Raw genomic sequence first — 70185 nt, 5'->3', positions numbered from 1 at the left:
ATTTTCTATTGAATTAACTACTAAAATTTATTTATTATATGAAACGATCAATTTTTATATAAATCTTCTTTTAAAATATACACTGTTCAACTATTCGAAAGCGCATAATCCGGTAAAAAAAGAACGCAACCTTAGTCAGTTATTACATTTAAGCTGGGCTACGGTCTTCAGGTTACGAACAGTTACTAGTATTGTCATATTGTGTCAGTAATTTTCTGTAACAAGATGTATTAACAGTAAAGCAGTAGCGGTGCTACTGCTCTCATAGTGTCAAGTATTTTTTCTGCTGTTAACTAACGATGATCTCTCAGGTCTAAACTGATGTCAAGCTGCCGTCACGCACAACCACATGCTTGCAGGCGACCCCTCTCATTCTCTGATCAGTGAGTCGTTGAGTGAACATCCACTCAAGAAGAAAGAGAAGGAAGAAGAAAATAGAACGAATGAATGGATATTTTTCGACCCCTGCACTGCAGGCAGTGAGCGTCTGGGTAGGAGGGGAGATGGAAGAACTGCTTACATGGCTTGGGGAGCTGCTCCTGCAGGTCGGGGTTGAGCTTCCTCTCCACCGTAACAGCCGCGCGCGGCGCTGCTGTCTCCATGGACGGGTCAGACGGCGGCGACGAAGACGCCATGCTTATTCGCGGCGGGGCGAGTTTGTAGGATCTGCAGATCAAACGTTATGAACGAACGAGACGAAAACGAAAACGAAACGCTCTACTGCTCTAGCTGGGGATCGAAACTAGAATTCTCGGGGCAATGCAAAACAGTTAAACAGAACGAATCCAAGACTGCTTTGGAACACAAGGCAGAAGCAAAAAAGACGAAGGATTCGATGGCGTGGAATGGAATGGAATGGGATGGATTACCTTTGGCGCAAAGAGAGACGGGGGCACCGAGTGGGGAGCCGAGCAATAAGTAGTAGGGTCGCCATGGAAGGAACGCCCCACCCCGAGTATTAAAAATTGCTCGCTAACGGCAGCCATCACCAAGCCGAAAATCGAAATCCCCTTCCCCACCACCACCACCTTCGCATCTGGAAACAGTCTAAAATATAGGCACACACGTGGAAGGCAAAGGAAAGGATTGCGCCGAGTCATGCTGCTACTAGAACCGGAAAGAACAGGAATTGGCAATGGTGCAATCACAGCAACGAGCTAGTGACGTATCTGTATGTATGAAACCGGCGAAAAGCATGCTAAAGCGTTTCTTTAACCCGGAATCGAAAACGTGACAACGACATGAAAATCGCCATAGTCCCTCCCGGATGGTACGGGGGCATGCTACATAAACTTTGATATATAAAGTTTTTAAATAAGGTGGACAGTGTAAAAGTAGAGTGTGAAAAAAGTCAAACAATATATTTCTAAATAGAAAATAATGTATTTATACGTGTGTTCTTGGTAATATAAAAGCAAAAACTCGAACATCAACTGTAATGAAAAAACCCCAAAATCGTTTTTAAATTTATGGTTGAAAATATAAAATTTGACTTATAAGCATAAATACAAACGAAAAGATAAAGATAATCCATTTTTGGTATGGATCAAACGTTTGATTTTGTGTTCTTCTGTCAAACATGCACGTGATGCATGGGGGAGGACGTGTATGAAATTTTTTTTAAACTTGCGTGTATACCTTTAGATTATCATCCAACGGAAGTGAATGTTTTGATTCATGGAATTAAAATTTTAAAACATTTGTTCACTAGATGAACCTAAAATAATCAATGACAGTAGTACACAACTATATGAGATACACAAATCATGGGTAGTAGATAGTAACGCATGAGACAACTAGTCATTCGTTATATTCTGTACACTCGTACACCTATTTTTTTCTGCTTATGTTTATAAGCCCAAATTTAAATTTTTAATCTTAAATTTAGAGTTGATTGTGAGGTTTTTTCATCAATTTTTTTTCTAGCCTTAACTTTTATATCATTTATAAAAAAAAGTACTCATAAATTATTTCTCTTTTGCAAATATACGTCACGCTGTCACCCCATGGTCAGTAAACGAACAAATCATTTCCAATCGTATAATGTCAATTATATTACCGTTTCCAACAATTAGTGGGAACGTCAAATGTAAAAGATGAAAATCGGTCCACCAGTAATTACGGTGCCACCGTTTTCACCCTATCCGTAGGAAATGAGGCTGACTGAACACGGCAACTACATTTGGCAATTGGCAACATGGACAGAAACTGACGAACAACGTGGCCTCGCGTGACGCCGAGTTTTGGGAGTATCACAAGCGATATCGTTCGCTTGTACGAATGCTCATTTTGCACTGGCGTGCATGAAGGTGCCACCGTCCCAGCACTATTTTTAGTTTCTCCACAGGTCATCAAGAGTCAATGATGTGCAACTGTGCATGCACTCATGCTCAATTACAGCCCGGTAATAAGAAATGGAAATCCTTTGTTATAAAAAAAAAATCCTTCCAATAACCCCGCGTAGATCAGAGAAAACTACTGCATGTTAGCAATCCTCGAGTAACCCTGACACGCGACCTGAACAAGGCCATGTTTAGTTCTAAATTTTTTTTAAAAAAAACATAACATCGAATCTTTTGATATCTAAATAAAGTATTAAATATAGATGAAAAAAAAAACTACGGAAAAAATTTTGAGACAAATTTTTTAAGCCTAATTAGTCCATGATTAGCCATAAGTGCTACCATAACCAACATGTGCTAATGACGGATTAACTAGGCTCAAAAAATGGTTTCTAGGCTAGCCGTGAAATTCGTTTTTCATTCGTGTCTAAAAACCTCTTCCGGCATCCAGTCAACATCCGACGTGACACTTCTCCTAAAATTTGTTATCATCTAAGACCTTGTTCGGTTAATCCCAATCACAGTGAGATTCAAAGGGGATTAGAAAGCAATTTATTCCACATCTATTATAGTATGGAATTATTCTCTGTTAATTATATTTAATCCGTCTCTTTTTGAGAAATAACCGAACAACGCCTAAACGGGCCCTAAGCAGCGATGAACTGCCTGCATTTTTACAGGAGCTTTTCTTGCGGTTCTCAATGTTGGGTGGGTGAGTGTGCAGCGCACTGTGTGCACATCAACATGGTCTCTTTGCGGGGAAGGCATGGGAGAGAGAGAGAGAGCGCGCGAGCCAGCAAGGCACGCGTCGTGATGTGCGTTGTGCACACGAGCTGGCCAGGGGATGGACGAGTCGCATGACGCTCGCGCCTATAATTCGCTCTAAACAAATCGAATGATATTTATACCGTCATCTCAATTCTCAAGCAAACGAAATGCGGTGATTTCGGGATCCACGCAGTAGTCCAGCTCAGCTGCTACGTATCCGTCCTTTTGGTCGTTTTTCGCGTACCACTCGCATCAGCCTCACGACTCTGTTAGAGTCATCACACACATTCACGATCAGTAAAAGAGAATAGGATACGATCAGCGATGTAAAATGCTATAAGCAAGCTAGGCAGGCATCGCGTGGGAATTGAGCCAACGACGACCGTGCTGCGCGTGAGGATCCGACGATCGGATATGGCATGTGTAGCTGCTTTCTGCTTCGCTCGCCATCAGGGGCAGAATCAAAGGCCTAGCCTTAAGCTATATAAATTCACTTATATCTTATCAATTCACCCCATAAATTTTAAATGATAAAGTATATGCTAGCTCAGCCCTACACCTGACTATTTCCTATTTCCGCCCCGCCCCTGCTCGCCATGCTCCTCCACCGCGACGCGCAACGTGCAATGCGGCACACACGCGGTGTTAGGAGTACTGGGCGCTTGCGGCCCAAGGAGCATGTTCTAACTGACCCGTGGAGCCCACTGTGGCCTGTGGCGATGGGCAGTAGCCCGCCCCGGCCGCACCGAAAAGGCGACAAGACCGTACTGCTGCTGCCTGCTGGGCTACGTGGGCCAGCTCGGTGGGCTCGGCCCGCGGCGGAACGAGACCGGCTGGCTCGTGTCGTTGCTGTGAAAACCTCGTAGATGGAGGTGGAGATCGGGCATACCGAACGGCCGAAGGACGGTGAAGTGTGGGAAGTTAACAGGCTCGATACATGGCTTTCAAAGCGGCGTAATATTCCTATCTTTTGCACGGTCGGCTGGGGTCTGTGTCTCCCATTAGTTGGGTAAGGGATGTTCCACCTCAAATTACATGGGGTTATACTAGTTAAAACAAAAGTTAGTCACCCTGTGTCCTCTCGGGCCGGGTTCGGTCAGGGAGGCTTAGTTACCTAAACTCTCTTGTTTTACACGTTTACCGAACTACTAAACAGTATATTTTTAATAAGAAAATATATAGAAAATTTATTTTAAAAATCATATTAATATATTTTATATTTTTAATAGGTAATAATGAATTAATCATGTACTGCCAGAACCCTCACCGCTCCCACTCCAGAACGCGGCCTCAGTCCCAACTCACATGCGTGTGCTCGAGCTGACGAGCCGATTAGGACAAGTACAATAAGAGTTAATCAGCCTACTATTATCGGTCTATGTTATATTAATCTGAGCTGGAGGAGAGAAAAAGAAAGATACAAGGAAGCCGGTGCTCATGCAATCGACAGCTTAAGCGCGAGCAACAAGACGCATGCAGCAAAGCAAGCATACAGCAAGCGCATAGCTTAAGTATTGAATGCATTATGCTTAGCATAAGATGATATAGAGACAACCCATATATACTAGCTTACTATAAATATTGTCTTTTAAGTTATCTACAAATAACGTGGAGCATACTAGTATTAGATGCTTACTTGACCTTAGCCGAGACTCCATAGGAGAAAAGGATTAATACTACTCCACTCCAGTAGCACTATGAAAGCTACCGGGCTTTACTGGTCCGTACTGAGGTAGGCCCCGAGAGCGCGTCTTTTCTCACATGAGGCACACGACCCTTGTTTCGCTGACAGGTGGGACGGAGGATGGTGGGACCCATCTGGAAGTGGTGATAGGTGGGTTTTAGGAGCGCGTGTGAGAGCTTTCCCGTGTATGTATTGAGATACGAGCGAGGCGTTAACGGATCCGATAATATCTGATCCGAATCCGTTTAAATTGAGAATGTGGTAGGAGTTTGCAACTATCCGGCGGATATAGAGTTGGATTCGGATATTGAGTTACGGATTCGGATACAGATGTGATATCGTTAATATCTGTTGGATGCGGATTATCTGATTTTTTACCGGATAATCCGATAGTAATTTTGACGGATAATTCGAATTTTTAGTCCATAAAGCACTCATTCAAAAGCTCATCAATAGTCAAAGTATTTTTCATCCAATATTGAATGACAATGTATTGATTGTATGTACATATCACATCCGGTCATAATAATCCGTTTTTGAGTCGACTTCATACCATTTTCGACATCTGCAACCATCCGTATCAAAAAGATCCACATCCACTTAAAATTATAGTTTACGATATGATTTAATCACTATCCGTCCGAATCCCCTCCATTAACACACAGCGTTTGAAAAAGTTACTGATTTTTCAACACGGACATGCACGTTGCATGACGTAAGCGACGTACGAGGACCGTATTTTTTAGTAGTAAAGATAAAGGTACGGACTCTTCTTGTACTTTATTGTTTTGAATTTATATTTCTACTTGGATTCTATATTGCACTCCTATGTAAATTCGATTTCGCATTTTTATGTTTATCTGTGTTTATATACATCTAAATTGTGTATTTATGTAGATTATTTATTTTAATATTACTCAGTTTTAATCCGATTTTTAGATTTTTTTTAAAAATATATATTTCTAGATGAACTTTTCTCTTATTTTTTGTTAATTTTATTATGAATTTGAGTTTTTTTGTAAATTATATTTCTACACGGACTATTTTTTATTGTTTATTAGATGACTCTTCTCTCAATATTATTTTCTAATTTGAAATCCAATTTTCTTTCAAAATTATATTTCTACATGGACTATCGTTTATTTTTTATTTTTATTCTGAACTTGTATTATAATTCTATTCTATTCTAGTTTATTTTTTTACTAATTATATTCTACATGTTTTTATTAATATAATAAAATAGTGTGTACTTATGGAAAGTCATGATACAGCCAAAATGTGCCACAACAGTTTTCTAAAGAGTGTTAGGAGATGTATTTTCATCTCTTAACATGATATCCACTTTATTTATTGCATGTCACGTAAATAATCATTGAAATATTTTGAAAATATGATAATATAGTTATATAGATTAATACGAGATATATCATTCTACGAATATGCAAGTCTAAATTAAGCTTAACAAGTTGTAACGGAAATGGAATTTAAACTGAAACTAATATGTGCATCCATAATAAAAAAATCATTTTTGCTACAACTTATAAAAAATCAAATTTAAACTTGAATGCATGTTTGTTAAGTGATACATCTCATATTAATATATCTTATTAAACTTTTAAATTTTTTAAATAATTATTAAGGTGACATGAAAAACAAATGAACATCCAACCGAGTGACTGCCTAATTGAAGGTAGTTGGACGTTGCCCGATTCGTTGTGTGGAACGAACCGATTCTTCAGACCTGCGTGCCCTTGCCCAATTCATGCGGTGGACTGAACTGTTTCTTAGCCTGATTCATCACGTTTACACAGTCACGCTTGTGCTGACAAAGCTGGCCTGGCCGTGCAAGCATTTTCCTTCAGGGAAGAAAAAATAAGGGTCAAATTCGCACACTATCTCCGTCTCTTTTTAAAAGACCGCACCATATATCTGCCTACTCTTCGATATCTCAGTCAAACAACGTATTTACAAAATAAAAATATCTTATAAATAAAACTTTTATATATATTTAACGATCTAAAAACCAAAAAATAAAAAATAAGGTTTAATAAAAAGACCAAATAATTTCTAATTTAAGATTAAAAAAATTTAGATTATAAGCGTGAAAAGACAGGGTGGACCAGTCCGGCGACAGCCCAGCACCATTTACCATAGCCCAGCCGAGCCAAACCAACCAGCTTCCGTAGCTGCTGTGAATACTCCTATACCAATAGCTGCATCATGCATGAGTAAAAAATTAACAGAACTACTGCTGAACGGAGACTCTTGTTCGGACGGAATACATCATAAATCAAATGATATTAATTGGTATTAAGTAACTGACATGATCTAGTATCATCGGCGCCGTGCTGCACGGGCAGCACGAAGGGCGCGGGCCAAGATCGGCACAAGCCTACGGCGCAGCACGGAGAAGCAGCACCAGCGAACAGCATGGAGGAGCGTGAAGGAGACGACACTGACGAACAACATACGGAGAACAGCATGGCACAGGCCCACAGGGGACACGACGCAGGATTCTCTAATGTAGGGAACAAAAGTCACCAAAATGCACAGTAACATACGGCTTGCTCTACCGAACTTTGGCTTTGAACACGGTAGCTACAGCGAAAACCAATAAACATACTGTAGCATATGTACTGTTCACATATACTGTGGCAGTTGATCTCGTGCGCTCGTGGTAAATCGGACGGCTGAAAACACGTTCAAATCACGGAACCGTGTATATCTGATTTTTGAATGGGACGATAGAGAATCCGGTTCGAGCGCGGATGCACAAGGACACGGAGCAGACGGGCCCGACTGTAGCCACGGTGTTTTTGACACTGTACCATTGCGTAGAAGTAATGTAATAATTAGATCTGATTCATGCATTTCTAATCGAACGGTTAAAAATCGGTCAAGTTTACACTGTTCACTTCTACGGTATCATATGCAGCTGCATATGATCCCATTCGGGCGCAGGCAGCCCATTAATTTCTCTCGTCCGGACGACCTTTCTAATAAATCAAACGTTCTCGTAAAGTCTGCGCCGTATTTCTGTGTACGCATGCGTACGCATCCCGTTCTTGCCGTTGCGTTGCGCCGGTCCAACATGGAACCGAATAAGGCCTTGTACAAGTTCCCAAATATTTTTTAAAAAAAACATCAAATTAAATTTTTAGACACCTAAATAAAGCATTAAACATAAATAAACCATAAAACTGATTGCACAGTTATGAAAAAAATCTTTGAAACGAATCTTTTGAGCCTAATTATTCCATTATTAGTCATAAGTGCTACAGTAACCAATATGTGCTAATGACAGATTAATTAGGCTCAAAAGATTCGTCTCGCGGTTTTTAGGCTAGCCGTAAAATTCATTTTTTCATCCGTATCCAAAAGCCCCTTCCGATATCCAATCAAACATTTAACGTGACAATTCTTCCGAAAATTACTCAAAACATGTAACTGATGCCGGCCATGGTTCGTCCATCTAACCTGGACGCCAACCGGTCTGCGATTCTGCGACCGTACCTAACCCAGGAACAAGTCCGCGTACGTCCCGCTGTTCCTGCTGCGCGCGGTGCCACCTTGCTACATAGCCTGCCTGCCTGTCTGCGTTATTGCTTCTTGCCAAATTTAAGTCTCCCCTTACCTACCGTCTCCTTCCTCCATCGAATCGATCGATCTCGCCGCTCGCCGGTATATATACTGCCCCGTCTCGTTGCTCGTCTCTCGCGTTAACCCCTCAGCTCGTGGCTCCTTGGGCGCACGGCTAGATAATCTGCTGCTTGCCGTGGATTGGGTGGTGCAAGGAGTGATTGGTTGATAGATTTGACCGATGATGGCCGGGGCGGTGGTGGAGATCGTCCGGAGCGCCGGCGGGTGCGCCGTGATCGACGGCGGCTTCGCCACGCAGCTGGAGGCGCTCGGCGCCGACATCAACGACCCGCTCTGGAGCGCCGCCTGCCTCATCACTAAGCCGCACCTCATCAAGGAGGTAAATTTCTCTTCTTCTTCCTCTTCTTCTTCCCGTGGTTCTCACCGGCCGGCCGTTCGTCGCGCCGCCGTCGACGTGCCTGCATGCATAATGCTCAGCTCGTGCCACCCTTGCCCACATGCATCTCATCTGCTAGCCATCCCGTCGTGGCGCCATAGATTGATCACGTTGTTGCACCTCGCCTCGCGAAGCAAAGCCAGGCAGCCAGCTGAGCTGCGTTTGCATTTCGGTTGACCATGTGTCATGTGAAGACATGAGCTGTTCCACAGTTGTATGTGTGTTCGTCCCTTTGGTCTTGGTATGTACTCTGTTGGGTTGATAATGATTAGTCAACTCTCGTTTCCCTCTTCTTCGACGAAAAAGTAAACAAATCTTAAGATTTTTACTACTACTACAAACTGAAACTGAAGTCTTGCTGTTTTGGTCTTGACCGGGACACGAACACTGTACCTCTTCCCCCTCTCACCAACCGACCTACCAAGTTTTTTCGGATGTGTCTAGAGAGCTTTTTTTTGGAAATGAAAGAATAAAAGATTACCAACTCTTTTGAGCGTGATACGGAGAAGTAGGTGAACACCTCTAAATGTCCAACATTCTCTGAGCATTCAGTTTCACGCCTCCTTTTCCTTAAGTAATGCCATCGTTTGACTAAAATTTAATCCCTTTTCAGAATGGACTATTCTTGAGTTTTTAGAAGACTGACTGTTTTTCTAGTGTGTATGCGTGAATTGTGTGTGTCTGTTGCACCAACTCCTGATAGACAGGACTACTGAACTGTGTCACAATTATTTTGGAAGTCACTTTTTTTTGGTCAAATCCTAATGCAGGTTCACATGCAATATCTTGAAGCAGGTGCCGATGTAATCATTTCCTCATCTTACCAGGTATCATCAGCTTGGTGATCTTTTTTATCCCCCGCTATCATAACTGTCTCATCATTCACCTTCAGCATCAGAGAAATTGATGCCATCCTTTCTTGTATTTCTCTGCAGGCAACTATCCCAGGATTCTTGGCCAGGGGAATCCTTCTTGAGGATGCAGAAGGCTTACTGCGAACGAGCGTTGAATTGGCACTGGAAGCACGAGACGAATTCTGGAAGTCGACGCTGAGGAAGTCCAAGCCTGTTTACAACCGTGCTCTGGTCGCTGCATCCATTGGAAGCTATGGAGCGTATCTTGCCGATGGTTCAGAGTACAGGTAACCTTTTAGTTTCAGCGCTGCAAAACCACGAATTGGCCCTCATTAGTTAAACCTTTTTACGCTTTGTAACCTCTTATGCATCATTGTATCTTGCAGTGGGTCGTATGGAGAAGACATCACGATAGAAAAACTGAAGGACTTCCACCGGCGCCGGCTGCAGGTTCTTGCGAGTGCCGGCCCTGACTTGATCGCGTTTGAGGCCATCCCTAACAAAATGGAGGCACAGGTGAGGCTTTCGTATCTGAATCACTCTCTCTAAAAAAACGCAGGTTGGGGCATGTTTTTCGGTAGTACTGAAAGTGATGTTACATTTGATGTTCCTTGCTGAAACTTGTGACCATGCATCCAGGCTTTGGTTGAGCTTCTGGAGGAAGAGGACATCCAGGTTCCCTCCTGGATCTGCTTCAGCTCAGTGGACGGCAAGAACCTCTGCTCAGGAGAGAGCTTTGCAGACTGCCTCCAAATTCTCAACGCGAGCGACAAGGTGGCCATCGTGGGTGTCAACTGCACGCCGCCTCAGTTCATCGAGAGCATCATACGCGAGCTCAAGAAGGTTTGCAAATTCTTCCTTTAGCAACATCAATTCCATCTTGCCCAGCATTTTGCTCTGCATCGATTCTGTAAACTTTTCTGAACTTGTCGGCTCGCTTCTGTCTCTGACAGCAAACGAAGAAGGCTATCGCGGTGTACCCGAACAGCGGAGAGGTTTGGGACGGTAGAGCGAAGCGATGGCTGGTGAGCACGACCTGTTACCCTAATCTGCTTTTCATTACTGACAAGCGAAGAAACATAGTACATTTCTGTGCAAATTCTTGGTCATCTTGTTCATCAAACTGACGGTTCCGCGATGCGTTGCGTGCACAGCCTGTACAGTGTTTTGGGCACAAGAGCTTCGACGTGCTCGCGAAGAGATGGCAGGAAGCCGGCGCGAGCTTCATCGGCGGATGCTGCCGGACGACGCCGTCGACGATCAGGGCTGTCTCGAAAATCCTAAAGGGCAAGATGGCTTATTCAGCAACTCAGATTTGAGAGGCACTACCTGGTGTAACAATTGATAGCGAGAATTATACCCATTCAGTATTAGTGTATGCCAAATTTTGCAGCTGAAACCATCTAACGATTTGTAGTGCTGATGTGCAACTATCGAGTTTGACAAGAGCATTAGTTGGCAATGTGATGCAGAGGCCGTGGATGCAATCTACTCCGTATCTCCCTTATCCAATAATAAAGGAATGCAATTATCTATCGAATTTATGCGTTATTTGTATCTCCAAAATTTCTTTGACAAGGACAAGAAGTTGCATAGCCTATAATATTTATGTGAATAGTTCTGTAGGCAATATTGTATCCCAAAACCCAGAGCAACTACAGAGCTGTTATGCAATGTGAAACAAGTTGTGAATAATTCAAATCATCCTGAGTAGCTATATGTATAAATACCCACCACAGGCTAACAAATCCACACTGACCATATTATCAACAGCTAGTCTAACCTGTCTATCCATTCACAACACTTGTTACACTGTTACACCAACATGATTTCCTACATACATGTGCAGATGGGCCAACACGGCACCCTTTGTGAGCCTTCTGAATGATGATATGATGACGACGAACTACAAAACCTTTACAACCCCGGGACGGCATCAGCCATTTTACTATTTGAAGAGTACGACTCTGCAGGACTACCAAGTGCATATACACAACCGAGATCTCACAAAGGGTCCTCCTGTTTGACGTCGATGTCTTCTAGTTGGCCAACTTTCGTTGGGAAGTGAGATAAGACCAAATGCCCCTCGGAATACCCACTCATAAGGAGCTTTCCTATCTTCGCCCTCCAATCTGTGACAGATTTCTCATTCCACCTGTCATGAACTACCCGGTCACGGTAATTGAGCATTGTGCCGAGCCCAGAATTTGGCAGCCAACCATATTCTTCCAAAACCCGTGCCTCTCCTTCTGTCAAATCTTCACCAATCTGTAGAAAAACATAGATTAGTACAATGGAAGCTAGCAATCTATGAAAGAACTCACTGAAGTACAAAATTTAAAATTATAAAATCCATTTACTATGGAAGGTACATATGAGATTGGACCGTTGAACTTAATGTCCAATGTCAACATGTATCAGTTGCTAAAATTTTCAAACATGAAAAATATATCCTTCAAAAGTATACACATATGAAACAATATCACAAAAGCATATTGGGGCATCTATTTATGGGATCCCAATACCCATCGGTACCAGAGCAGCAGCATCAACCGCATCAGCGAACTGAAATTTGAGTGGGTGAGGTAGACATGCTGGTCAGGAGCGCCTCCACACTGGCTCTTGGCGCGCTCCTGTCTAGGAGCCAGTTACCGACCGTCTCCTCCCGGGCAGTCCACTTCTTCGCCAACTCGTCAGCGACAATCACACCACCCACCGGTCATTAACTGCATGCTAGGTGGCTCTGACGTTCACAAACACTCCCTCAGTGGCTTACACCGTGCTTGCTCTAAAGGGAACCTTGCCGCTCTAGATGGAAACAGGGGCAACTAACTCCCAGATTGACCGCTTCTGCTCAGGTTTGCCGAGCACCAAAGACAAGCAGCGCCACTGGTATCGGGGATTCCGACCAGGGAAGGAGGTGCGGCGTCCATGGAGAAACATTCGTGGTAGACAGCACCACTGGCAGAGAAACTCATCTCGCTCATGCGCGATGGGGAGTTGAGTGCATCCCGTTCCGAGTACTGGGAATGAGATCCCGTTGTATCATATTCCTTAAGCATAATTGATTACTACCTCCATCCCAAAATGTAAATATTTCTAGGCTGGTTAGCAGGGATTAAGGCTGAGAAGAAAAGACTATGTGTCCTTTAACAAATGAGGGATTGATGGGGGTGGGAGAGTAGGTGGGGGTAAAATAGGAAGAATTTTGAATGAGAAGTGATTGATAGGAGCAATAGTACTATGAATAGTGCTAGAAATGTTTATAATTTGGTTCAAGATTCAATTCCAGAAATGCTTACGTTTTGAAACGGATATAGTACATCAAAAAGAGAATTTAGAAAAAGAATTGATTGTATGATAGCACGTCAGCACTTCAGTATCCATATTCAAAACTAACCACTTCATATTCTGATCAAGGATCCTAGGAACAATTGCTGCAATTGGACTCTAAGAGAGGCTATATCAAAGATTAGATTAACAAAATAAATTATGACAACTGCAAATACAGTTAATAGCTGCTGCATAGCTGTGTGCTTCCACTTCTGTTCATAAGCAAGGACAAAAGATATTATCAGCAGGTAACTGAACGATTACCGCTATATTTCAAGATTATTCCGGTCAATTTTTTTTTAATTCTTCCTCAAATGTGTTCCTTAGGCCTTCTACAGTATAATATTTCCCTTGTATTGGCTGTATTATATCTACTGGTCAGCCGACATAACCAGTAACCAGCCTAAGTAGAGGTGATTTTTCTCTGATCATAAGTTGCTAATAGGGCCTTTTACTTTGATCACAGTATTTCTACCTACGTTCAGTCAAAAAGTGCAGCACAACACTGTAAGAACTGCAGGGGAAATATACTGTAGAAAGAAATCTTACCAATAATGGTCGATTTTCAATAAGAGCGGTCCTGCCACAGCCACTAAGCTTCATTGCAGTAACCAACCTTTGGATCTGCCATTCTATTGGCAGTGATTTCACAATCTCAAAGAAGTATGTTGCATACCCATATTCAGGCCACTCAAGAACAATTCTGTGAAAAAAAAAGGGAAGGTATAAATGAAAGAAGCACTTCAACAATTTTAACCAGCATTTCCTGAATTCCTGAATAACAGTATTGGCTAAGAAAGATTACCTGTTGTGGCTTTTAAAAATAAAAACAAAGGATTGTAGGTCTCTGCACCATCCCCATTCAACAGGACAGTCACGAAACTGAAGATAGCGGGACTACAAGAGATAAAGGTGTATAATCACTAAAATTGTGCAGGTGAAGACCAATAACGGCCAGGTTGTTCAGATATGGAGAAATACCTGCTCGATGAGAGAAATTAAACAGGACAAACAGTATAGAGCTCGTTCCCCCTTCTCATGCCTAACTGCAGATTTCAACAGGGATGTTCTTTGTGGAAACAACTGTGTATTGAACAAATAAAAAAAATGTCACTAAAATATACCATAGTTACCACTACATGTCATTTGCTCCTCACAAACTAAGGCCCTCTATGTTTGGGCTTAGGCTTATTGACAAAAGCTTTTGAGCCGACTTTTCGGCTTGTATAGTTTATAAGTCAGTGGCATTAAAGCTTCAAAATTAACAGTGGGGTGTTACCTCTGTTCCAAATAAGCCAGAAAAAAAAACTACTCGACCCCAGCTTGTGGCTTAACAGAGTGGCTTATAGCTTTGAAAAAACCCATTGAAAAAGTTGTTTGTTTGTTTAGGCTTATGCTATTTGGCTTAAAACTTGGCTTATCTATACTCCTATAAAGAGGAGTAGTGGTGGTGGTGAATCTGTCACCTACCTCACCACCAACTTCCTCCTATTTTTTAAAAGAAAAAAAAAAGACCCATATATCAAACCACTTTTATTAACTTTACTTTAATAACATGCTAATGCTACTTGTTAATAAAATTCCGTTGCAACGCATGGGCTATCTGCTAGTAAGCCCAAACAAAGAGAGCCTAAAGATGCACCTGCAGTCCCACAACCTTGAGGGAAATAGGCAATACCATCTAATTCATACCTATTTACAAACATAACATCCAATTCACACTGAACTTACAGATAATATGGCCAACAAATGAAATTGTGTAAACCAAATCATAGCTGCTTTTGCTGAATTTAACACTGTAACTTAGTGATTATATTTTTAGGTCGGAAGGAAAGAGAAAGGTAAAAAACATGCAAATGTTTCTTCTTTTGTAGAGTATGAAAAATCCAACATTAACTGTCAGAGTTAGGAATAGTAACAAGGAGAAGTACGGATCCAACACCAATACAGAACATGGTTCCGGTGGCAGGGGAATGGTTCTGAAAAGATAATACACTATTAGTTCCCTTTTCTTTGGCGTTGCTTGTCACATATAAAGCTGGAGCACTTAAGGTGACTTTGTGAGCTTTGCACTGGCATTCACTACATCATGAAAATGGGGAACCGCCCGTATGGGTTTATGGCACAAGCAAATATTAAGGTTGGGTTAAAAGATACCCTTTTAGTCACTTCAATGGTCAATTTTTGAATTTTGAATGGTTTAGATTCGATTCCCTTTACAAGCTTCTAATTAGGAAGGGAATCATTGGTGTCATAAGAATCATGGGAATCAGTGTGGGAATGGTTATATTTCGGAATGGAGGGAGAAGAATCTTACTTTTGTAATAACATTTTCAAGATCTAGAAAGTCACTTTCTGTGCAGTCTGGGACCATATCATCATCTTCTTCAACACCATAGAGTTTAATCTCACTAACCACTATTCCTCTATCCAGCAGAATCTGCAGACGGAAAAGAAAAGGAAACACAGAATCAGAAGCTGGCATGTTGTGCTTACTGAATATCATTATTGAATCAAAATAGAACTGTGAGCATAACAAATTGGTACCTGCAGAAGTCCAGGGGCATCTTCTTCGAGTGCCTTTTCAATTGAATCCCTGCATACATCACATTTTTATCATAATCTCAAAAAATAGTTGTAAACATTGACACAAAGTAACTAATGCAGCATACGTTGCTGTTTTTCTCCTTCGCCTTCGACGGGAAAAGTAAGCAGTGCCCTCATCACTTCTGTGAGAATCTTCTTCAGGTGTCTTTTCACTTGGATCCCTGAATACATGATTTTTATAAGCATAATTTATCCCAAAAAAGAATCAGTGTGATCATTAAAAAAGTTGCCTGTGCTACCTCCCAGTTTTCCTCCTTTTCCTTTTTGAAGAACAGTAAGCAAGGCCTCCATCATGGTTTAGTGTAATGTTTTTTTTAGCAGTGAACTCTGTGATATTGATAGGAGTGAGACCGCAAACAATTGGTGGCAACTCACTCCTAATAACCTCACTTTTTATTCCTAAAAATGGTAGTAGGCCTTCGACATGGGAACTCTCTGACTTAGACCTTGCTACTTCTGATATCCTTTTGGAAATCTCTGAAGAAACATAGTTTATAGACCCAACTAGACTAGAGCCCTCAGTGACATGTTTTGGGTCTGTGCTATGCATAGAAGATGTGATCTTCTCTGCCAAATCCCCTGTGAATTGCAAGAGTTCAAAATCAATGTTGATGTCTTTTGGGTTTTGAGAAACATATGCTGGTTCTGAACCAGTCTGCCAGACCATTGTTGTTTCAGGAATAGTGATATTTTGCTCAAACAAAATTCAGAAGGGTAAATACCAAAGCCTTCCAATGCAGGCTCCAATTTTATGTCAGCCAAACAGGTCCTATCATTTATCCCTTTCAGCTGAATTCTTTCATCGCCAATAGTTGGTGTTAAACTCAAAGATGGATCGTCACTATGAATAAGAGTATTGCCATTTACCGATAGATCATGAGAGCATCCAACTTGACATTGGGATGGAGCAACAAAACATGGCATACTCAAGAAACCTGAATCACCTGCAATAAGTTGTTTGTCATCAATTGTTTCAAGAGTATTGTCATCAATGCTTTCTTCACCATTGATATGCCAAAGAACTAAGGATTAAAAAAGAAAAGAGGGAAAGAAAATAAGAAATTACATCCAGCCTCATGGCTTTGATGGCTGTTTGAAAGACCTTCAGCTAGCAGTCTCCTGTTATTATCATTGCTGGTACTATCAATAATAGGGGGTGCAGACGAAATTTCCTGCACAGAATTGCAAACAGTTGAACAGACCACTTTCTCTTTGCCCTCCCTCCCACAGACAATATGCATCACTAAAATTTTCAGATTGCACAACGAAAAATTATTTTGCTATGCTGTGATTGATAAAACAGCTATTGTACTGCATATGCTTATTGATCAAGAATGAAACTTATTTTTTGGAGACAAAGAATGAAACTTGGTGATAAGGTCTTACAAGACACTAGGGAAATCTAAGAGCATTTCAACACGAGGTTATAACATAAAGTTAATGCATAACAAACAGCATTATAGACAGATAATTGAGAAAGTGTGCTTGTACCTGCAACATGCTATGCATACCATCCCTGAAGGCAGTCCCTACATAATTTCTGCAAGAAAAATTACAAAATGATCAACTTCATATCAGTCCAAACCTAATAGTGCATCCTTCTTGTATTCCACTCGTAAAATGTTCTAATCAATTCACAAAATAACTGGAGATATGACATTTTTGTGTCTTGCCAATGTGGTCAACTTTGACTTTAAAATTGTACAACATGGCTAAATAACTCCCTCTCTATCTCCATATTTAGGTATAATTATTATTAAAAACCTTAGTACACAGCCACACAGGACACAATGGATTCACCACAAGAAGAGATGTACATGGTTTTTTTTCCTCAGAACATATAGCTACCTAAACAAAGGTGCATACATTTCCACTCTTTACCTTTTAGGAATCAAACCATTAGTTTCAAGCCTGCATGAATTCTCCAAACCATCAATTGCACACTGTTCATAAGATACTACAGTAGAGCAAGAATGCCTTTCCGCCCGGAGAATTCTGTAGCGCTCTTGTAAAGACATATGATCAAGCTCCTCAATTTCATCATGGTCATCAATTTTGTTTTCAATATGCATGTTGTCTAGCACATTGGAAAATTTTAGTTTATTCTCATCAGGACATGTCTCTGTCTGCATCTCCTTTTGTTTGTTTTCATTGCCTGAAGAGAATTTCACTGTCATGGTGTATGGAACAAAAATGCATTCAGAATAAAAGGATGTGAATGAACAGTTGTACACAGGAACCTTGAGCAAAACTACTTCCAGTAACCACATTAGAAGAATGATTTTCCAACTGCAAGTCCTCTCTAGAATCATCATTGATTGTAGAAGTAGCCTGCATAGAATTCCAGAAAGAAATATCTAGTGTGTGTAACTTAAAATTAACTGTTGTAAAGCCCCAGGAAATGGCAAGTCTGTTAACTTCAGAAAGTTATCAGAAATCAACTACAATGAGAGTACAAGACTATACTTAAAACTTAAGCGATAGATAAGACGAATAAATGGAAAACAATTCTAACAGACTAAGGAGCAAGAAACAGACTGACACCAAAATCAAACAAAACAAAAAAAGAGTCAGGTTAACATTACTTGCAATGAACATTACTTGCAAATGGTGCATAACTAAAACAGTTCTCATGATCAAGCATACCAAAATCATGGTCCCTATTCTAAGTAGAGTCAGGTTAACATTACTTGCAAAAGTAATTTCTATTCAAGTAGCAGGATAGCACCCATGTTCAAACAAACTAAATGTGAAGCAATATGAAATCTTGAAAATAACTGCACAAAAGTCAATTCTTAACATCATGACAGAGCCTATGACAATTTGTTTCCAGCACATTGTGTTACAAACTGCTGATAATAAGCATATAGTTCAACGAAGGTAGCTTAAAGATTTGCCTTGCAGTATGCTTTTCACAATGACCAATCAACTTGCTTTTACAAAGATGTTTAAAAATTGAGTCAAAGGGTGACAAGTATTACCATTCAAAACTACAGGAAACTTCAAGGGTAATACCTGTGCTGACTGAGAGTGAGCTTTATCAGCCCATTCAAATTGACTTTCTTCTGACTTGTAGAATATCTTTGACACCACCAGTTCTCCCTCGTCCTTCTCTGTGCTTGTAACGTGATATTGATGTAATATCCAGTCAGTACTCTGAGGACTGTTACCATCTGTCTTGTAGGTATACAACATAAAAACTTCCTTGCAACCTTGAAGATCCTCATCCAAAATTATTGGTATAGGGTTTCCAACTTTTTGCCAGTTGATATAGCTATCATTCCCATTGTTGCACACCTTGAAATTTTTGTGAAAGAAATATGCTGCACACCCATCCTTCCTAATACCTATAATTGCAGTCAAAATATAGCATGCGGCAGTTGGTAAATCATAAAAGGAATAAATATGAGAGATATTTTCATGAATAAGAGTGAATTGCCTGGTATATCTTGAGGGTGGGTGCAACCAAATCCTATGGTTTCATCAACAGATTTAATAAACTCGCCAATGAATGGATGACGACGAGCCTGGCCATTTCCAATTTCTGCAGCCAGGTGCCAGAGTAGATCACCATCACTAGGATTAAACTCTACGCCTCTTGGCAGTCCCAGCCAACCCTGCAGCAATAGAACATGAACAACTTTTTAAGTAAAGAAGCAATTCAACATGGTGCAAGCATTTGTGTGAAATATCTTGCAATTACCATACATGAGAGATCTTGGCACATTTGACGATTGATAGGAGAGGAGATTTAAAAGAATCACAGAGAAGAGGTTTCCATGCAAATATGATCAGAACCAGCTGATCCAATAAAATGGACAGCCATATAGGAAAGATCTCTCTTAAATAATTAATTGTACTCATCTCAAAGAAAAAAAAGAATTTTTTACAGCTGCTACGAAACGTAGATAAAAGTAAGTCCAATAATGGTGGAAACATGGGCGTAGCCAGGGGTAATCCGGGTGGGCCTGTGACTACCTCTGAATTTGGCCTAACGTGCCTCCCCGTACCGGCCCAAGACCAAGGGCCAAAACACTGATCTGCTAGGGGCTTAACTGGGCTAGGGCAAAAGCCCAGAAAGGAGAAGGCAGTGGCAGCCTCTCCCAAGTCCCAGATGCGCGTCGCGTTGCGCCGCTGCCTGGTTCCGTCCGCTCGCCTCCTCCCCCAGCACTGGCGCCTGGGATCCATCGGCTCCTGCCACCTGTCTCCCCATGGCCTGGCCTCCGCTCGCCCACCTTCCCACGGCCTAGCCTTCCTCCGCTCGCCTGCCTCCTCGCGGCCCGTCTCCCCAACAAGCGGCTAGGTCTCCCTCCTCTGTGTGTGTAGCCACTATGGACTAGTTGAGAAAAGAAAGTTCTATTGGTTCAGTGTGATGACCGATGGTTGTGCCTGAGTTCAAGCACTACATTAGCATGGTGAGTTTGCTGAGTAGGGCAGGTTTGTTGGAGGAAGCAGTTGATTTAATGATGAAATCCCCTTTTGCCAAGAAATGTCCTGAATTATGGAGAATTCTGCTAAGCTCCTGTATAGTATTTAAAAGTTTCTCCATTGGGTTCATGCTGCTGAACAGGCACTAGAGCAGGACAAAGATGATATTGCAACACAGATATTGCTTTCAGACCATTAGGCCTCTGTAGGAAAATGGGACATTGTAGCTGAAATTAGGAAAAGGATCAGAGGACTGATGGTTGAAAAGGGCAAGTAAAAATTTCAATTCACCGTTCATTTCCTTAATATCTCATTGTTATGTTAGTGCTCAAACTATTTTTGAATGAGTCAAAGTGCCAATTTGTGGTTTGTGATAAATTGATTGTGAATGATTGAAAGTGGATAAATTACTGGTATTGCAGTATTGGGATTAGGTTAATTATGAAGAGTGGGGATATTGCATCTCTCTCGTGAAACCATAAATCTAAAGGAAAGAAAAAGACTGCAGCCTCCTCTTCGAATCCGCTCATTGATTTCCTAGCCAATATATATATATATATATATATATATATATATATATATATATATATATATATATATATATATATATATATATATATATGGTAAGCAACAAGAATTCAGCTTTGTTTGGTTTCATAAGCACACTTTAAATTTAGTAACTAAGTTAGTCGATTATTGATTCTACCATTCTATTATGGATTAGTTCTGTATGTTTAACTAAATTTGGACTTGTATATGAGATTTGCGGTGTTAGAATTTTTTGGGATGTGATACCTGTATATGAGGTAGGACTACCCGGCAAAAATTTCCTAGCTACGCCACTGGGGTGGAGAGTGAAAAAAATTGAGGAGCGGTGATGATTGATGACGACAGCTGTTCATTTTCGCAACAAGCAATATCGAGTCAGGTTCAGCTCTGACCAAAACAGCACGTCCAAAAAAAGCAAAAGAACGGTAACACAAGAAAGGTGATGTTCAATCAAATGCTGGACACCAATAGCTGGGGCAAAAAATGCAACATTACACCATACCATAACCACACGCAAAAATCTAAGGGACCACACCTGCTGAGCCGCTTCGCCTGCACCCTCCGCCTCCGCCGCGCTAGCCTTCGGGCGAGCCTCCCGCCTGCGCCGGAACCACACAAAGATGACGGCTCCAGGAACCTCGCCATAACAAAAGAAGAACGAGAGAAAGGGGAGGCAGGCGCGCACCTCTCTAGAGCGGGAGGCTTTGAATCCACCGGCGGGCGGAGCAGTCGCCGTCGTCGCTCCGCGAGCGGCAGGTCTTCGGCGTCGGAGAGGCCGGAAGGGGGTTGGGCCGGGAAAACCTCCTCGGCCATCACCGCATTAGGGTTTGAGCGGGAGGAAGCGGGGGCTGTGGAGGGATTATTGAAGGTGAGATTTAGGCGATGACGGCGGATTTGATCGCCGGTGGGAAACGTCGGATTAGATGCCGATGCCGCAGACATGCCAAGTGGGCCGGCCGGGCTGGCACGGCCCGTTAGGCACTCTCCCCGTAGCCGTGCCGATGCCACGTCTCAGCAGGTACTCGGGCCGTGTCGTGTCGGCACGGGCCCAGTAGCGGCACGTGGGCCTGTGCAGCCCGGCCGGCACGCTGGCCCGTTGGCTCAAACGGAGAGGGAACCGGAGCAAGGGAGAGGCAGGCGCGAGGGGGGCCACGTGGTGGGCCGTGGACGGGCGGAAGTGGGGCCACGGTAGGTGTGCTGGAGCAGGCAGCAGTTGCCGCGTGGCGCATCAGACGGGAGGAGGACGCAATTTTTTTTGAAATTTGAATGGAGTGCAGGGAGCCAGGGACGCCGGGAGGGCACGTCCGTTGCTCTGCCCCTCTGCGCATGCGGTCTACAGTCTACTCACCATATGTTGAATGCTGAAATATAGAAGGGTATTTCTCTATTTGGAAATATTAACCATAGAAATAAACTACTAGTATTAGTTTTATTTTTTTGACTTTTATACTTATAAGTCAGATCTTAAATTGTTAACCTTAAATTTAAAGTAGATTTTAGATTTTTTTTATCATAGTTATTTTGTAACATTTGATTTTAGATCGCTAACAATACGTATATAAAAGTTATATTCATAATTTTTTATTTGAAGAAATGTTGTGTGATTTTTTATGAAAAAAACAAACAATCACCCTATGTAATTAATTAAATGAGTGTTTCTTGGGATATAAAGGATATTTATGCATATAAATGTTTTATTTATGTATAAAGTTTATGAACATAAATATTTTATTCACGTTTAAAGTTTATGAATACCTATGGATAAAGTTTGTATATGTTTATGTAAAAAATGTATGAATGGAAATATTTTATTTATGTATCATGTTCGTGAGTATAAATATTTTGTTTATACATAAACTTTACCAATGGAATTTTTTTACATATATATAATTTCAAGTATAAGGTTGAAATTTTAACTTCGCTTTTATTTGAAAGGAGAACTTAATATAAGAAAAAATGTTAGGAGGGTTGACAGTAGCACAAGCTGACACAGAATACTTGTTAGAACGCCAACATGGGTATTAGGCAATGAAGTTCATGTAAAATACTTTGTCACAGTTGTGTTAATCATAAGATCGACAAGGCTCTACACCACTACCGTTGAAAGCACAAATAGTCAAATTGATAACAATAATATCAAAAAAAATATTTGGTCAATTTGAATGGTTATTTGGGGTTATTGAAATATTTTGTTAGCACTATTTTTATGCAAGAAAATTAAATTTCTTGATCTGTCAAATCCACCACAGCATAATATTTTTAATAATTGGAATATATGTGTACCTCTTATAATAACAAACAGAAAACACAACTGATGGAAACATTGTTACTAATTTCACTTTGGTTAAACTATCATTTTTTTGAACTACAAATAACTCGTGCGATAAATATTTGCTCGGTATCATATGATCACTTAATATCTGATTTAAATATCGATTATGTAATGTTAGAGGACATAATAAAATTTGTTTTTAAAATCATATAAAAAATTACATGTTATTTGAGAGTTGCACAGTTGTTTGTTCATATGATTTATTCGAATGTCAACAAAATTTATTTATTATAAGAAGACATAAAGTTGTATGGGATGCAACTAATATTTGTATAAAGTATATTTGCTTGAGCTTAGCTTTACATGGTTTAAAATTGATGTTAATATTACATAGTGTAAATATTTTTTCAATTTTAATTATCCTTGCAATATGTGAACTTAATATTGTAGCAATTTGAAATTAGTGTATAAACTTGGCCTTCCTACGTCTAGAATTACCGTCGAAAGTTAAAAACATGTACTTGTAATGTGTGACAAGCTAATCAATTATGCAAAACTATAAACTGTTAACTGGTGGTTTCATGGTATTTTGCTAGAGTTTGTTTAAATAATCGGATAAACAAATGCTTGATATACAACCATATACGAATATTTGTTTTATATGACTGCATTTGAAACATTTTATCTTATTTGCATCACTAAACTGAGTATTCGGGTTAGCATGTGTATAATACTAGTGTATATTTGGTAGCCATTTGAATATAGCATTGTTGCAGATCTATATTATAAAACTTGGACAACTTGATTTTAATATTTTCCTGTTAATATATAATGTGAACAAAAGTTACATTAAAAGTAACAGTAATCACGCCAGGAAAGATTTTTTTAAAAGAAAAAACTTAAAACGGTTCCTCCCACATCCACGTGTTGGGTTGTATTGATGTGAGCCTACATTTCAGTGCTTACTCCATATTTTTTTTTATATGACGCCGTTGACTTTTAGATTCACGTTTGATCATTCGTCTTATTAAAAAAATTATATAATTATCAATTATTTTATTATAATATGATTTATTATTATAAAAACTTTAATTATGTATTATAATTTTATATATTTAGATATAAATTTTGAATAAGACGAATAATAAAAAGTGATTCTAAAAATCAACGGTGTAGCACGTAAAAATAATATGGATGGAGGGAGTACAATAGGTGTGGGCCGATGGTGCTGTGGCCTGTGGGCTGGTGGGCATGTGGAACGAGAGCTCAGTGCGCGTGACGTGGCATAGCAACAGTCAATTTTTTGCGGATGCGACTTCCCTGTGGGGCAGTGGCGAAAGGGTGAGGTGTTGGTTGGTCCTGTGCTAGGTGACGAGGAAGGAGGAGAGGAAATTGGGTTGGATAGGGTAGGGTCTTTGAATCATATAAATATAAAAAATAAGAAATAAAAAAAAGATTTTGAAATAAATGTAAGTGTAAAATAGAAGATCGTAAAATACAGAAAAAACGTAGGAATAATCGTTTGATTAGACCATATGAAAAACAAAGAAATTTGAGAAGAGATAAAGACTTGAGGTTCTATCTCTTGTTAAATTTCCTTTGAAACTTATATGGGAAGAGGCATTCCATAGAAATTTCTAGTATTCCATAGGATTCATTTCTTTGATTCAAAGGGTTTCGTTGGAAAAATTCCTATAAGAATAAAATTCTGTAAAATTATTATGAATTTCCTTTAAATCAAAGAGGGCCTTAAGGTAGTGTTTTTGGCACTCATTGATATCATCTTGTTTCATGTTATCTACATAACTATTAAAAATATAAAAATTAATAATTTAGATTAATGTAAGATATACAAGACACAGGCAGGTTTTAAATCAAAATCTACAAGTTTTAACATGAATGTGCATCCACTAGTTTTAGTTTAGTTTATTGTTTTTACACTTATAAAAGTTGAATTTGAAGTTATTTATCGACGATCATTTAGACGACAAATGACAAGTAAGAAAAACGTACGCTATGCGCTAAAATCCGGCTCCCGATGGATTGGGCATGGTGCGCAGCGCGGTGCTCGTGGCACGCCGCGCGCACGCACGATGGCGTCTCGTCGGCTTTCGGCATCGCTCGCAACGGTCGTCTTCGCAGGCCTCGGCGAGACGGGACGCTGCTGGTATAGTACAATTGCACAAACGACTACTGAGGTGGGTGCAGCGCCTTTTCTCTGCTTTCTGCCTGGGTGACAGCACTTGATTGGTACTCCCAACTCTCCAACGAGATGAAAATTTGATCATCCTGGGGCATGAGTTCACTTCTCTTCGTTAGATCATGCGATTAAAATTAAGAGCACGTAGAATAACAATTAGTAAGCTGATTACAAGCATGCGTGAAGTAGTAATAAAATGAAAATCGAAGAATGTTGGCTCTCATCTCATCGAAGAGCTATCTCTATATGTGCTCGGTACATTAAATACATAACTATTGGATATATTCTAAACTTGCTCTAATCATACTTCCATGACATTACAATGGGATGGTAAAACTGGTGTCAGTGTCCTCGTGCATGTCCTGTGCAGCAGTGCCAAAACACCTCTGTAAATCAAGGTACCAGGTGAAGTAATCATCACTAAACACCATATTATTTCTACAAAGCCACGTAGCCTAACAAAAAGCTCCTATAAACATCACTTCTACTCTGCTTTTCTGTTTTTTTATGCAATGTTGGACTGCGGTGCAATTTAAATGTATTCTGAGGGCAAGTCTTCCTGAGAAAATACTATCCGTACGATGGTTGTCTATGATTCTAGTACAATCAAAAGAGATGTCCTGTGTTTGCTTACGATGAATTTGTTTCCCTTAGTTGGTAGACACAGACAGAGTTGTTTGAAACTTCGTAAACGATAGATCGTATGTACAACGGTGTTCAGTTTTCCTGTGTAAAAATGTTTAAATGAATGCACTTGTGTGTTACTGGATAAAGCGCAGTTTGATGAATGCATTCTGAGTTTCTGAGATGATTCTTTTTCTTATGAAAAAATGTGTTATGAACAGTTGAGCATACTTTGAATGCATTGTGTACTGTAATATTGTGAATTTATGAAGCTAAATGCATGACTACTACGCGCGTATTTCCATCTGATAAAAAACATGACTATTATTGCACATAATTGTACATATACTCCTTGTGACATTTTATTGGAAAATATCTTAGAAAAATAGAAAGTGCAGTTGTTTAAAAATGCAAATTTAATTTGGACCGTGGCTATAGAAAATTTATAAACCAAAACCAAAAGAAACATGTACTGATGTACACAGAGGTTGGAATTTCATTTTTTTTATAGCTGCTCACCTCTCCAAAATGCGTGGACCCAGACATTGCAAAAAGTTGAACCCCTCGGCTCTTCTCCCAAGAAGTGGGTCCCACCCGAGACAAATACAGCAATTACAGATATTACTGAGCATCTATACTAATCTCCGTATCCGGTTTAAAACAAAGTTATTCCAGTGAGATCTGATAAAATCCGTTTTAAAATAAAGTTATTGTAGTGAGATTTGATTTCAAATTTCTATGTACGTGTATATCGGGCGGAAAAATAAGTTATTTCACAATGGACTACTATTAGTACCGCGCTGGCACGAATCTCAAGGCATGGCAAACGGCTAAATCGGATTTTCCGCTCCTTTTCTGTATTCTCGTATTTATAACCCCCACTTGCCCACCCTTCGTTCCAGTTCACCGTCCCTTCTTCCACCACCTCCACCTCCTCCTCTTCCTCTTCTTCTTCCCCTTTCACACCCTTCTCCTACCATAGCTTGCTGGCTTGGAAAGTTAGGGTTTTGTAGGTTTCTTTCGGTTCTTCTCGTTTGTTCGGAGAGGAAAATACCGAGGATGGAGAACGCACATCAAGATTGTTTCTTCGCGGTGCTGGGCTTCTCTTGCGGCAACATGAAGAGACTCTTCTCCTTCTTCTTCTTCCTCCTGCTGCTGATACTGGCGGTCTCTGTTGTTCACGGCGAGGATGGTGAGATTTCGCTTCCCTTTTTCTCTCTTGTTTACTCGATCTCATATGTCCCCTCCCCCTCTCGACGGTGACATTGCTATGCCTCGCTTGGATGTGGTTGCATGGATCGATTTCGCCATCTTTGCTATTACATCGCCGATGATATCTCTGTTTATTGGGCTAGTTTTCTTGCTGCGATCCTGGAGACCTCTAATCATTGCGACTGTGGTTGTGACTGGTCGAGTGAGTGATGTTTCTTTCTCCCCGGATTTCTGCTTGTCGTGTTGTGGTCTGGTGCTACTAGAGTTGCCATGTAACCCCTGATGGTTAAGCTCCACCGTTAGCATTAATATCTCCACAATAGATTAACACAATCACCAAACATAGCGAAAAAAATCTCTGCTTAGTGATTTAACTCCTAGCTAGAATGGCCTGCAATACCAGTCAGTAGCTTTTGGGGTTTGGATTTGACTACTTGTCCTGCTCACCTTATTCTCTGCTTGTCTTGTTGGTCTGCCTGGGATTCCCTTCTCTAAACTTCCCCCCATGCACTGCATCCTCAGTTGCGCCCCTTCACGTGCACTAGTTTCTTTATCAGTTAAGCATGTTCTGTAGGAACATCTGGTGTCATTATCATATTATTATACGAACATAAACTAATATGTTTGGAATAGGATTTTACTTGTAGCGAGGGGAACGAATACTACAAGCCACTACCCACTACTAGCATCAGACGGTCGCCATCACTAATCTATCCACTGAAATGCATCATCAGACCCAGCTTTCCACAGTACTAGAAGTTCGCAACACAACAGCTAGCTGTGGATCTAAGGATCTTTATGGTGGCTTTGTGCATAAGTTTAAGGTGAAAGGTGATGGCTCCCAGGTTACACACAGCTTTGGCCACTGGCACCAGCCTTTGTGGGGCCTCATTGTCTGCCTCTTTTCCGCTCAAACTACTTGATGTCATAAGTTGGGCACGGTCGCAAACATTTGACCGTTGCAGTGGGGTTCGACGCTAATCATGAGGCTAACCCCACGGTAATAACTCGGTAATTATAGTATTATACACACGGATGACTTGCTGATTGCTCTGTGCCCTTGTCAGCACTCGGTCAATCTCTCGTTTGACTGGTTGGTGACGGCTGTTTTTTTCCGGGACCACCTGGCAGTGTCATTGCCATTAATGAAAACACGTCTCCTAGTTTGTGTGCGGCCCAGCTGGTGGAGGTCAGACAGAGCGCCTTGCCTGCGCAGACGAAGCAGAGCGGTGCAGCGTGCGTGCAGGGGTGCATCGCTCGCCTCGCCGTGGCCACACGGCATGAAAAGAAAAGGACGGGATTTTGCGCAGCGAGGTGGTGGTGGTGGCTCCTGTTTCCAACGTATTTTACCTTTACAGCTAGCTTGGCGTCCTCCCAATATCACCCATGCTCATTTTTTCTGTAGTAAAACCGATGTGATACATTTTGGCCCGACCGTTCCTTTTTGTTGTGGGTAGTGGATGGAATACGAGTGTTCGAGCGACAATGATTTGTCGGAGTTTTGAACCGTGCCATTTTTTTTCTGTTTATTCTTCGTGTTTTGCACCGTACTGGTGGTACAGTTGTGGTTTTGTGTTTGTGAACTTTATTACCGTTGGTTCGCAGGGGCGTTCATCGGCGTCAACATTGGCACGGCCATGTCATCGGTGCCGGCGCCGACGCAGATCACGGCGCTGCTCCGCTCGCAGAACATCCGGCACGTGCGGCTGTACGACGCCGACCCCGCGATGCTCGCGGCGCTCGCCAACACCGGCATCCGCGTCGTCGTCTCCGTGCCCAACGAGCAGCTCCTCGCCATCGGCAACTCCAACGCCACGGCGGTCAACTGGGTTGCCCGCAACGTCGCCGCGCACTACCCTTCCGTGAACATCACGGCCATCGCGGTCGGCTCGGAGGTGCTCTCCACGCTGCCCAACGCCGCGCCGCTCCTCATGCCGGCCATCCGGTACCTCCAGAACGCGCTGGTGGCCGCGGCGCTCGACCGCTACATCAAGATCTCGACGCCGCACTCGTCGTCCATCATCCTCGACTCGTTCCCGCCGTCGCAGGCCTTCTTCAACCGCTCGCTGGACCCGGTGCTGGTGCCGCTGCTCAAGTTCTTGCAGTCCACCGGCTCGCCGCTGATGATCAACGTCTACCCGTACTACGACTACATGCGGTCCAATGGCGTCATCCCGCTGGACTACGCGCTGTTCCGACCGCTGCCGCCGAACAAGGAGGCGGTGGACGCCAACACGCTGCTGCACTACACCAACGTGTTCGACGCCGTCGTCGACGCCGCCTACTTCGCCATGGAGTACCTCAACGTCACCAACGTGCCGGTCATGGTGACAGAGACCGGGTGGCCGCACAAGGGTGACCCGTCAAACGAGCCGGACGCCACCTCCGACAACGCCGACACCTACAACAGCAACCTGATACGGCACGTGATGAACACCACCGGCACGCCGAAGCACCCCGGCGTGGCCGTGCCAACGTTCATCTACGAGCTCTACGACGAGGACACGCGCCCTGGCTCGGCGTCGGAGAAGTACTGGGGCCTGTTCAACATGAACGGCGTCCCGGCGTACACCCTGCACCTGACGGGCTCCGGGGTGCTGCTCGCCAACGACACCACGAACCAGACCTACTGCGTGGCGCGGGAGGGCGCCGACGAGAAGATGCTGCAGGCGGCTCTCGACTGGGCCTGCGGCCCGGGCAAGGTGGACTGCTCCGCGCTGATGCAGGGGCAACCGTGCTACGACCCGGACACCGTCCAGGCGCACTCGACCTACGCCTTCAACGCATACTACCATGGCATGGGCATGGGCTCCGGGACGTGCTACTTCAGCGGGGTCGCCGTGATCACCACCACCGATCCGAGTAACATCTCAAACCATACAAAAGTTTGCTGCTTTTGTCATGTGATTCTTTGGGCTTATTTCGTCACTCTGTTTTCTTCAGGCCATGGATCTTGCGTTTACTCCGGAAGGTATGTTTTTTTCTTAATATTCCGATGAAGTGTTTGAAACAGAATCAAGTGGACTTGTCCTCAAACCTGTCATCTTTTTTTTGTGCGTGCAGTGGAGGGAAGAACGGCACGTCGTTGCTGAACGGTACCTCTCTGGCGCCGTCGGCGAACTCCACGGCGGACTCCGGCGCCCACCGGGCGATCGGGGACGTGTCGTCGTTCGTCCGCGCGGTGGTCGCTGCGCTGCTCTTGAGCGTCGCCATCCTGTTGTAGGCGGGTGTCATGGGTGGAAGTTAGTAGTACTCTCCAGTAGGGAAGGCAAGGCAGCAGAGTTCTCCGTAGGCATTCATGAGAGATTCTTTTTTGGTGTAAAATGGGATTGGCCAGCCTCGGTGTTGGGTGGTGGTGGTGGTGGTGAATTGGTGATCGTTGTCATTCTAGGTGGAACGAACCGGATGATGTTCATTTCGTTCATCTGCTGCTCTTTTAAGGTGTTTGCAGAAGCTGTCAGTGTTCTTGCGCTGACCAACCACAAACAAAATCCTTGCCCCTCAGCGAACTGCTTCACTCGTTTGGTTGATGGTCTTCTGAATCGTGAGCGGATCAGGGTTTAGTGATTATCATCGTGATAAATCGTGATTATTGGTAAGTCGTCAGGGTGTGATATCGGTTTGTCAGGAACTATCATAAGAATTCAATTTTTTAAAAAATATAAAATATTCAAAAAATCGTAGTGATATCGTGGAAACCTATTTGATTATCATCAGGAAACCGTCATGATTATCGTCAAAAATGTTGTAAGGAAATCGTCATGGTTATCATCAAGAATATTGTGTACGGCAAAATACTGCCGTGAGGAAACCGTCATGATTATCATCAACAATATTGTGTACGGCAAAAAAAACTGTCGTAATAAGAATATTGTGATTATCGAAATGGAGAAAAAAACTGTAGTAATAATCACGAGACGCCTTCAGAACCGGACGCCTCGATTTAAAATTTTTTAATTTCAATTTACACTGTTTTTACACGATAGCAGGTGTTTTAGCCAAACCGGCATGGTTTCAGGAACGAGTTGGGCTGGAACAAGAATCCCAACGGCGCGCGGCCCATATATTGGGCCGGAACGGGATTTTCACTTACGTTAGGCCCATAGGCTCCAGATTCCGCCCTAATCGCCATAATTAAGGACTATAAAACCCAGCGCCTGCGACTGTCCCCTCTCCTATCCCCCGCGCGCCGCCGGATCACTCTCCTCTGCTGCCTCTGCCAGTTCAATCGATCGAATCCATCGGAAGAGTGCGCGAAGATCCTCCGCTTGCAGTCGTTTCGCCCTATGAAGAACAGATCTGCTTCTCGTTTTCTGATTCCGTTTCGGTTTCATTTGCTCGTTTTCGAAGCACTCTTCTCGTTTGTAACTCTCTCGCTCGCATCGCCGATCTGGTGCCTGCGTTTCGGGAAGAGATGCCCAAATCATACACGCGAAGGATCTCTGGACATGCGGCTTCTGCTAATAGATTCACGCATTTTCTCGTAGATCCAACAGTTTTTATCTTCTCGTAAAAAAAAAAATCCCTCTGCGTAATCTCTTTGTTTGTTTTAGTTTCGTTCTGTTGCGATCTGGGGCTCGATGATGACTACTCTTTGCTTTAACCACACCGAATACGAAGGCCTGAGGAAGTGTGCTTTGCCTGACCTCTCTACTTTAGTCCTCTCCTCTCTCGGCGATTCCTCGTGAAATCTCCTTCTCATGTCGAAGAAGTTCGTTCTTTGGCAGGAGATTGAGATGGAAAGATTCGGCGAGATTTGTGAGCGCCGTAGTGCAGACGGCAATGCCTCTTTCGATGGCTCTTCACGTGTGGAAAACTCTGGCCTTTCACTGAGAGCCTAACACAATCGATGTATTTATTTTGTGTTCGTTATCGTTTTTTTTTTTGGTTTGCCGCATTGGCTGGTTGTTGGTACTCATTCGCGTTACGATTCAACAAGCAACATGCAGTGAATAACAGAAATATTTTTCGCAAGTTATGATGGATAATAGGTAACTTAACTCTGTCCACAACCAGAACAGACTCAAACCTGTGAACCGGTCACGCATTCAAGGGGTGCAACTTGATGTATTCCTTCTTTTAGTCTATTATTATTATGACTTAATTAGCCGGTGGAATCGGATCCTCTGATAAAAATGCCTTTTGTGACGTGGTTATTGATATATGGGTCCATCTGGTTAGGATCTCGATCTTTAGCTGGTCTGCAGAGAACAGCCAGTATTATGATCCTATGAATTCTGGACCTTCTATAGGTCTCCATTTTTTCTGAAATCATTTCTGTTATGATCAAGCGATCACCTTTGCACACGGTCGTCAACAAGCACATTGACATGACAATTGACCGAGCTCAAGCTGCCAACTAACCTCATTAACTATGGCGGCCACTCCACTTTCAGCCTTTCCTACTGCTTACCATAGCGACGAGCTCAGGTCTTCAGGCCGGCGGTTGCTTTCATCCGAGGACAGAGGAAGGCGCTGCAGATGAGCAGGGTAGTTCATAGCATCAAAAACCGCACTAATTGTAATCATGGTCCCAAAATCCAGCGTAATTGCGATTACAATCATGGTCCAAGAAACAGCGGCTACCGGCCGGAACTGGGTCCTTAGCCAGTTATTAGCCGTAAGCCTGTAAGAATATAATCTATTTATACGAGCTTGTACTTGAATGAAAATTTATGTAGTCTCATGTTTTCAGACACCAAAGAGCATCACGGATTTCGGTCATTGGATTGCATGAAAGATTATTAGGCCATCCTCCATATAAGTTTTATGGACACAATTACCTAGAGTGACATGTCATCTAAAAAGTTTAAAACTAGGATAAAACACCTCTCTCAGTGCATAGTTTCACCTATTATTGTTTCCTAGGTTACATGTAAGACACAAGCTGTCTAAATAACAGAGCATAAAAGGTTTCATCTTTATGAAACTTATTTCAGCTCTCTCTTCGTTAATATTTTGTTACATCATCAAAATGTCTACATGACATCCTATATATTGTCCATAAAACTCCCATTAAGATTGGCTTTAGGCACACCTATCGCATGCATTCAAAGGGAGATGCCTCGCTAACACATGCTTTGGTAGAAAATATACGCCCATGTATGTAAATAGTTGAGTGAAATTGTAAATCCATACGATTGCCGCTTTCGTTGATTAATTAACGTGGGGGCATCTATCCATTTCAAAGGGATAAAGCCTTGATGCGTAACCAAGAAAATAGTGAACTTTCATAAATGCGATCTATATGCCTATGTATCGCGCGCGGTGTTGCATCGCTGCTGAACATGAGCTTCACAACGACATGACACCAGCTAGTGATAAACCTAAAGTGATGATACAGATGGATGGCTTCCTGCTGAAGCAGGCAGATCAAAGAAAAGGTCAGGCCTGATTCACATCAAAACTTGAGAGAGACAGGGTGGAAATGGGTATTAGGTCTTTATTTAGATAGAACTAGCTTCAAGCTGTTTGTCGTCTTCTTAAATTTTGAGAAGTCTGGGTCATACACTGAACTTGTTGACTAAGCTCTTCCGAAAAACTTGAAATGGACATTGTTGTCAGTCTGAAACCTCCGTGCTAGGAGTATATTTAAGCATATATATAAGTCGTGATTTGCAAATCTCCTAAAATCCAAATAAACTGTAAAAAAAAATTTCCAATTGCACGTAAACATCGTTGAAGAGGGCAAATGTGGCATCATGCAGACGCAGTGACTAGCTGACGGCCAACACATAGGCCCTGTTTAGTTCCAAATTTTTTTCTTAAGAACATCACATCAAATCTTTAGACATTTAAATAAAGTATTTAATATATATGAACATTAAAACTAATTACACAGTTATGTAGAAAATTGTGAGACGAATCTTTTGAGCCTAATTAGGACATGATTAGCTATAGTGCTACAGTAACCAACATATGCTAATGACGGATTAATTATTCGTCTCGCGGTTTTCAGGCGAAATCTGAAATTTGTTTTTCATTCGTGTTCGAAAACCTCTTCCGACATCCAGTCAAACAGACGACGTGACCTTTTTGCCAAAAAAAATTTTGCAACTAACCTGTGGATTCATCACGACCAAACAAAGCTTGCTTCTTCAATGCCCTGACAGATACGTATCACGGTGTCATTAAATCCTATATAAGATTCGAACAAACAAGCTAATCATTCTTAGGAAAGTCTCGCACTTAGCAGTTGCCACCATGCTCCTCGTCGGCGTGCTCCTGCTGCTCTTCTTCAACCTACATCTCCCCACCACGTCCGCCATTGACACCCTCACCCTAGGCCAATCTCTCCTGTGGAACCAGACGCTGGTCTCCAATGGCGGCAACTTCGAGCTCGGCCTCTTCTCGCCGGGAAAGTCCAACAAACATTACCTTGGCATCTGGTACAAGAAGATCCCCAAGAAGACGGTTGTTTGGGTGGCCAACCGGGAGCAACCGATCCTCGAGCCGTCGAGCTGCCACCTCGAGCTAAGCGTCCACGGCGATCTGAGGCTGTTCGCGACGGCGCCGTCGAACACCTTGCTGTGGTCGTCGAACGCGTCTTTGTTTTTCTCCCCGTCGCCTCCTCCGCGCACCACCGTCGCCGTGCTCCAGGACGACGGCAACCTCGTGGTGAAGAGAAACGCGACGCTGTCGTCGTCGGCGGCGGCGCCGACGCACGTGGCGTGGCAGAGCTTTGATCACCCGACTGACACATGGCTCCCCGGAGCAAGGCTCGGCTACGACAGGGGCCGCGGCGTCCACAGCTTCCTCACGTCGTGGACGGACTCCGAGGACCCGGCGCCCGGCGCGTTCTCCATGGTGATCGACGCGCGCGGGCTGGCCAGGTTCGACCTGCTCGCCGGCGGCGAGCACCGGTACTGGACGACCGGCCTCTGGGACGGCGAGATATTCGCGAACGTGCCGGAGATGCGGTCCGGCTACTTCATCGGCGTCCCCTACGCGCCGAACGCCAGCATCAACTTCTTCAGCTACCGCGACCGGATACCGGGCGCCGCCGTCGGCAACTTCATGCTGGACGTCAACGGGCAGATGCGGCGGCGGCAGTGGAGCAAGACGGCGGGGGAATGGATCCTCTTCTGCTCGGAGCCCCACGACGCGTGCGACGTCCACGGCTCGTGCGGGCCCTTCGGCGTCTGCAGCAACGGCACCAACCCGGCGTGCCGGTGCCCCGCCGGCTTCGAGCCCCGGTCGTCGGAGGAGTGGAGTCTGCAGAACGCCGCCTCCGGCTGTGCTAGGCGGCACCCTCTCGAGTGTTACGGAGACGGGTTCCTGGCGCTGCCGAACACCGTGCGGCTCCCGAACGGCTCGGCGGAGGCGCCGGCCGGAGCCAGGAACGACAAGGCGTGCGCGCACACCTGCTTGGTCGACTGCGCATGCACGGCCTACGTTTACGACGGAGCGAAGTGCCTCGTCTGGAACGGCGAGCTCGTCAACATGAAAACCTTGGTCGATGGCCAAGGCGACGGCGGCCTCGCCGGAGCGACGCTTCACCTCCGCGTCGCCAGCTCGGAGGTTCCGCCGTCGTCGCTGGAGCACTCGTGGAGGAAATCGATGGTGATCCTCGGGAGCGTCGCGGCGGCGGTGGTCGTGCTCCTGGCGAGCGTCGTGACAGTGGTGGCCGTGGCGGCGGTGCTGCGGATGCGGCGGCGGAGGGGCAAGGTGACGGCGGTGCAGGGGTCGCTGCTGCTGCTCGACTACCGTGCCGTGAGGACCGCGACGGGGGACTTCTCCGAGAAGCTCGGGAGCGGGAGCTTCGGCACGGTGTTCAAGGGCGCGCTGCCGGACGGGACGCCCGTGGCCGTCAAGAAGCTCGACGGCCTCCGGCAAGGCGAGAAGCAGTTCCGGACGGAGGTGGTCACGCTCGGCACGATCCAGCACGTCAACCTCGTCCGCCTCCGGGGCTTCTGCTGCGAGGGGAACAAGAGGGCGCTCGTGTACGACTACATGGCCAATGGCTCCCTGGACGATCACCTGTTCAATGGCGGCCCCGGCTCAGACTCCAAGCGGCAGGTGACCTTGAGTTGGAAGCAACGGTACGACGTCGCCGTCGGCGTGGCAAGGGGCTTGGCTTACCTGCACGAGAAGTGCCGGGAGTGCATCATACACTGCGACGTCAAGCCGGAGAACATCCTCCTCGACCAGGATATGTCGGCAAGGCTCGCCGACTTCGGCATGGCGAAGCTCGTCGGCCGCGACTTCAGCAGCGTCCTGACCACCATGCGGGGCACGGTGGGGTACCTCGCGCCGGAGTGGCTCGCCGGCGCGCCGATCACCGCCAAGGCCGACGTGTACAGCTTCGGCCTCCTGCTGTTCGAGCTCGTCTCCGGCCGGCGGAACAACGCCGCCTCGTCGTCTTCGGAGGAGGGCGGCTCCGGGATTTACTTCCCGGTGCATGCCGCTGTCAAGCTGAATGAAGGCGACGTGGCCGGGCTGGTCGACGAGAGGGTGGCCAAGGACGCCGACGTGAAGGAGGTCGAGAGACTCTGCAAGGTTGCGGGCTGGTGCATCCAGGACGAGGAAGGCGACCGCCCGGCCATGGGGCTCGTCGCACAGCAGCTCGAAGGCATCGCCGACGTGATGTTGCCGCCCATCCCATCCCGGCTTCATATCCTGGCAATTGAGAATGAATGGGTCAGAGGTGCTGCAGAGGATGAGCACTGCTCAAAGAGCGGAAGCGAACCAGCAGCAGAAGCAATAGAAGAATGTACATGTGAAAATTCTGGGAGCAAAGACCATCCTACAACTCGGTGAAGTCGTGAAGATACAGCATCAGATATGAAAATGAAGTGGTAACGTTAGCATAGTTGACATTCTACGTGTGCGCATCAGTATAATGGTCAGGATGTTATAGCCAGTACTGTACTGCTAGTCTGCAACTGTTCTGTAAATTCCATCATTATTCTGGTCCATCCTTGCTGGCAACTGCACCTTTTAGTGGAGAAATGCGTCAGTATAACTCTGAAATCCTTAACAAACTATTGAAAACAACTTATTGCCAAAATTGCAGATCCACTCATCCACACCAACTATAATTCTATTATGTACAATTTTCAGATGGGAAAATTTTCTGATTCTACAAAGAACACAAGAAGCACATAACTATAGGAGGAACTAGCGAACAAACTGTACAGATTAAGAACTAAATACAACCCCAAAGAATGAACGAATATCACTATGGAACTACAAGAACCTAACACATCAAGATATACACTTTACAGGTAAAGATGAAGAGGCTGATGCCCAGTAAAGAGCTTTAAGTAAAGAAATGAACTTCACAACTGTTTCTTCAGAGAACCACTTAAGTTTCCACGTATGTACTGTGTAAATTTCATCCGACTGCTTGTTCTGTGAACTTGTAATGCTACCGTTACTGCAAATTCTTCCTTCATGTGCATGGTTGTCCAAAACTAATGTCAAACATTTCTTGTCATAATGATCCACAACCTGAATACATAGATTGCAAAAGGAAAGAAAAATAAGTGATATCAACTTTAAATATGATAGAATATCTAAGCTAGTACTACAAATCTACAATGATATCATAGCTTATTTTGGTAGGACACAACTTCTCTAGCTAAAGGAATAAAGTCAGATGATGTAGTTCCTCCTTTATCCATGTTACTGATCCATCATGAATTCTACCTACTACCTGCAATACTGCAGCTTTAGAAGACGCTGTGCATGCATGATTCATATCATATACAATCCCCTGGTCAGTACTTGATTACTACAGTGTTAATGAAAAGATGGCTGCTTGTGTTCGACATTATGGTACGCAGATCTTGTTTGGATTTTGGGATAGGAAAGGTAGGTTATGCATTGATGTATGGATAGAGTTAAGATACATAAATAGGGGAAAATGGATAATCAAGATTCCACTCCCATCAGGGGGAAAACATCAGCTTTGACAAGCAAGGTGTTATTACTCTAAGCTCTGTATATGTGCTATTCCTATCGCACGTGGCATTACCTTGGACATCTTACAAGCAGCTACAGTCTAAAAATGAGTGTGTGAGATACTTTGCAGGGAGGTGTGAAACTCTATACACATTGTCTGCACAATGGCCAGGCATGAGTTTTGATAAGAGTAAAGTCTATGTCAGGGAGCAATGATTTGCTGAGTGTCGGGCCAGAGAAGAACAGGCATCAGATAACATTGTATAATCGATGTAGGAGCAACTCCGTCTGGTAACTTTTCTTTCTTAAGTCAGAGGATTTAGATAGAAATGTACATGCTTCAAACCTCCCTATTCTTTCTTATAGCAGTGGGCATAGGCTGTTTTTCAGATTAATAATTTATCAGTACTATGAGTGGTATGCCTCCATTCCAATATGCTGTCTTAGCAAGTAAATTCATTTCTAGCTAACCTTCCCCATAACTTCTTTCTTGCATCCCAAATTTCTGATTTACCCCCACATCAATGTGCTTACAGTTTCACACAGTTTGCATCAACCACAAGGTACATAGATGGCAAAGTGCTCAACATTTGCTTGCTGCTCCCTGTTTTTTCCTCTAAAACTAACAAGTTTAAGCACATTAGCTATAGAAACATCGTGAGTTAATTATTTGAGTTACATTGTTTTATTCAGTGCCAAAGAAAAACGTCTGCAAGGAAATTCTCTTTTTTCTAGAAAAAAATGGTGCCGGATATATGCCCCTTTGATTTATAGCAAGAAACAAAATACTAAGGGTGAGTGTTATTGTGACCTAATTGCCATCAAGGTGGGAAGGAATTATCTTCTGTCATGACAAACACTAGCAAAGGGAAATGCCAAAAGCAGAGCATAACTTACCACTTCTTGAATATTGTTGATGAAACAACAAGCATCAAGAGAAAAATATGGAGTATCCGAATCATCAGGGATGGAACCAAACTGATGTAGGTTCTCGATACACACAAATAATGACCCTTCAGTAACAGTGAGGGATCTAACAACAAGGGATCCTTCTGCAAAATAGAATGAACACTATTTCAGCAAGTTCCAGGTGACAGAAGACAGATAGTGAATAAAGGCGACTGAAGCAATCTTCAGATTTTTCATATGCCAAAATTGGAATATGAGATCAGTTGCAATAACGCATATACAAAATGGTGTCATATCTTGACCCTAGATTTCACTATGGTATCTTCCCCATTTGCTTCATGCCAATGGTGGGAAAGAAATAATATGTTTTTTCCTCGGTTCAATTCTCGCTAAGCAATTGGCCATTTCTCCTTTCTTTTTTGTTCTTAGGAAATGTTTGTAGTCTGTAGTCTTTAATTCGAGTGTTCCAAACTTCCATCTCAGCTTGAGTTGGACCCCCTCTGGCAAATTATGTGTTGCTTTACAAACTGGGCACACTACTTCAACAAAAAAATTCAAACATGGCATAAACCATCAGCTAAAGATTGATGGTTTGTCACCACACCAAGTACCATATGCCATTGCACACCATCAATACTCAGTGGCTCAGAATGCCACACCATCAAATACTCGGTGGTTCAGAATGCCAATTTAAGTTTAGCCAATTGAAGCCAAAAGAAAGGTTTAGGGACCCAGCAGATGAAATCGAAAGGAAAGGTAAACAGCATAAGTTTCAAATAGAGAATGGAGGATTAGAGATGAAATTTACTCGCCTATAAACCATTTAATAAAGAAATTCTAAACATGTGTCCTTAGGTCTATCTTCAAGAAAATTCGGAAGTTAGAATCCACCGTACAAATAACCATCATGACCTCAACATAATGGCTGAATATTAGTAGTATATTTCATTTCATGAACTCAGTAACCAACTACATCCATAAAAGTGAAGTATCAATATTTAGAAGTCAGGTTAGACATTAGCAACAGAATAGTGCTTCAGTTTGAGAACGCTCCACTGTGAGTACGACAAGATATACCTTGTGTCTTCTGTACTTACAACCAAGACATACTGTAACTACTGTTATGGGCGTTGGGCCAGCAGGGCAAGGCCCACAATCTGACCAAGAAGGAGGCATGCCAGAATTACATGCCTGAACAGTACCTCCAGCGGCAAGTTAGGTTTCTACCTTGGTAGGATTAGATTTAGTCCGTTATCTATTCCTTTATTTTAGAGATAGGCTTCTTAAGGGCCAAGTCATCCCATATATACAAGTATGGGGTTGTATCTCTATTCAACCAAGCAATGAATTAGTTCTCAAAACGCAATCAATGAATCAGAATTAGCCAAGTCCTCTTCAACCTATACTCTCCCCTCATCTCAACTAAGCTGACGCCACCCGGCTATCTTCCCAGTGGTGTTTATCCTCAATATAAAGCACAAAATGAACACCAATTCTCCCTCCCTCCCCTATTATTTCCCATAGCCTTGACAAATTGATCCCTGACTCTCACCATAGAAGAAACGTCTCAGACTCGTACATGAGATTAAGACACACAGAATATCATAATAACCTCCCTACCTACCCTACTCAGCTTACAATCCTGCATACTCCTACCTGCCTTACCCACATTTTTCCAAAGAATTCCACTCGACAAGATGACAAGGCTTGAAGGAAAAGCTCAGGCAAACCCAAACAGGTTTCAAAACCATCAAACATAACATAATGCAGGGACAGATCTGTCAGATTCCATCCATAGGATAGTGTGCTATTTCATCAACCAAATAATGCTTACCTTCAGCATCATTCTTCCAAAACAACAACAACGAGTATAGATATATCCCCATCTCCAAATTTGCATGAGTACATTTCTCAAGCAATTTAAGTTGGACCTTCTCCCAGCTGCCATTTAAATACAGAACTAAGTATAGTCAACAATATAAACCAAAATCGACAATAAATATAGAAATATTCCCCGTTAAGCAAAATGAACAGTATTATGCTCATCATGAAATTGAAAGGCTAAATAGATCAAACCTTTGCAAAGATATACTACTGGTTAATTGTGGAAAATTTGACACGGTTAAGAGCCCAAGTATATCTTGTGCCTCCTTGGAAGTCCTTGTCAAGAATAGGTGGGTTGTATTATCTGCCATGCGTACCCTACATTGCAAAACAAAAGTAAGCTTCATATAATGCAAATGAAAGTCGCTAAATATTGATATGCTAATATACCTCAGTGTCTGTAGACCCAGTCCAACCAAAATATTCTCCAGATCTTCCAGCCAATAGCTGCCCAAAACTCTCGGCATAGTGTCTAACACATTAATCAATACGTAAGAATAACTGTCACAATATTACAATAGAATAATGATAAGAACTCCTGTAAAACAGTCATCTATGTAAATTTCCAGTTGCAACAGTCTAACATAGATATTAGGATAATAAGCTTTTTAGATGATTCAATGGTTTGTAGAGAGCAACCTTGTCCATCTTGAACCATATCAACAAGTAGAATATGTAGTTTATTTTGAGAACTTTTCAGCAAAGCTACCTCTCTGCACAAAGAGATAAAACAGTACACTGTCAAACAGATAAGATAAAACAGTAGTCTAGTGCAGGACATAAATAGCTTAGTAAATATAGACAAGCTTTAACTAGCGGATGCTTGATCTATGACCTCACATTCCTGCAAGTTTCTTTTTAAGATCGAGAGAACTTAAAAGTGATAATTACTGAATATCATATAGAATTAAATGGTTAGGGAAACAGTTGGAGTAGAAAAATGGATCCATTTAAAACACATTTAAGGAGATATTATTGATAACTGCCCATAACACATTTAAGACATGGAAGTAACTTTAATTGTTGGAAATATTACTGGAAACAGATGCATGTTAATTTCCAGGTAAATATGCAAGAAGATGAGTTAAGCGTTCCATATCCGATTCTATTTTCTTAGAAACTCTGTAGAGATAAAAAAAATTCCTATGAACAATGTCAGCTTTTAGTGTTTTCACAAAATAAAAAAACAAAGTAGTTTGGTCTGCCCAGCATCACCTGGTGTTCATTTTTCAGACTTCTTATGTAGACATTTTTGTGTTTAATTCATGATCTCCTAAAATTCTTCCCACATGGCTGTCTGATATGCTATTTTGTTGCTTGATTAAAGAAATGAATATTATTAAACAAAATACATACATAGCCTACAACCCCTGTGATGTGTTATGTCGTAGACTGTTTAGGTACTTTACCTAAATCCTGTCATCATTCACAAAAACACATATTGTACAGAGTATGAGTTTGACATTTTTTAATATGATAGCGTGCACCAACGCAAAGCTGAAGACCACTTTTCACTGTAAGCAACAGTTGGAACCATGCATTTTATGCTGTAATCTGCAAATTTACTTGACAAAATACATAAGTTTTGAAGCATTGTGCAGAGCCCCCTGCACCCCTCCTCAAAAAGAAAAAAAAAAAGAAAAAGGGAAACCGAAAAAAGAAGAATACTGTGGATTTGCACTGTAGCTGTAGCCTTTATAGGAATTGCAATTGAACTTGGCATTTTTGCTGTTCAATTGCTATTCATCAGTGAACCAATAGACATGTAATTTCATAGTCAAGTATCACGGAACCGGAGGGAGTAATATTTAATCAGGGCTGAGAACATGGGGAACACATCTCACCTTTGAACCAAATCACTTCCAGCTCCATCTTGAAATATGTATCCACAAAAGGCTGTCCTCTCACATATTTCAGATGCATCGCATGCAATTTCTAAATTGAAGAAATCACCTATAAGCTTGTATTTTTCAGTGTCACAAGAAACTGTATTGGCACTGGCACGTAAGTTATCCTTTTGCAGGATACTTGAATTATGGTTTTCTAAGTTGATTTCCTTGCAACGAGTATGGTTTTTCAGGTTGCATCCCAGATGGCCGTTCCCTGAAACCCCATCATCCATTTCATCTCCATTAACCTTTTGAAATACTATTTTAGTGCCATTGTGATTCTTAAAAAGATGAGGAATCCACATCTTCAACTTCTGATTACTTTGTTGTCTGACCAAATGATCTGAACCTTCACCTAAATGCCCATTGCTCTTGTACCTATCATGTAACTCCTTAATACCAAACTCAACGGAATCTGTAAAATTTGGGAAATCATCTGCTGAATAATTAGGCAAACTATGTTTTCCAGAATAATATTCAATCCCATCCTTTCCCTCATAATCACCATTGAGATACAACTCCATTTTACTTAGGATTGCAACACAACCATCCTCGGAATTGCATGAACATAAATCACCTGAAGAGTCATCGCTGCAACTGCTACTACCACCAAGCGAACAAGCACAGTCAAAGTCTGCTGAAATCTGCAAAAATTCTTCCTCCATACAAAGTCTTCGATGTAGAATGTCCTCCTTGTATTGAGGGGGTGACCCCGGACTAGAATTTGTGAAGGATAGACTCGGTTCTATCAGCTTGTTCATCGGATTTGATGAAACTCCATTTGTATGCAAGCTGCCAGTGCCATATTCCATCTCACAAAAAGAATCAGCATGTGAAGTGGCTACACAATTTAGTGGAGGAAGTTGCTGGGAAGAATTCAAGTCCAGCCTTAAAGGGGCCTGGTGTATATTCCCTTTATGCGAGGATTCTGTGGTAACACCATTAGCACCATAGCATGCATCATCAACGAAAGATAAGTCTGATTCCAAAAGATTCAAGCTGCTGCCACCTTCTGATGTCTGCACCAAGTCTGAGATGTTCTTTGAGTTCTTCTTTTGAGTTTTCTGCCTTTTCTTTTGTTCCTCATACTTTCCATTGCTACTGTGGAAATCTATGTAAAGGTTGTCCACTTCTGTATTCTCCATGTTTTCATCCATCCACTCCTTAAATTCACGCAGCCAATCAGTTGATTTTTCTTTCTTCAACAATTCAGCTGTATGGATCAAAGAAATAATTTTTATGTCATTATCAGTAGCTGCAACTTCATCCTTCTTAGAACTGTCACTTTCGTGGGGGGTGGTCTGCTGGTCCACACTTTCATCACAGAGACCTTTCTCTTCCTCCACGATTAATGCAAGTCGGGAAATCTTTCTCTACAGCAAATAGAAGCACAAACAGACTATCATTAAAGAGATATATAGCAAATTCAGTTGCATTCAGCAAATGCAGGATAACCTACTTCCGCATAGTTGTTTCAATTTAGTAATGTTTAATGAATGGTGTTATCTTGCATTTCTAGAAACAAGGTCATCATAATATGTCAATGGCACCATCTCTGTTGAATTATGCAAAAAAAAAAACCTGACAATATAACTATATAAGAAAACTAGCTTCTTCATAACATGTGAAATAAACAAATGATAAGCATGAGAAGAAATCATTAAGCAGTATTTGTGTTAGGTTACAAGAATAATGAGACAACCCACTCTAACATACAATAGATTATTTTTGTGGCAAATGTTAACTTACCGTCTTTGAATTCAAAGTGTCTTCATCCTCATGGTCATCTTTTGCAGGAAAATAAAATCCATAGCCAGCAGGTTGCTTTTGTCTGCTTGAAAACATTACTTGTTTTTCCCAGTACTCTTGTGTGTTCATACCTTTATCATCTAACTTCAACTGAGGCAGAAAAGGTACGGAACAGAGCTGTCATGTCACTCCAATACTGTGGAAGAGACTATTATGATGGATAATATAAAACCATGAGAAAACAATACAATTTGATGACTACTTACAATTTCTGAGTTGTGGAAAATACTGAAAACATGTGCTCGATACCAACGAGCACAGCAGATTGGGTTGCCTTCCAACCATAGGTTCTGTAGCAAAGAAAGGCTACCGAGTATTTCCAGCTCTGAGAAATTTGAGATGATGTTGTAAGACAGATCAAGGTCCATAAGTGACTTTAGATTTTCAATCCCATGTAATGCAGTTAAAGCATTATTTCTCAGTACAAGTTGAACAATTCGACTGCAAGCCTGCATGGAAGTAACATGTGATCAAACAAAAACAACGGCACTGGAAATAAGCTTGCCAGTGAATATTCCCAATTGTACTGAAAAGGAAATGCATTTTACCTCGCTCAAGGATGATATAGAACGCAAATGGTTAAATCCAAGATCTAGATTCCGTAGCTTTGTGCATTTTCGCAGATTATCCACCTTTGCAAACCGGTTCCGACTAAGATCAAGGATTTCAACTGCAGGTAACAACTGCAATGACTCATCCATGAGCATGAGACCATTTGAAGCACAAGACACATACAACAGACGGCCCCATGTGGGTGAATCCTTGATATCCATGATCCTGCTTGTGAAGATATGCCTAAGAGCATCCTGCGGTGGTGCAAAAGTTAACTATTATATGGACATGGACAGGGTTGTTGCATTGGGTGGAACTGAAAATAAAGGAAACCTAATCGTAAGAATTACTCGACAATGCAACTATATTTGCAAATTCTTTCTCTACCCCAAAAAGATCTTCTTTTGTTTCCACTCGACAATGTTTAGTTGTTTACAATGGGTAGCATATGCTAATTACCAATGTAAGGTGGCTTATTACAGCATTATTACCTTCAAGGATCACTGCCGACTCCACTAAACCTATAACTGAGGAAAAATGACAAATTGCATAAAATTTTCCTCAAGAATAATTTGCAAGGAAGTATGTGAGGATGCATCACCCTGTTTTCAGCTGCATGAAAGCATACACAAGGCAATGTATGAAGATATCAAATGGCTACACTATCATACAGTTTTTGCATTCAGAGATTAACTAAGAACGTCAGGGGGTCATTGCAGAAACCACAAAAGGGAAAGCTGCTACAATTACAGCACTGTGGGCTGCAACATGTGCCCACAAGCCTAACAAGACAAGCATGAATATTATCAGAACTTGGTATTGCAAAAATGATCATATTTCTCTACTCCAGAGAAACATGTGAATTACATTGCTATGGAAGTGCTTGATGATTACCTAAAGACCTAACAACATCCCATTAAATCCCATGGGTTAGAATGGAAAATGATCGTGGCCACATCTCATAGTATATTAGCACTTGGAAAATGGCAAATTCACCCATAGAAAAGCCAGTAACATGTTGATTTGAGTAACTATAGTACAGTAGTTGTAATACAAGCGCCAGGTTGGATCAGATCCTAGGAACATAGTATTAATTGCAGTCTGCGGGACATAGGTGGGCTAACACTAAACCAGTCTGTTAGCTGTAGAAGAACCAGACTGGAAACGATAAGCACAACTGCCACTCAATACAGTTCATAATTTAGTACGAGATCAATACTAGAGCATCCCCTCACCATGTGAAATGGTAAAAACAACGAAATAAGTAAGTGCAGGATCAGAATTACTGGGAAACATGGCGTAATCGCACCGTGGAATTGTAGCAGATGAGCCTCTCGAGGGTGTGGCGGAGGTCGAGCAGGCCCCTGGCGGCGGAGGTGGAGAGGTCGCACCCACGCAGCTCGAGCACGCGGAGGCGCGCGAACGGCAGGAGCGAGAGCGGCGCCGGGTCCCGCCCCGGCCCGGCGGCCACGACCTTGAGCGACGTGAGCAGGCGCAGGATCCGCCGGAGCTGCTCGAGCGCGCGGTGGTCGCCGAGGTCGGCGACGTAGGCGCGGAGGTAGTCGACGGGCGCGCCGGCACCGACGGCCTCCAGCTCGCGCAGCGCCTCGAGGCGGGAGGCGACGTAGTGGAGCCCCACGGGGTGGAGGCGCAGGGTGACGGAGCCGTCGAGCAGCGCCCCCGCGTGGCGGCCCACGAAGCGGACCAGCAGGTCGAGGTAGCGGTCGCCGGTGACGTGCGGCGCGCCCCCCGCGCGGGCGGTCGCCATCGCCGTCTGGATCGGGCTAGGGTTTGGGTACCCGCCGCATCGGCGAATGGGGTCCGAGGGGACGCCGGGGAGGGGAGGGGAGGGGAGAAGAGGAGGTGGTGGTGGTGGTGGCGACGGAGGAGGAAACGGACACGGCCGCGCTGCTATGATTGGGGACACGCGGGCTCGTGTGGGGAGGAGGCAAGGGAAGGCGACGGGGCTGCAGGGCTGCAGGGCAAGCCGTGCAAGAGGCCCGCGCGATTGCCAAGCACCAGGTGGTGGGAAAATTGGCGGTTTCGGCTGGCGCTGGCGCTCGCACAGTCGCACCTCGCGGATCGCGCTGCGCCCCTTCGGAGCGACGGGATGGATCGCGTGCGAGCTTCGCGTGTAAACTTGGGTTCGGTTCGAGGCGATGCCCTGCGCTTTGTTGGCGCTTTTGGCCGCGTGCGCGGCGGTTTCCGGCGCTAGCTTGCGTTAGGACGCGTGCGCGTGTCCGGCCGCGCGCTGGCCTGGCGTGCCTGGGACATATATGACCTGTTTTGTTGCTACCCCGCGGAGATGCGTTTGTCTTAAGCCGCGTGAGGCGGGGGGTCATTTTCACCGGACAGCACCGTCTTCTCGTGATCTCGTCAGGTGATGATGCCTCACCAGTTCAGGCATATGTATGTTTTTCTAGTGAGGCGTATCTTTTTATTTTTTTAAAACATATTGTAAATAAAGACGCTCGTATACACTTAAATGCCACGCATATAAACTCGGATACGCTAATAGACATCTTATCTCTATATAATCGTCTTCAAAAGATTGGAAGTTACCACGAAGAAATTACCGTGGTATTACCTTTTGTTCTATACTTGGATCAGATGTGATTACAATTACATCCGGGACGCTCTTGGTTCTTCAGCAATTCCGCTTTTGCCATGGGTGTACAAATTTGATAATATATACTCCATCCGATTTTTAATATTTGACACCGTTGATATTTTGATATATATCTGATCATTCATCTTATTAAAAATATTATGCAATTATCATTTATTTTACCATGATTTGGTTTGATTTATCATTACATATACTTTAAGCATGACTTATATTTTTACAGATTTACGTAAAATTTAGTAAGATAAATAGTCAAACATATGTTAAAAGTCATCCACGTTAAACATTAAAAAACAAAAGAAATGGGTTTTTACCATTTTACATGTATATATAAGTCTAGTAATAATTTACTAAAATATACATATATTGTGGGATGGGTTCACACCATAGAGATGGACCAGTGGAGTTGTGATGTGGTGCTAATGGGTTGGATAATGGCACGCTAAACCTCAAAGATACTACACCAATGTGTCTCCACCCCATGGTATCGCATCGCCGTATACCACTAACTATGATTCTCCTAGTTCGTTATCACGTTAGGCTACCCAATTAATTCTCCTAAATGGTTCTCGTTAAAATTATATTGTTGTTAATGGTAAATGCCATTTAAACCTCGATGATATTATAGATAGCTTAGCATGATAACCCATTAGGATATTTGCAGTTGGTGTTATACGGAAGTGTGGTACCGCGAGTTGGGGCACGGTGGTGAAGTACCACGACGGTGGAGCGGGGATAGTAGCACATCATCATCTGACCCATTGGTCTTGCGGTGCTATCCCGCGTGTCTGTCATGTTGGTGCGAATCCATTCCACGATACACGTATATTTTTGCGATTTTTCTACCAGACATGCATATACGTGCAAATATGCATATATATGAACAACAGTAAAGTCAAACTTGCAAACTATTTAGTCTACAAACACTAGCACGATATATATAGGTCTTAAAAAACACTTTAATAATATAAAAATATATTTATTTTGTATATTTTTAAATATAAAATATATTTAAACATAAATCTATGAAAATTATATCGTAATATAAAACAACAGCAATAATCAAGATAAGGTAGTGTAGCATTTTTTTTAACACAAGCGCGGATCCTCTCCACTTATTGCACAACAATAACAATAACTAACGTGTGGGCCCATGAGTCATAGGACGCACCTGTCAGCTGCAAATACTGCACAACAGTAGCGATGCATGTATGTTTTAACACATGTTAACCACCTTATAGTATATCAACTAGTGTGATTCACTGTCTCATGAGACAAAGCTCTCATGAAGCTGACGATAAGAATTATATTGCTCAAATCTAACGGCTGATGTTCACTGGATATAACATATCCTGCTCATGTTCATGCCTACATCTCCTTCTCCCACGCCCATTCTCACCCTAGGTGTGGCCCTAATATCCTATTCACCTCTTCCACATTACTAGACAGCCGTCGTATGCCACCAATTCCCTATCGCCTTCACGAGCCGCGACCATATTACTGTTGATGAACATCCATCCCTTCAAATCCTAGCCGCAACCCTCACCTCATGCCGTCATTGTCTTACCTCACCTTGCCATCATTATCAAATGCATTGTCGCCTAGCTAGATCTTTGTCTCGCTGTCATCTATAGCAATATCGTTGATCCCTACTATCGAATCTTCATCGCACCACTTCATTGTTATCGCGGTGCATTGTTCATCCTCTACAGTCTAGTCTCGTGGCTTTTGTTATCATAGAGGGCTTTGAGACCGCCGCCAAGAAAAATATAATCATCGTGATTTTTCTACAGCTTTGATCTCATCGCGATAATCGCAATAATCGTGGCAAAGAAATCATCAATTTTAGCAACGCTGCTAGTCTATAGATCGCGATCGGTGCCTGTACAAGGTCGATCAAGCCATCCAGCGGCGACATGTCATGGTCTGCGGTGGAGGCCTTTGTGCCCTATGTGACCGTGCCCACATCTTCTTTTGTCCCATCATGCCTATCCACATACCCAGTGACTACATCATGCAAAAGAAATTAACCAGTGCCAAAACCATGTATACCAGCTATAAACTTGGTTGACTGGCTATACGATGTGTTGATTTGTTGTTTCATCTTTTCGTGAGATTATATATAATTTTGTCAGCAAAAATAGCCCCATGTAGAATTGTAATAATCCTGCCATCTAATTTATTTATAAAATTCAAGGCCATAAATCATTCTAGCTTTGCTTCCTTTCTACATAAATTTTAAATCTCTCTTATTCTATATTTTTTCGTTGCTTAATTATCATTGCTAAATATCGTTATCACTATAGCACTAGTACAGATGTAAACGGTACAGTTATGACATACTCTCTCCTCTCTCTCGCATGGTCACCATCCGATCCATGCTCTCGCTGTCTCGCATAGCCCACAATCCCACATGTCCCTTCCAGAATTTAGTGAGCCACGTGTCGACCGCATGCACCGCCTAGCATGCCACGCTACCATGAACTAATAATGAAGGCAAAATTGTGTATAGAACAGTTATTATTGTCTTGCCAGATTTAAGTCAAGGTGTGGTGCACGGTATCCTAGAAGAAATTGATTGTGTTTTCTTGGCATGTCCTCATGAATGTTCAGCAGTTGTCGTACAAATCAAACGTCAATATCATGCGTCTGGAAGTATAACCATTTTTTTAAATATTTTTTAATTTGTCTTAGGATACATTATACAATTCTCCATTAATATCTAATTGATCACATCATTTCTCTATTTAACTTTTCAACTGATCACAACACTTTTCTATTTAGTTTCTTCACATAGTTTCTTATCTCAACCTATTATCATTATTTGTAACTTTAATCTTAATTCATGCAAAAAAATTATTACAATTTATATTTTAAGATTCAGCACTCAACAAGTAGTATTGGGGTAATATGTGTAGCCCGAATAAATCGGTTTGGGCCTGCGGTGTGACCGTCAACCAAGCAATTTTGAATTGAACGGTGGCACTGGACAATAGACGTATCCTCAAGGCCTTGTTTGGCAAGGCCGAAAATTCCAAACCGTCGGTGAGTATGGGCTGTAAAATGAACCAAAATTCCAATGTCATACATGGTGCATTGGTGCGGGCATTTCCTCCAGAGTCCCTGAGCCCATGTGCTGGGTGGTTTGGTAACGTGCGGAATAAGTCTGTCAGAGATCTCTATACTTCCATGCAAGTTTGTTTTCCGTTCCTTTACCGCAATACCAGAAATATGTACCCCTAAACTTATAGAATCAGTTCAAAAAAGATCCCTCAGCAGTATTGATCCATTTTTGACGAGTTTTGCTGACGTGGCGATCGGTGGGTCCCATATATCAGATTTTTTAATTTTTTGTCTCCCTCTCTCCCTTTCTCTCCTCTCCTCTCCTCTCCTCTCTCTCCCTTCCTCTCCTCTCCTCTCCTCTCCTCTCTCTCCCTTCCTCTACTGCAATAACAAGCTAATCGGTGCCACCGCCGTGCCGGCTACCGCTCGCCCTCGCCGGCCGCTACACACCACCACCGCGTCGGCTGCCGCCTGCCCGAGCCTGCCGCCACCGCGTCCACCGCCGTCGCACTTGACAATGTCCACCCACTGCTTGGCCAGCCCGAGCCGCCGGCGGAGGCCGTATAAGTAGTTGTCGGTCCGGCCTCCACCGCTACGCCGGCGTCGACGGCGACGTCGGTGCATGACATTAATTCATTTGTTTTCTCCCAAATAAAGCTTCAGTTTGTTTTCTTGATTGCTACTTTCCAATAATCCATTTGCACGGCAGAGATTAGCAAGCTAGAGTTCATGACATCACGCAAGCGCCCCGTGCAGGAGGATGACGAAGATGATCACGTCGCCAAGAGAAGGGGATGCGCTCCTCCATCCTCCCCTCTACTTCTACTTTCGGGAGTATCCAGTATCCACGACTGCGAGAGACTTAACGTCATCGAGGAGGGCGCCTTCGGTGTCATCTACAAGGGGCGGGACCACCGAACCGGCGAGAAGGTCGCCCTCAAATGGATCCTCGGCGGCGGCGTCGGTGAGCACGGGCCGTCCGGCATGACCGCGCTGGACCGCGAGGTCTGTTGCCAGGCCGCCTGCTCCGGCTACCCGTCCATCATGGAGATCCTCGACGAGGTTCAGGACACCGAACTCGGGTACATGTTCCTCGCCATGGAGCTCGCCGACGGTGGCAGCCTCTCTGACCTCATCTCGGGGCTGTTGGGCTCCCGTGCGCCACCTGGCCGCCGAGCGGCGGGGTGGAACGTGCGCGCGGCCTTGTAGGACTTGGACGCGGCCTTGGAGGCCGCGAGCAGCGCGACGAGTGCCAAGCGGGGAAGAGGAGGTGGCCAACGTGCGCGGGGTCTTGAGTGTGGCCGCCGCGGCGAACGTGGCGGCGGCAAGCGGCTTGAGTGCGTGGGAGCAGGAGAGTTGCAGCAGCAGCCGCACCTCCACCGCTACCCCGAGAGCGGAGTTGGCGGCGGCGCCATTGCGGCGTGCGTCGGTGGCGCCTTCGCGGCGAGCCACTGGCCATAGGACGAAAGAGGACCGCACATAGAACCCGTCGGTGTGGCACACGACGAGGCGAGCCACTGGCTATCCTCCCCGCCTCCGCCGCCCGCCTCTCTCCTCCCCGCAGCACCAGCCGTGCCCCTCTCCGGATCCTCCGTAGCTGCCGCAGCCCCAGCCGGACGCATAGCCACCACTCGATGGGGAGGGGAGAGGATTTTTTTATTAGCTGACATGTGGCCCATATTTTATTGAGTAGGTCCCATGAATTTTTAATATTTTTTTTGCTGACTGGGATGCCACGTCAGCAAAACCACTCTCCAATACTGCTAAGGGACCTGATTTGAACGGTTTTCATAACTTCGAGGGCCAATATTTCTGGTATTACGTTTGAGGGACGATTTTGATACTTCGTGACAACTTGAGAGACCCAAAGTGAACTTATTCCGTAACGTGCTGAACTATAAGTAGCAGTAAGAGAGCATCTCCACGAGGTGTGGATATTTGATCCATAAAATTCAATTTCGAAAATTAGATAAACAAATACATATGACAAAGATTTCCAATTTAATATTTATGATGACTAATTCAGTTTTCTCGTATCTCGGATTTAGATCAAACATATGCATTTCCAATGCATGGTGATTTAGTTTTACATTTGTTTTGTAGAAGGGGTTAATTTTTAGGCCCAATATTTTTTTATAGATTTATTGCAAGTTTGTAGAGAATAAAGTATCATTGTTTTCTTATAGATGCTTGTAGAAGTAAGGCAGATCATGTGTTCGACAAATCTTGTCTATACGAACTGAATTAAACATGGTAAAGTGTCCCCTCACATAAATTGTTGATGTGGGAGTTAAAAATTGTCAATGTGGAAGTTACAAAATGTTAGGGTGCAGGGGTGGAACCAGAAACCCACAGAAAGACTATATTGAGGTTTTGAACCTAGGCGTGGGGTTCAAGCCCTAACTATCCTAGGCTTGGTTCTACCCTGTTAATCAAACTCATGAACCCAACTAGACAACACACATGCACTCATTAGTCTTAACTAGTTATGGAACACCCCAACCCACTTGAAGCCTACTGGCAATATGGGTTAGGCTCATATGGCTCAAAGTAGTTGTGTAGTGGTGATTTAATACCACCTTTAAAGTTTAGGTGGGTGAATATCTACTTGTTAGACTTGGTGCTTGAACCATGATATCCTCGGGTAAACCCCACATCCGCTTAGTGTATAGAGTATAGTAATGCTTGTTGTAGAATGCATATGTGTTAACAGTGAAATTTTATTATTTGGGGTAGCCTTGTTGAGATCCATAAAGTCGACGCAGACCTTTAGCTTCCATTCTTCTTTTTCACTGACACTATGTTGAACACCCATTCAGCATATCGGCAAGGTCGGATAAAATTTACATCGTACAAATGCATGTCTATGTTTTGATCGTCTCATATAGCTCTGGCATCAGTCGGATGTTTTGATCGTCTCATATAGCTCTGGCATCAGTCGGAGCTTTGGACCATGGTCTACACCAAAGGGGAGTTCTAGGCCTTTACCGCGTAAATGGTGACCCAACAGTAGTGGTGTGCTTGACTTGCAATGGTATTTAAATGGCTAAAGATGCTCCCTCAATGCCCAAATCTGACAAAGTCATACTCCTACATAACATGATTGCTATTTGTGGGTCCTACATGGCTGGGCCCACAAGTCATCCTCCCGACCGTTAGGATTTGGAGAGCAGGGATGGATAGTCTGTTGGAGTGTACGCCAATTTGGATATGTATCTTTTGACATGAATGGCTAAACTAAGGCTCTGTTTCTTTTGACCTGGAATTATTATAATCTAACTTATTGAGTTAGATCATTATAAGTTGGATTATTATAAGCTGGAGGAGAATAAGGCGCGAACTGTTTCTTTCTAGATTATTAAAAAACTAGATTATTAAGTTCGCATGGCTAAAGTCTAGAATGCCCTCAACTATTTTTATATGTGTCGTGGTAAGTTGGCTAATTAATTAGAAGTAATCAATGGTAGTGGGTCTTTTGCCATCTAATAATCTAAAAAAAGCTCCTCTTGGTGACCTTATTGGATTATAATAATCTATCATCCAAATTATAATAAGCTATAAAAATAATTTATTTGTTTATTTGAGCTTACTAATAATAATAAGCTAGATTATAATAATCCTAAGATAAAAGAAACAAGCCCTAAGATTTGGAAAATAAAATTTTAGGTATTCTCTTGGAAATGCTCTAATGCGATCAAAACTTACTCCATGTCTAATTTAGTTACTTTTGCATTGTGTTATTATACTTTTGAACATATTTAATATTAGACCTATTTTATTGGATACTTTAATCCGAGTACAATGGTCTAAATGAAATTTCAGAAATAATACCCGGTTCAAAAGATATGAATGTAAAACTTTATAAGATTTATATGTGTGCTAATAAATTTATATATTGATTAATATATAAATATTAAAACGTCACGACAACAAGTTAAATATGGTAAATAGAGTATCAGATATTATACCTGAAGGAAAATAAACTACGACTGGACAACACAGTTATATCAGTTGACTGCTGTCGCGTGCTTGTGGCTCATTCTAATAAACCACGCCTAACTATTATATATATAAAACAATAGAAAAATAAGCCTTTACGTTGTCTCTCACAGGCTAGAAATTCTGAGATTAATCGAGGAATAATAATAAAAAATCATCAATCGGACGAAATCTATTTCCATTAGTGTTATCGTCCATACATACGTGTGTCTAAGGCGCGCTTAACATTTCAGAAACATATCCGTCGCCCAATGGAGTTGCCGCCCTTGGAGAGTCACGCGAGATTTAGTCTGATTTTGATTTCCTTTTCCAAGCCGTTTTTGCTTTTTTTTTTCAAGCGCCCGCCAACTTATTCATAAAATAAATTACATACAAAACAATATTAGTAAATTAATATTTGTTTATTATTTAACTTCTTTAGATATAATTGTGTTTGCTGTCACCTAAATAAATTCTCGGAAGAAATCATTATTATTATGATTTTAGAGTAGATTAAACTAATTAATCTACTGACCCACCAACCTGGCGCAAAAAAAATGGAGTCATTAAAGTGGAATGTAATTTATCTTAATTTTTTCAAATTCAAGTAGAAATATAATTAACATAAAAATTGAATGTCAATGGTGCTATGGTTACGTTTCTATTTTTTAAAAAGAAGAAACCAAACAGATGTTTTGCATGAAAATATGTTCTAGGACAAATGATGGGACCTACCCGCTCTAGCTTTTAATAGATTTTTAATCGATAATGTCATTGGTTGTTTTGGTGCATCGGTTTATTTGCTATAGAAAGTACAAAGTTAGAGTCAGAATCACGTAAAACCTCTACTCTATTATAAGAGATGAGGAGGTCATGTCTAATTATATGCAATTAAATTACCTACATGGCTAAATTTGTGTTAGTAATTATTAAAATTGCCGGACTAAAGAAATCTATTATATATTATATATATATAAAGTAATAGTAAAATGAGCCTCCATATTATCCCTCATAGGCTAGAAATTATAAAATTAATCAAAGAAAAATAAGAGGAAAAAGCAACATGCCGCCTTCTTAAAAAAATCAGCATTAGCTAGCATGTCTTCTATCTCAACGGAAAAACAAGGTAAGACGGTATTTATGTAAGAAAAAAAAGAAAATAAGATTAATCAGATAAAAAAATATCAGACATATTAGACTCGTATTTGGACCTAACGTATTTTTTTTAGAAATTGGATATCATTAGAGACAAAGATAAGAGACCATATATAGATATAATTTATAACAATATTAGCCGCGTAATCTGCGTGGGCCACCACGCTAGTTTTATGAGTACATCACAATTAGCTAATTAACTGCGGTCAAAGGCCAACCTAAAACATGTATATTCGGGTGACATCAGACCACTTAATACATTTCATGTCAAACATATCCATCATCAACCGAATTGTCCCAATATATAACTGTTCAGTGCCTTATTATAATGAGGTGGTTTGATACAAGTTATCATGCTAATTCTCTCCACGGTCAATTCACCACACAACACAGAAATAAACATAAACGAAGTTAAAAAAAAACTCTTCAATGCACAAATCCTCCGGGCTAAACGCCGCGAACCCTAAAAATGGAAGATTAAACTTCCTAATCCTATGACAACAATCTTTCTTTCTTATGCCGATACATATAGTCATATTTTCTCTTTGCTGATACATACATGGAATGGAATGGAATGGGAAGTAGTATATATATAGCCGTGTAAAGAAATCCCCTGGAAGAGAGCCACTGCTGCATGTGACCAGTGTTGTGACGTTCACGAGCACACGCCGTTGGGGAACGACGCGTCCAGCCACCCGCCCTTCTTGGCGCGCTCGACGTAGCAGCGGAACTGCTTGCCGGCGTCCGGCACGTCGAGCGCGAGGTCGTCGACGCAGCCGGCCACCCGCTCGAAGCCCTTGGTCATCTGGTTCGGCGTGATCAGGCCGCGGCCGTAGCACTCGGCGAGCAGCCCCCACAGCCGCTCGTCCTTGCCCCGCTTCTCCATGATCGCCACCAGCGCCTTCTTCACCACCTCGTGGTGGAAGAAGGGCATCCCGAGCTCCATGATGCACCGGCACGCCTCCCGGATGTCGCCGCCGCAGTCGTACTCCTGCAGCAGATTGCCGATCTTGTCCTTCACCTCGTCCAGCTCCCACCCGGGCTTGCCGGTACCGCCGCCGCCCCAGCAACGCAGGATCCGCTCCGCGGAGAGCTTCGCGCTGAGCAGGGCACGGGCGTTCCGGAGCGCCAGCATGCCGGTGGAAACCCCGGACTTGCCGCGGCCGGCCTCCTCCTCCATCGCCTCTAGGTCGGACGGCGCGATCACCTCGTCGACCACTGACCTGGCGAAGAACATGGTCAGGTCCTCGACGATGGCGGGGTTGTCCAGCGCGGCGTCCTCGGCGGACTCGATCAGGAGTTGGAATCCCGACACGACGTCCCCCGGCGGCATGCAGAGCGAGGACAGCAGCACGGACGCCATCTCCTTCTCGCGGCTCTTCCGGTCCATCGCCGCGGTGATCAGCCTCTTGACGAAGATGGCATTGTAGGAGGAGGAGCACGCGTGGTTCTCGGCCTCCAGGCTGCTCACCACCTCGATGATATCCCCCGTCAAGAAGTACTCCTTTATGATCGACACGGCGTTCGCCTTGAACTGCTGCACCGCCACGTCTTCGACGACGGCCACCTTCTTCTTCGGCTCGGGGCCCAGCGGCTTCAACGACGACGCGCACAGCCATCCCTCCGACGAAGCCTTGAGGATCATCGATCTCAAGAGGCGCCTCGCGTTCGGCACGTCAAGCGTCAGATCGTCGACAGAATCGATCAGGCGGTTGAACCCTTTGGTGATCTGGCTCTCGTTGATGACGCCTTCGTCCGACGCCGACTTGAGGAGATCCAGGATGAGCCCCTCGGCGCCGCCGCGGCGCTCCATGGCGAGAGTGAGGGCGCGCTTGACGATGTCGTGGTGGAAGAAGGGGATCTTGAGGCCCCTGATGCAGCGGCAAGCCTCTCCCTTGTCGCCGGCGGCTAGGTACTCCTCCAGGATGTCGGCGATCTTGGCCTTGGCCTCCTCCACCGTGATTCGCTTGCTCCCGCCCCACCTCTGCAGGATGATCTCCCCGTGGTGCGGCACGGACAGGTAGCCTTTCTCCGCTCTGTGCAGGACCTCGGCGCCCTTGCATCCGTCGGGCAGGCACGGTAGCTGCTTCGCCAGGAACGCCGGTGGCAGTATGTCGTCGACGACGGCGCGCGCGACGAACACGGCGAGGATGTCGACGGCGTCGGGCGTGTCGACGGACAGGTCGTCGCAGGATTCGACGAGCTTGCCGAACCCCCTGTACACCTGCTGCCGGTCGATGACGTCGCCGTAGAGCGAGGACAGCAGCACGGCCGCCATCTCCTTCTCCCTGTCGTGCCGGTCCATGGCCACGGAGACCAGCTTCTTGACGAAGTAGTAGTGGTAGCACGGCACGCGCAGCTCCCTCAGCTCGTTCGCCGTCGCCGCGACGTCGTCCGTGGAGAAGTACTCCTCCACGATCGTGGTGGCTCTCCTCTTGAACTGCAGGAACTCCTCCGATGACACCGTCGGGCTTCTCAGCTTACTCGCCTCCTGAAAACCATCTCGCCATGATCTCGCATCAAAGACAGCGGTCACAGCGCGAACTCTACACCAAAAAAACTCGTCATACCTCGATTGCGCATTGGTTCTCCGACTGGTGCGCGGGCAGGGCAAGATCGTCAGGATGGGAGGACTCCATGGGGGACATTCTGCAACTCGTTCAAAACATCCGAGTTCTGCAAAAGCTGCAGATGCCCCCTGCATGCAGCAGGGGGGGGAGACGCAAGTATCCCCGGTTATTCTCGGCGTGGAGCCACCAAACGCATGCAGGCACCACGATCCTGAACTGGTTATACACCTGGTGTTACATGTACAGAGGCGATCGGTGAGAAGAACACCAGAGAAATTATTCCACCCCGAAATATCGACAGGCTCCCGTGTTCATCTGGTATTATTTGCCTTTTGGCAGGGACAGCTCTAGCTCTGGGAGCGATTGAGAGAGAGCTGCGAGGAGCCAGGGCAGCAGCGGTCATGGTTTTTATGTGTTCGACTCGAGCCTCCCGACCAGGCAGGGCCGCAGGAGGAAGAAGCGGGGAGGGGGAGCCTGGGAAGAATGGCCGCACCATGCAGTCTCTGGACCGGGTCAATGGAGTGTGGGCCCAGGGTTCCAGGTCCCCGTGGCCAGGCGTGGACACGGTGCATGCCCGAGATGATGGGAGTTTTGGCAGTTGGATCCGATGAACCGGGTCGTGGCCCCGAGAGAAACGGCCGAGCGGTTGAATTGGTCACTGCATTCGTATTCCGCGCATGCCCAGGACACGGTTTTATCTACGCAAGTAGCGAGCCAGACGGGCCAGATATTTTTGTTCACCCTGTCTTTTTTTTTTTATATTTATATGTCAAAATTTATTTTATCATAGAATTTAGAATTAAGTTAAGATTTTTTTATCTTAGTTTATTTTCCACTCTTGGCTTTTATTAGACTACTAAATATATATATATATATATAATATTTATAACTTATTTTTCGTTTATAAATAGGATAATTTTTCCCTAAAAGACAAACTGCCAAAGTACGCGATGCGCGTGAATTCGTGATGATGCTGCGCGCCGGTGTCATGTTGGTTTCTGACAATCCAACTCATAAGTCTACTTCCTTTCTTATAAATCTCTATTGTCTTTGCCTATCTACACTTGTTTGATCGATCAATTAAATGGTATAAAATGTTTGGTTTGGCAGAGTTAACTTCTAAATTTAAAAATTCAACTCTGTAAACATAGTCTACATGGAAGCTATGTAGTCAGGTTTGCTAAAAATATGATACCATATTTTATCCACTTAATCAATATAACTATTGAAATTTACAGTGTAATTACAATGTAAGTTTTAGAATTTACCGTGCAATTACCATGTAAATGTAGGTAATCTATATTGCAAAAACGAATTGATTATTTTTTGTTGAAAAATGTGGCGCCATAAAAACAGGTACTCATTTTGTATTTATGTACAGCCAGGTAAGCGGCCACCGGGCATGAGTGAAGATGCTGCGTTGTCTTCAATGGCAAAAGAACGTCACCAGGATCGTTAAGTAGTAGACACAGCTAGTATAAAAGTCTCGAGCACTGAGTTCATCTGTTTAAATAAAGGATTAGCAAAATAAAAATGCAGTGGTAAGGTAGAAGCGTGGTAAGCGCATGAGTTTACTTACTAGTGTTTAATTAATAATTACTAACATACATGCATACTTTGTTATTAGGTGAGATTCCTTTATGCTTTGGGTATGTGTTAGAAGATACACTCCGCCCGTACACGTGTAGGCGAGGTGACATTTATTTGAATCACAATAACTATTTGGTTATTTGTGGTTCCATAATATTATTATAGTAGCTATAATACATATATAAAAATTAAATTGAACTATTCAAAGAATAAACAGTCATATAAGAAAACAATTGAGTTAAAGTAATATTCTTTCTGTTTTATATTATAAGACTTTTTGTCCATGTGTAAATTTATATGTATGCTAATGAATATAGACGCATAAAAACATATATATTTGATATATTGATAAATCTAGTCAAAAACAGAAAGTTTTATAATATAGAATAGAGAAAACATGTGATAAATATATTTTTATAAAAAAATTAAAGAAAAAAGCACCGTTCCGATCAAGTTTCTTTTTTGGCTATCGAAAGAATGGACAGTGACAATCTAGTTTTATTTGCTTGAATCGGGAGATTAGCCAGGTCAACCGACCGATCAATTTGACTGATCGACGTCCACGAGCGAAAAAGCACCGTTCCGAATCATTTCTACGTGACTAATTTTCTCGTCGCATCGTCCGACTTGTACTCTCCGGAGTAGAGATGGCAACGGGACCTGCGACCCGAGACCCGATGAGTATTTACTTAATTAGGATATAGGTATAAACTAAATATATTACCTGTGGGTAAGTAATTGGATAAATACTTTCACCTGATGAGTACGTGGGTATGAAAATGTTCTTATGATCCCCATACCCGTTTACCCATGGGTAATAAGTACCCGCAAGTTTAAATGCATGTCATGGCCTAATATCGTATTAGTCTAGTCTAATTAACCAAAATCATATGTATTTAAACCATCCATACATTTTCATCTAGCGTCCTCTATGCATATACTATATGAAAAATATGAAATTTAAATTGTTTTGAACTTTCGTGGGTATATGGGTAACCCGATGGGTAAGGTTTACCTAAGCGGATATGAGTATTGGGAAATTTTCTTACCCGTGACGGGTATAGGTATTTTAATGATACGAAATTTTACTAGTGGTATGGGTATGGAATAGCAATACCCGAGAGTATTTATCCATTGACATCCCTGCTCCGGAGACTGGACGGCACGGCAGTGTCCAGTGATCTGCTGGATCCCGATCCGTAAGCCTGAGCCAAGCTCTAGTTGGAAACTGGTTCGATTCCTCTCTTATAGCTCTCGATTATAAGTTATTTTTTATTTATTCACTCCTTCAGCGTGCTACAAGCTCGTGATATTTGCATCTAGGCCAAGGCCCACTACGGTCTTAGCAACAACAGGCCAACAGCTGTACGAAAACGCAGGCTCTAGATCCCCATTTCAGCCCAAACCACCAAACTCTCTGCACGGCTGCACGCATACTTTGGGCCTCGCGGCGCCGTGACCCCGTCGGTCGCCTCCAGTCCGCGACCGAACAACGCTCGTCGTCGATCTCACGCGCCGGAACTCGTCGCATGCACGCGTTGGCACGTTGGTTTTCTCTCGTTCGGCCAACCCACCAGCTCGCCGCACTCAAACATGCCCTTGCCCTTGCACGCGACGCGACCACGCTCGCGCCAGGGAGGCGCTTTTCTGCCGCCCGCCTAGCTCGTTGTCGTCGTCTCGTCTGGCTTGACGAGAGCGACGCGCCATGTGATGTGATGTGAAGCCGCCGGTGGCTAACCGCACGCATTTGCAGCGGTGTGCCGGTGACGTCGACGGGGATCAGGCCATCAGGGTGACACAGCCGCGAACCGTCTCGCTTGGTTGGGCCGGAATTTTTTTATTTTTTAAACCTTTTTAATAAATAATTTTATTACTAAACTTTTAAGAAAAATATTTCCACCGTATAAACCTTTTGGTCACGTCACCAATATTAGCGTGGCGAAACGGTTTGCCACGCCATCGTCGTTTGCCGCGCCATCGTCGTTTGCCGCGCCACTGACATTGGCTTATCAAGACTGCCAGGCCGATCAGGCTACGTGGCAGCGTTGTCTTGACATGTCACCCAGACTGGCGTGATTAAAATGTTCAGTTTAAAAAAATTAAAAGGTTCAGTTTTTAAAAAAATTGTCCAGTTGTCTAGTAATAAAATTATTTGCTAAAAATGTTTATTTAATAAAAAAAATTTCGTTGGACCGTGGCTCCGCGTGCTGTGCTCTCCGTACGTGCGTGTTCCGGTACGGCTCGATCCGGGTGAAATCTGCTCAGGCACGCGTGGTATGGAGATCCATTAATGATGCTGCCTGCCAGTGCTCAACACCCCAACTGTATAGATATTGGGCTCATGGTGTTGGATATGTGTGCTACCATTTTTTTTTTGTATATTATAAAAAAGTTGCATTTGTTTGTTGGCGATAACTGAATTAAGGTTGTGTTTAGATTTTGAAAATTTTTGGAAAAAATGTCACGTTAAATGTTTGACCCGATGTCGGAAATGGTTTTCGGACACGAATGAAAAAACGAATTTCACGACTAGCCTAGAAACCGCGAGACGAATTTTTTGAGCCTAAGTAATCCGTCATTAGCACATATTGGTTACTGTAGCACTTTTGGCTAATCATGGACTAATTAGGTTCAAAAGATTCGTCTTAAGATTTCTTCCGTAACTGTGTAATTAGTTTTTTGATTTATTTATGTTTAATGCTTTATTTAGGTGTCTAAGATTCGATGTGATGTTTTTAGAAAAAAATTTAAAAACTAAACAATACCTAAAACAGGTGGTCGATCGTCAACACATGGGCACCGAGACACGTGCCAATATTCTCACTGCTACATTCATTTCTGCAGATGAAAACGTACCTCACGTGCGCATTAAATCTCGAAAGTACCGTTTTTATTTTTTTAATATTTTTCTTAAATGAGAAAGAAACCTTATAATTAACATATCATAATACCAAAGTCGATTCATGCGGTAGAGTAAATTCAATCAGTGTTTACATTTTGTTGGAGTGATGGAGTTGAAGCATCTGCTCTCCGTCCCTAAAATACTTTATTTTAATTTTAGATCTATCATGTTTGCCACGTACAAACTTCTTTTCTTTTAACAATTATTCTATTTAAGTTAGGGATAGTAAGAGAATAAATGCATTGATATTTACAAATATAGCCTCTTATTTTTTTTATTTATGCTTATGCTTATAAACCAAAATTTGAATTTTAAAACTTATATTTGGATTTTATTTTGAGTTTTGTTTTTTGTTGGAGTTTATTTTTCAATCATTGTTTATAGATCGTTAACAACATATATAAGTATGTTTATGCTTTTTTTAATCAGAACGATGAGGCTCTAAAAGACAAATGTATTGGGGTTTGAAAATGTGAACTTCATTAGCTTTGTATAAGTATATAAGAGATAAAATAAAAATGAAGTATTTTTTGGACGAATCGGATTACTAGACTACTACTCGCTCTAGTTTAGAAGTACTCGTAGTTTTGAACGATATTGATGTTAAACTTTTAAAACTTTAATAGATAATTTAAAAACATTCAAACTATTTATTTGAAAATATGGTGACCATATGTATAACTAATCTTAGATGCATTTTAATAAAATTACATATTTGTTGATATTTTATATTCTTATAATATTTTTAAAACATACCATCTTTATCCAAAACAGCGGGTATTTCCAAACTAGGTGAATTGTTACCTCAGCCGTAATATAACTGTATTTATGGTTTTTTTCCAATGTGTAATCCTTCATCTTATGTTAAAAATTATTAAAAAATAGTCATAAATAAAATATTATTCATGTTTTATCATCTAATAATAATAATACAAATTATATTTTTTTAAATAAACAGACCGTTAAATATTGAATATAATCGGTAAAAAATTACTTAGGATGGATGAAGTAGTCGATAGGAACAGAGTTTGGACTCCATCCCGATCGAAGGTCACAGTCCCATAATTACATGGCTCCTCCAGTTAACTACTACTCCATTTGGAATGACACGTGTTATACTCTAGAAGTCAGCAGTGATAGGAGGCCAGGGTGTTTGGGACAAGGGACTAAAATTTAATCTCTTATCCCACCGAATATTTAGACACTTGTTATAAATAGTAAACATAAACTATTAATAAAATTCATCCATAATCTTAGACTAATTCGCGAGACAAATCTATTGACCTAATTAATCCATGATTATCCCATGTGACGCTATGGTAAACATTCTTTAATTATGAATTAATTAGGCTTAAAAAGTTTGTCACGCAAATTAATTCTTATTTTTGTAATTAGTTTTATAATTAAAGTCTAGGTTTATTATTTATAATAAGTATTAAACATTCGGATTAAAAAATTTAGCCCAATGCCCCTAATCGATTGCATTGTTCACCTAGTGGACTTTTTAGCTGTCAACTTTTATTGGTCATACAATAGAAACTCGAAAGTCAAGCGTCCTCTCACGCATTTGCAGTACTGTTCCTGTAAAGACACATGTAACAACACGTCTTCGTTCGTCCATCCCTGAACAATGCAGTGAAGTAGCTGATAATGCAAGTAGTCGCCGTGGGACATCGCAGTAGTGAAGAGGCGTTAACGTCCAACCGCACCGTGGAAAGCAAAATCGCGACCGTACACGTACAACGAAACGTTTATGACTATTTGCTGACTGCATTTAAACCTGCGAGATCGCACGCCAACCGTCCTGATGTTATCACTTCCGTCGGTGTTTGACATTTTTGACTTGCTTGTCAAACACACTCTCTGCCTCTGGATAGTGATGAAATCAGTGCTGCTAGCTTCTGACTGTTGGTTGGTTGCTCCCAAATTAAGCACCAGCAAACATATGCTGGGTTCTTTCCGTATATATGATAAAAAAACGAAATATTATTTAATTTTTAATAGCTATTTAATGGTATATATGATGCAATTAAATTCTACGAGAGTATTTTAAAAAGTGAGAGGGCAAGCACGTTTTGGTTATATCCTATATGTGTGAAATGAATATGATGATATAAATACTATGTATGTTTCATGATATGAGATTTTGGTTATACAATATATATATATATATATATATATATATATATATATATATATATATATATATATATATATATATATAAACTCTTGTATTATGGAACGTATGCAGTGATATTTAAATAGAATCTTATTGATTAAAACGCTGTTCTTACGGCTTGTTTTTCGAATGAGAGAGAGTGTAGTAATTCTGTAGTATTTTTATCTTTTGTTATACTAGATGGATACCTGCGTGTTGCTATGAGAAAATTGTGGGATAATATAGTAGATATGAGTTCTAAATTTTGTCTCGACTACTATACGATTTTTTCATGTATTCATATATTTTTGTACCTTTATCAATTTGTCCATAGGTTATAAATGATTAGGTTATATGGTGTGTCTTTTGGGGGAAGAAATGCAATTTACACTCTTGATGAGTCATCCAAAGACTAAAAATAATTAAGGTGATATAAAAAGATACAATTTACACCATTAATATATCATTCTAAGGATAAAAATAAATGAGATGATGTGGCTTCATGATAGAAGAGAGAATTAGCATCAACTACACTTAGTGATTACTAAGCGTCTATATTAGATCCAACGACTGAGATTTATATATGTCGTGGCTCAACCATAATTTAGCTTTAGGTATTAACTTTATAGGTAGAATGGATTATAATTCGGTGGAGCGGGCTGTCTGATTAAGGTGCAAAACAGAGCATCTAAATGGGCCTCCATATACGGATGTTACCAAAACTGTAAAAGCCCCCATACGAAGCAGTGCGGGATGCAGGCGAGGCGTACGTGAAAACGAGCTTACCATTTCCACCGTCAATCGCGATGCGTTTACATGCGTAAGCCCGTGTACGGCACAAGTTGCACAACACGTTACTTACTGGCGCTACGATACACGGCGATGGATTTGGGTTGGCCTGATGGCGTAGTACGGGCGGGGCACCATCTGGTTCGGCTCACCAACACGTGATTATTGAAATCTTAATGACCGGTTAGGAAAACGGTTGGGTGAGGCGGTTGGCTCTAACTCCGGAAATCTGCAACGAGCTGATGGATGCGCTTGACATGATGATCCATGGACCAATATATAGCCGTGTATTCTTTCCGAACGAAAAGACCAAGTCATTATATGTTTAATCAACTAATGTAATGTGTGGAGTACAACATTCTCTATCTATCTCTAGTCGTGTATATGCGTCAAGATTTCAAGTCCCAGAGGCTGTGTTGTCCATCAAGCAGCAGCAGTGGCTATCATGGTTGGAATCGATCCCTTTTTTTTCTTGTACGCAACGGAGGATGGCAACGTACTCCAAATGTTTCTTTAGTTAATTACGATTAAGCTCTCAGCTGACTGGCTGCGGCTGGGGCCTTCTTCGGTTGGGAGTTGGGGATGGACTGCCTGAATACTGAAGCTAATAAAACCATGCGCGTCTGTCTGTCCACCAAATTTTAGACGTAGGATTGGCCTTCCGTGAATTCGTGTGTCACTCGATGTCAACACGATTGATATGCAATTGTAGGCGTTTTTTGTCGCGGTGATCTCTATCTGACCACGAAACTGTACATGGATTGTAGGTGACGGCGAAGTTCAGAAAACGACCAGCCTTACCAACGCTCAACTACGACCCAAATTGCATATACAGTAGGGTAATAGTTCCGTAGTATTGTGCAAGCCACAAGCCATATGCTATAGTGTATGCATAGCGCTTTTAGAAAAGAAGCGTGTGTGCAAAGTCCTTAGCAATGTAAATCACATCTAGGGGGCTATTGTTTGATTTTTTAAGGAAAAAAGTCAAACGATGCATTTGCTTAAAAAATAATTTATGAATTAAATTTTTATAGACATGTTCTCAACGATCTAAAAACAAAAATAAAAAAATAAAGAATGATAAAAACCTCAAAATCAATTCAAAACTTAAGAATAAAAAATTAAATTTTGGTTTATAAGCATAAACATAAACATAACAAAAATATGAGGGTGCTAGGCTTGCACAATATTACCTTATCCCAATTTAATTGTATTTGTGGATTTCTTTGTCCAACGTTTGACCGTTTATTTTATTTAATTTTTAAAAAAATAGTCACACGTAAAGTACCATTCATATTTTATCATCTAACATCAAATAAAAATACAAATCATAAAACTTTTAAAATAAAACATACAGTCAGTATAAAAATCATACTGCTTATAGGACGGAGGCGGGAGAAGGTAACAAAATCGTATGCTCGCAGCTTGGCAGCGTTCATCCGGTTTAGATGCAGGGGGCAGATATTAATTCATTTCTTGAAAAAAAAAACGCTCGCAGCTATTTGGCACTAAACTACAGCCCGAGGGATAGTTGGATACGCCTTTGCTGCCTAATTTGCACGCAAAACAGCAAACTGCCGAAACTTTGACCAGTCACTCAGTCAGGTACAAAGGGTCTGAACTTTTATGGCTAATTGGCTATCACTGGATATGAGCATGAAGCTAATGTACAAACGTCCTAGTCAGCGTGTAAGGTGTTCATTGTTTACTTCTTACGTTAATGCAAACTTATCTTACGTTAAGACATGTGTAAAAACAATTTTGTCATCATGCTGATGCATGTCTGAACCTCCGATCGAAAAGGTGAAAACTAACTGAAATTCAAGGAATCTCATAAGGCCCCTCTCATGTCTTAAAAGGTTATGCTCGGCTTTCAGGACGTAATCTGGCGCAAAGTGAAGCCTCTTATGGCGTACCGTGATGCGACCTCAAGATACCACACTTTTTACACGAGAAAGAATGACGCCTTGAGATAATTTTTTAAAGATGATAAAAAAACTCTAAAATTAAAGTTCAAACATAATTGACCTGGTGGAAAGCGTAGATAAGAGTGGCATGCTACCGGGACATAACGGTATAGGGGTATTATATGTCTCTGCGCATACAGGGACAGTGAAAATTCCTTGCCTTTACACAAGCAATCCCATGCATACTTATGCACATATCTTTTAGCTTCAGCTTATGCTTATAAATCAGAATTTAAGTTTTTAATTTTAAATTTGGAGTTGATTTTGAAGTTTTTTATCGTAGTTTATTTTTCTGCATTTGCTTTTAGCTTGCTAAGATTACATATATAAACGTTTTTATTCATCAATTATTTTTTGTTTTTAAATATACTATTTGGCTTTTTCTCTGATAAAGCCAAACAATCATCCTTAAAACTACTATCCAACGGCGTAACTTTGATTCTATAAATAAATGAGCAGTGGAATACTTCATGTAGATGAGTATGTCTAGGAATACTGTATACATATCCGAATACAGACAGATGTCTAAAAGATGGAAGTGTGTACGACTATATAAGAAAACCAATTCTGCTAAGGTAAAATTAGAGTTTGAGCATAGAGGACTTAAAGAAATGGATCTATCCAGTAGAAATACAAAGCCTCTTAGAAGGGAAGTGAATCCAATCTCGAGTCAAATAGACGCCACATTGAGCCAAGTTCTACGTATCATTTCGTTGCTAGCCACCGACTGCATCTCAACACATAGGTTGTTGCATCATAGTTGAATAAGCTAAACATAATAGATTTCTTTCGCCTTGCACTATTTGTAACGCCCTAATTTTTCAAGTCATTAAAAATTATTTTAATAAAATCATAATTGTGAAAATCCTGATTCTTTGTGTGGGTCTAACGATCTAAGTGCCAAATAGGGATGACAATTTCCTCTGCGGGGCTGGGGTGTACTCTCTACCCACGAGGATTCGGGGTCGGGGCCCCAGTTTTGGGCAGGGGCGGGTGTACAACCACATGGCCCCGGAGGAGGTGTATTAGACCATAGGAAGCTAGGATACAGTAAATTCTAGGCCTAAGCCCAATTCACCTATCTATATATAAATAAAATTCTAAAACCCTCTCAACCTCTCCCTCCCCCTCTCATCCTTTCTCCTTGTCTCTCCTTAGTCCCTCTCTCTGGCCATCTAGTAGAGGCCGGCAGACAGGCGACGCGGCACTGCAGTAGCCGGCAGGCAAGCGACATGGGCAACACGAGCGCGGTCAGCAGGCAATGGTGCGACGCGGTGGAAGCACGACCAGCGGCTCGCAGGGCGACGTGACACGCAAGGGGACAGTGGCGCGGTGACGACGTGCAATGCGGGTCCATGGTCAAGGGTCCGGGCCAGGGCGAAATTTTGCCTCACAAGTTTTGTCGAGGCCGGGCCGAGTCTGTTCCAAGCAAATTCGCCCTGTTGCCATCACTAGTGCCAAAATCTTGATTTCCTCCCATTAAAACCCTAATTCTCAAGACTCGAATTTAGCAATCCTAATGTCTATCTCCTTCTATATGAAACCAATTCCATTTCAACCATAAATACCTCAAATTTTAAAATCAAAATTTCAATTTTGCAATTCAAAATTACTCTAAAATCTTTCTTGAAGATTTCCTCATTCAAATCCTAAAAACCATTAAAATTCTCCTCTCAAAAGTCCTAATTTTCTTGAGTTCAAATTCAAATTGAAAAATCTCCTAATCAAATGCTACTACCAAGTGTACTTACTATTTTACGTTTAAGGTGCAGAAATACATCCATACATATTTCTACTCTTATTTAGTAGAAACTAAAAATATAATTAAATCTCATACGAATGATACAACTATTTACTATATATTTGTCGTGGTTGTAAAAAACCGATATCCGTTCTACAGTAAACTCCTAGGGACATATGTCTCCTAGGGACATGTGTCAGTGCTTAGGGTAGGAGTAGTGATAGTTGAGATGGTTGCTTGTCTCAGTCTCTTTATACACACACTGTACTAATTAAAGACAACTCGAAATTTGATGTGTGGCATGCAATGTTAAAATAGACAGTAGTCCCTCTGTATTTTAAAATAGATTATATAGTTGATTTTTTTGTCATATTCTTTGACTATTCGAATTATTTAGAAAAGTCATACAAATATGTAAACAATTAGATTATAATTAAAATATATTTGGTAATAAATCCAAGAACAACAAAATAAATAATAATTATATATGTTTTTGAATAAAACAAATAGTCAAACCTATGCTAAAAATTTAACAATGTTCACCCCTCTTTTTGCTCGTGCTTGTAAACCAAAATTTGAATTTTCAACATTAAATTTGGAGTTGATTTATGGGTTTTTTTTACGGAAGTTTATTTTTCAACTTTAACTTTTAGATCGCTTATATATATATATATATATATATATATATAATGAAAAAAACTCAAATCTATTTTCAAAATTAATGTTGATAATTTAAATTTTGGCTTATAAATATAAATAGAAGTAAAGAGATATGGCTCTTTGTCTCGA

General features: G+C 42.4%; 8 protein-coding genes across 8 annotated transcripts in view; 4 read left to right on the top strand and 4 right to left on the bottom strand.

Annotated features, from left to right (window-relative positions):
- The window catches only part of LOC102705324 (peroxygenase-like), a 2662-nt gene extending 1645 nt beyond the window's left edge, over nt 1-1017 (bottom strand). The window contains exons 1-2 of the mRNA XM_006649591.2: nt 870-1017; nt 521-666 (exon numbers count right to left, since the gene is read on the bottom strand). Of these exons, the coding sequence (XP_006649654.1) occupies nt 521-666; nt 870-934 (211 nt within the window). The 5' untranslated portion in view covers nt 935-1017. The remainder of the gene's footprint in view (nt 1-520; nt 667-869) is intronic.
- Nucleotides 1018-8495: 7478 nt separating this feature from the next.
- LOC102705053 (homocysteine S-methyltransferase 1) lies at nt 8496-11260 on the top strand. The gene is made up of 7 exons (XM_006649590.3): nt 8496-8773; nt 9601-9657; nt 9766-9971; nt 10071-10200; nt 10324-10527; nt 10638-10709; nt 10839-11260. The coding sequence occupies exons 1-7, from the start codon at nt 8615-8617 to the stop codon at nt 11001-11003; spliced, it is 993 nt and encodes a 330-aa protein (XP_006649653.2). The 5' UTR covers nt 8496-8614; the 3' UTR covers nt 11004-11260.
- A 406-nt stretch (nt 11261-11666) lies between these two features.
- LOC102706926 lies at nt 11667-21572 on the bottom strand. Its single transcript, XM_040521925.1, has 17 exons — nt 21287-21572; nt 21137-21200; nt 19064-19241; nt 18640-18971; nt 17865-17955; nt 17506-17779; nt 17116-17164; nt 16691-16796; nt 16347-16568; nt 15864-16203; nt 15690-15785; nt 15565-15613; nt 15335-15457; nt 13999-14100; nt 13823-13914; nt 13567-13720; nt 11667-11952 (listed from the first exon to the last, which is right to left on the bottom strand). The coding sequence occupies exons 1-17, from the start codon at nt 21541-21543 to the stop codon at nt 11689-11691; spliced, it is 2793 nt and encodes a 930-aa protein (XP_040377859.1). The 5' UTR covers nt 21544-21572; the 3' UTR covers nt 11667-11688.
- Nucleotides 21573-26625: 5053 nt separating this feature from the next.
- Nucleotides 26626-30523, top strand: LOC102704782 (glucan endo-1,3-beta-glucosidase 3). The gene is made up of 4 exons (XM_006649589.3): nt 26626-26889; nt 28515-29771; nt 29853-29880; nt 29973-30523. The coding sequence occupies exons 1-4, from the start codon at nt 26757-26759 to the stop codon at nt 30130-30132; spliced, it is 1578 nt and encodes a 525-aa protein (XP_006649652.1). The 5' UTR covers nt 26626-26756; the 3' UTR covers nt 30133-30523.
- A 3476-nt stretch (nt 30524-33999) lies between these two features.
- LOC102704497 (G-type lectin S-receptor-like serine/threonine-protein kinase At2g19130) lies at nt 34000-36816 on the top strand. Its single transcript, XM_040522569.1, has one exon. It carries the CDS (start codon nt 34113-34115, stop codon nt 36666-36668), a length of 2556 nt encoding a protein of 851 aa, XP_040378503.1. The 5' UTR covers nt 34000-34112; the 3' UTR covers nt 36669-36816.
- A 162-nt stretch (nt 36817-36978) lies between these two features.
- On the bottom strand, nt 36979-46775 carry LOC102706643. The gene is made up of 11 exons (XM_006651113.3): nt 46167-46775; nt 44854-45111; nt 44512-44754; nt 44246-44395; nt 42452-43869; nt 41247-41320; nt 40998-41079; nt 40800-40925; nt 40558-40664; nt 38712-38866; nt 36979-37361 (listed from the first exon to the last, which is right to left on the bottom strand). The coding sequence occupies exons 1-11, from the start codon at nt 46623-46625 to the stop codon at nt 37116-37118; spliced, it is 3318 nt and encodes a 1105-aa protein (XP_006651176.3). The 5' UTR covers nt 46626-46775; the 3' UTR covers nt 36979-37115.
- Nucleotides 46776-51275: 4500 nt separating this feature from the next.
- LOC102706369 (cyclin-dependent kinase G-2-like) lies at nt 51276-51755 on the top strand. Its single transcript, XM_006651112.1, has one exon. The coding sequence runs from the start codon at nt 51276-51278 to the stop codon at nt 51753-51755; it is 480 nt and encodes a 159-aa protein (XP_006651175.1).
- A 4227-nt stretch (nt 51756-55982) lies between these two features.
- Nucleotides 55983-58641, bottom strand: LOC102704223 (MA3 DOMAIN-CONTAINING TRANSLATION REGULATORY FACTOR 2). The gene is made up of 2 exons (XM_006649587.2): nt 58250-58641; nt 55983-58170 (listed from the first exon to the last, which is right to left on the bottom strand). Exons 1-2 carry the CDS (start codon nt 58325-58327, stop codon nt 56335-56337), a joined length of 1914 nt encoding a protein of 637 aa, XP_006649650.1. The 5' UTR covers nt 58328-58641; the 3' UTR covers nt 55983-56334.
- Nucleotides 58642-70185: the final 11544 nt, after the last annotated feature.

This window comes from Oryza brachyantha, chromosome 3 (genome assembly GCF_000231095.2).
Source record: "Oryza brachyantha chromosome 3, ObraRS2, whole genome shotgun sequence".
NCBI lineage: Eukaryota > Viridiplantae > Streptophyta > Magnoliopsida > Poales > Poaceae > Oryza > Oryza brachyantha.
This window is presented reverse-complemented; position numbering and strand designations above follow the sequence as displayed.

What these genes read in the sequence shown, in the direction of transcription:
- LOC102705053 (XM_006649590.3), top strand. Translation starts at nt 8,615, where the DNA reads ATGATGGCCGGGGCGGTGGTGGAGATCGTCCGGAGCGCCGGCGGGTGC. An exon ending in AGCCGCACCTCATCAAGGAG is followed by an intron (nt 8,774 to 9,600) that starts GTAAATTTCTCT and finishes ATCCTAATGCAG; the next exon opens with GTTCACATGCAATATCTTGA. An exon ending in GTAGAGCGAAGCGATGGCTG is followed by an intron (nt 10,710 to 10,838) that starts GTGAGCACGACC and finishes TTGCGTGCACAG; the next exon opens with CCTGTACAGTGTTTTGGGCA.
- LOC102706926 (XM_040521925.1), bottom strand. Translation starts at nt 21,543, where the DNA reads ATGTCTGCGGCATCGGCATCTAATCCGACGTTTCCCACCGGCGATCAA. An exon ending in GCCTGCATTGGAAGGCTTTG is followed by an intron (nt 16,204 to 16,346) that starts GTATTTACCCTT and finishes TGCAATTCACAG; the next exon opens with GGGATTTGGCAGAGAAGATC. An exon ending in ATTTTTAAAAGCCACAACAG is followed by an intron (nt 13,721 to 13,822) that starts GTAATCTTTCTT and finishes TTTTTTTCACAG; the next exon opens with AATTGTTCTTGAGTGGCCTG.
- LOC102704782 (XM_006649589.3), top strand. Translation starts at nt 26,757, where the DNA reads ATGGAGAACGCACATCAAGATTGTTTCTTCGCGGTGCTGGGCTTCTCT. An exon ending in GATCACCACCACCGATCCGA is followed by an intron (nt 29,772 to 29,852) that starts GTAACATCTCAA and finishes TGTTTTCTTCAG; the next exon opens with GCCATGGATCTTGCGTTTAC. An exon ending in TCTTGCGTTTACTCCGGAAG is followed by an intron (nt 29,881 to 29,972) that starts GTATGTTTTTTT and finishes TTGTGCGTGCAG; the next exon opens with TGGAGGGAAGAACGGCACGT.
- LOC102704497 (XM_040522569.1), top strand. Translation starts at nt 34,113, where the DNA reads ATGCTCCTCGTCGGCGTGCTCCTGCTGCTCTTCTTCAACCTACATCTC.
- LOC102706643 (XM_006651113.3), bottom strand. Translation starts at nt 46,625, where the DNA reads ATGGCGACCGCCCGCGCGGGGGGCGCGCCGCACGTCACCGGCGACCGC. An exon ending in ACACTTTGAATTCAAAGACG is followed by an intron (nt 43,870 to 44,245) that starts GTAAGTTAACAT and finishes TATTTGCTGTAG; the next exon opens with AGAAAGATTTCCCGACTTGC. An exon ending in TATGGTTCAAGATGGACAAG is followed by an intron (nt 41,080 to 41,246) that starts GTTGCTCTCTAC and finishes TTAATGTGTTAG; the next exon opens with ACACTATGCCGAGAGTTTTG.
- LOC102706369 (XM_006651112.1), top strand. Translation starts at nt 51,276, where the DNA reads ATGACATCACGCAAGCGCCCCGTGCAGGAGGATGACGAAGATGATCAC.
- LOC102704223 (XM_006649587.2), bottom strand. Translation starts at nt 58,327, where the DNA reads ATGTCCCCCATGGAGTCCTCCCATCCTGACGATCTTGCCCTGCCCGCG. An exon ending in AGAACCAATGCGCAATCGAG is followed by an intron (nt 58,171 to 58,249) that starts GTATGACGAGTT and finishes GATGGTTTTCAG; the next exon opens with GAGGCGAGTAAGCTGAGAAG.